The sequence below is a fragment of the Diceros bicornis genome, chromosome X (assembly GCF_020826845.1).
Source record: "Diceros bicornis minor isolate mBicDic1 chromosome X, mDicBic1.mat.cur, whole genome shotgun sequence".
Classification (NCBI taxonomy): Eukaryota; Metazoa; Chordata; class Mammalia; order Perissodactyla; family Rhinocerotidae; genus Diceros; species Diceros bicornis.
Genome location: NC_080781.1, coordinates 48,972 through 109,919, shown reverse-complemented (window position 1 = coordinate 109,919; position 60,948 = coordinate 48,972). Strand labels below are relative to the sequence as shown.

Genomic DNA, 60,948 nt, shown 5'->3' with positions numbered 1-60,948 from the left:
GACGCACTAGGCCTCCCCAAGGGCGGATCTGGGACCCCGGGGCCGCACTTGGACCCCCAAGTCAGGATCTGGGACCCCGGGGCCGCACTCGGACCCCCAAGGCAGGATCTGGGATCCCGGGGACGCACTAGGCCTCCCCAAGGGCGGATCTGGGACCCCGGGGCCGCACTTGGACCCCCAAGGCAGAGTTCGCGACCCGGGGAACGGGACTGGACCCCCAGGACCGGACCCCGACCTGCGCGGAGGCCGAAGCCCGCCGCGGGGAGGCGCGGGGTGGGGCGCGCCCGCGGAGGTGGGGTGCGGGGCCCGCTCGCAGCGCTACCTGGCGCGGGGTCCGCCCGGATCACCCCGCCGAAGCGGAGCGCATCCCCGACGGCGGCATCCGGACACCAGCCTCCCCGGCGGACCGCGCGCGCCAATCAGGCGGCGGCGAGCACGTGACGCGGGCGGCCAATGGGGAGCCCGCACGGGAGCACGCCCCGGGGCCCCGCCCACTGCGTTCCGGCGGACGCGGGATGTGGGCCCTGCGGGCCGCCGTCCGCCCGGGGCCATGGCTCTCCCGCGTGGTCCGCCGCCGCCCGGCTCTCAGGGCCGCCGTGTCGCTGCCGCCCTGCCCGGGGCGCGCGCTCGCCGCCTTCGGCCCGGGGGGCCCCGGGGGCCTGGTGGGGCGAGGGGGCGGCGGGCGGGGCCCACGGGCGGATGGCCGGAGAAGCCGAGCGGGAGAGGAGGAGGAGGAGGAGGAGCCAGAAGATGCGGAGGAGGAGGAAGAGGAGGAGGAGGAGCTGCTGAGGAGGGACCCTCTGCTGCCGGCGGGGGCCCAGCGCGTGTGCTTGGTTCACCCTGAGGTCAAGTGGGGACCCGGGAAGCCGCAGCTGACCCGAGGTGACCGGGAGCGGAGCCGCGGGGGACGGAGCCGCGGGGGCGGAGACTTAGATGGGCGGGGCTGTGGGCGGGACTCCGAAGGCTGGCACTCATAGGGCGGGGAGGCTCCGGGGGCGGGGCTTATGGGGGCGGAGACACCCCCCCCGAGGGCTGGCGCTCATAGGGCGCAGTGGCTGAGGGGCGGGGCTTCTGGGGGCGGAGAGTCCGAGTGCTGGCACTCATAGGGCAGGGAGGCCGAGGGGGCGGGGATTCGGGGCGGAGACTTCGAGGGGCGGGGCTTCGAGGGCTGGAACTCGTATGGGGGACTCGGGGGCTGGGCTTTGGGGCGGGGCTCGGAGGGCTGAGCAGAACCCGCTGCATCCCGGTTGCCCCCAAACCTGCCCCCGGGCCAGCGTGAAGCAGCCTCAGCCCCTGCTGCCTCGTCTTGAAGTTCTTCCTGATTTGGGGTGGGGGCGCGCCTTCCCCTTGCGCGCAGCAGCTCCTGGGCCCTCTCCGCTTTCCGCCTGCGCTCCTGGTCCAGCCCCGTCTGCTCTCCCTCTCCTCCGGCCTGTAGTGTTGTCTCCTTGTCCCCATCTTCGAAGGAAGAGAATCTCACAAAACTCCAAAACCTCTGTGCACGGTGTGTGTCACAAGCCTTAGTCTTTTATGGGCGAGCATTTTCATTCTGTCATCACTGAACACTAAACAAAGATCGTGCCCAAAAACGTTCAACGTACTCTTTATGCAAACTGTGAAGAAACAGCAGACCCTTGGCAGCCGCCCCTGAGAAGCTGCCTACCCTGAGAAGCTGCCTCCCCAGGACATTCATCATCAGCCATTCAGTGGCAGCCCGCTGGGCCTGCACCGTGGAGGCAAGGGGACAGCCGGGGGGACAGCAGACACAGCGGGCAGAAGCCCCGCTGGGGCCTAAGCGCTAAGGGCGGGCAGGGAGAGGAAGGCGGTTAGGAGCTTACCCCCTCTCAGCAGGGTGGTCCTGCCTGACCCGGGAAGACCAGACCCCGAGGTGGAGGGAGCAGCAAACAGGTGGCTGGGGGCAGTGTGCAGAGGCGGGGCCTCATGGGAGCACGTCCCGGGGTCCCCCAGGACCCCTGACAGCTGGCTGCTGGGGGGCGGTTGGAGCCGAGTCACTCCCGATCCTGTAGGCCACGTCAGGACGTGGGTTTTGACGAGTGCACTGGGTGTTGAGCAGAGGAGGCACCCGATGGGGTGGGGTTCTTTTTATTCTCTTCCTCTTCTCCCTTTTGTTAGAGCTTTACTGAGATGCGGTTCACACGGCATACAGTTAACCATTCTGAAGGCACAGTCCAGTAGCAGCACATCAGTCTTGTGCAGCCACGCCTCTGTCTAGTTCCAGAACACTTTCCACACTCCAGAAGCAGACCCTGTGCCCTTAGTAGCAGACCCTGCCCACGCTCCCCCACCCAGGCCCTGGCAGCCACTGGTCTGCTGGCTGCCCCTGTGGATTTGCCGTGCTGGACATTTCATCTAAGTGCAGTCGGACGGGCTGTGGTCTTTTGTGTCTGGCTTCTCTCGCTGACATGTTTTCGAGGTTCATCTATGTTCTAGCTGTGTCAGTGCTTCGTTCTTTTTTTTCTTAAAGACTTTTTTAAGAGCAGTTTTAGTTTCACAGCAAAATTGAGAGGAAGGTACAGAGACTTCCCATAGACCTTCTGCCCCCCACACAGCCTCCCCCATGATCAATATCGCCCACCACACGGTGCATTTGTCACAATTGATGAACCTCCGTTGACACATCATGGTCACCCAGAGTCCGTAGTTTCCCTTAGGGCTCACTCTTGGTGCTGTACATTCTGGGGGTTTGGACAGATGTGTGATAACATGCATCCACCATTAGCGTACCACACAGAATAGTCTCACTGCCCTAAAAGTCCTCTGTGCTCCTCCTCCTCATCCTTCACTGCCCCCCTCCCTCCCCCAACCCCTGGCAACCATGGATCTTTGTAATGTTTCCATAGTTTTGCCTTTGTTCAGAGTGCATAGAGTTGGAATCATATACTATGCAGCCTTTTCAGATTGGCTCTTTCCACTTAGTAACGTGCATTTAAGTTCCTGCACATCTTTTCATGGCTTGATAGCTCTTTTTTTTTTTTAGTGCTAATAATATTCCATTGTCTGGATGGACCGTGGTTTGCTTATGCATTCACCCACTGCAGGACACCGTGGTTGCTTCTGAGCTGCTATAAACATCCCTGTGCAGGTTTTCGTGTGGACACAAGGTTTCAGCTCGTTTGGGTAAATCCCAGGATCGTATGGTGAGAGTATGTGTAGTTTTGTACGAGACTGCCACACTGTCTTCCAGAGTGGCTGTGCCATCTTGCATTCCCACCAGCAAAGAATAAGAGTTCCTGTCGCTCCACATCCTCACCAGCATTTGGTGTCCTCAGTGTTCTGGATTTTGGCCACTCTAATCGGTGTGTGGTGGTGTCTCATCGTTGTTGTGATTTGCGTTTCCCTGACGACGACATAAGATGAGGAGCGTCTTTTCACGTGCTTAGTTTCCAGCAGTATGTCTTGTTTGGTGAGGTGTCTGTTCAGCTCTTTGGCCCATTGTTTAATCAAGTTGTTTTCTTATTATTGAGTTTTGAGAGTTCCTTGTATATTTTGGAGAAGACTCCTTTATCAGATGTGTCTGCAGATATTTTCTCCCAGTCTGTGTCTTGACTTCTCTCTCCACAACATCTTCCACAGACGGAAGTGTTTAGTTTCCACTACTGTCATATCCTCAAGCTCAGAGATTTTTTCCTCAGCCACGCCCAGCCTGCTAGCAAGCCCGTCAAAGGCACTCTTCATTCCTGTTGCACTGCTTTGACCTTGAGCATTTCCTTTTGGTTCTGTTTTAGGGTTTCCATCTCTCTGCTCACGTTGCCCATGTTTTCTAGCCTGCTGTCTACTTTATCACGCATATCAGTCACAGTTGTGTTAATTCCCAGTCTGATAGCTCCCACATACCTGCCACGTCTGAGTGTGGTTCTCACGCTCGCCTCTGTCTGCACATTGCGTCTTTTGCTTTCTGGTGGGACTAATTTTTTCTTGGTAGCCGGGCGTGATGAACCAGGTAAAAGGAACTGCAGTACATGGGCCTTAGTGATGTGGTGAGCGGGGAGGGGAAGGATTCTCTAGTCCTGTTTAGGTCTCAGTCTTGCAGTGGCCTGAGCCGCTGGGCTGTGAAACTCACAGTGCTTCTCGGTTTTCTTTTCCACGGAGCGGGTGCCCAGGGTGAGGAGGTGGGGTCTGACGCAGCCTTTTGACCAGACCCCAGGCTGGTGGCTGTGGGAGTGGCCTGAAGGAGCAGGGAGGGTGCGCAGTGACCCCCGGTGGAGCTGAGACGGCCCCATGGAGGTCGGGAAAGACAGCACCTGCAGGGTTTGCTGATGGGCCATGGGGCACGTCAGGGATGACCCCAAGGGCCTGACATGAGCGACCAGGAGGGTGGGGGTGGGGAAGACCGGCGGGGCCCATCAGGAGTCAAACCCCAGAAGATCATACCTCCCCTCAGCCCAGAGGATGGGGGACCCTGCCTCCCCACAGCCAAGGGGATGGGGGACCCTGCCTCCCCATGGCACAGAGAATGGAGAACTCCCCCCACAGCACAGAGGATGGGGGACCCTGCCCCCCACTGAGCAGAGCTTGAGAACCCCGCCCCGTGGTCTTGGATCCTGACCTGGAGCCTGGCTCGTACTCACCAGCCTTGTCACTCCCATCCTCCTCTCCTGCCTCAGTTTCCTCACTGTGCCGTGAGCTCTGAGGAGGGTGAAGTGACCTAGCATTCACAAGGCTGCCCCAAAGACAGCAGCACCCAGAGTTGCTGAGTGGGGATAACAGAGCAGAAGGCACAGGAATGACAGGGCGGCTCCTCTGTGAGCTTCTGCTGCAAGGGGCAGCCTTATGGACGGGGCTGGGGGCCGTGGGGAGAGGGCCGTCTGGTTGTGAAGTGGGAGGGATTAGGGCGGGAACGGCTCAGGAGGGAGGCCCACCTCACTTGGGGCTCAGGGAGCACCAACTACGCGTCTAATGAGAAAACTCACCCGGAGGCCTGCTGAGCTGTCCTCCCCGGTCACAGCCCCCAGGCTCCCATCCCCTCTAGACCCCGTCTCAGCCCCATCCCCCACAGTCAGGGCTCAAAGCCCCAGGACGCGTTGGTGCCTGTGGTCCGTGAGCACAGCGTCTTGGGCTGCCCTGCACCATCTTCCTCCTCAGGAGTGACTGTCAGAAGGAGAACCTGTGATCGGGCAGCTCTTACGTGATTGGTCCTCAACCCCACGGCCCGGCCCAGGCCCCCTAGTGCCCTCGGCTCCTGTCACTGGGCACCTCCTGTCACCGCCTGGGCCACTCCTGGAGCCTTCCCCATGCCCCTTACCCCGTCCCACACTTCATCCTCTCTGTTGGTGGCCGTGGGCCCTGCGTGGATGCTGTCTTCCCCGTGCCAGGCTCAGCAAAGGCAGCCTCTGGGGCCAGGCTGGCACCAGTGTCTGGGAACGCCTGCTCCTCACCCACGGGGGCTCACAGCCACCCTCGGGGAGTCTGGCAGCTTCCCTGGGCCCTCAGGGGCCACCTCACAGGAGATGCCATGGAGTGGGTCACAGCAGACCACGGGCTCACTGAGCAGACGTCTGTCACCAAGCGTGATGCCAATGTGAGGAGGGGCTGTCCTTGCATCCTGCTCGGCTCCGGCGCCCCCTCCCGCTCCCCTCGCCTCTGTCCTCCCCTGCCTGCCACTTGTGCCTAAAAGAACAGTTGTGTTTCAGAACAGATGCCGATGTGGTGCTGTCGCAGAGGACCTCCACACAAGCATAGGCAGCCACCCCGGCCTGGCGATCTGGCCAGGGTGCACCGGGCAGGGCCGGATGGGGCCCGGGGCCGACCCCACAGGGATGCGTCCCTCACACTGTCCCCATCTCTCCCCAAAGCCGAGTGGCAAGTGGCGGAGGCAAAAGCGCTGGTCCACACGCTGGACAACTGGTCGGTGGTGGAGACGATGGTGGTGCCCACGAAGACGCCCGACAGGAAGCTCATCTTCGGCAAAGGGACCTTGGAGCACCTGACAGGTGGGTCCAGCACACGTGTTCCCGTCCCCTCCTGTCCTCTCTTCCTCCCCAGAGTAACGGAACGACAGTGGGGCTGTCTGGGGCAGATGGAGGCAGCCTCACGGGAACCTGGGGAAAGCCGCCACCCGGACCAGAACCTCAGTGAGGCCCTGGGGGCACCGTCGGGACAGTTTAGAGGAGGGTGGAAGCTGCCTTGTGGCCCGCAGCCCAGCCCACCCTCCTTCCAGGCTGCATGCCACCTGCTCTCAGCGCCCCATGCTGTGGGGCCTGCATGTAAATCAAGCCCTCCATGGCCCCCCGACAGTCCCCACCCTAAACCCCTGTCGGTTCGCAGTTCAGAGCAGCGAGCCCTGTAGACGTGCAGAGGGAGCATGCTCACCGCCCATCTGTGTCACCCCGAGTCTTAGATGCGGGGTTGTGTGACCTCCGTGTGCGTAGCCCCACACCCCTGAAGATGGACCCTGTCCGACCCCTCTCCCACCTCCCGACCTCCCGAGTACTGTGCCCAGACTCGGGGATGTCCGTGAACACAGCCAACGACATGCAGGTTGGTCCCGCGACACGTCCGTGGGAGGGCAGACCTGTGATGGGTCCTTCTCTTTCCCCTAGAGAGAATTAGAGGATCGCCTGAGATCACAGCCGTCTTTCTGAACGTGGAGAGGATGGGCACGCCCACCAAGGTACCTTGTGATCTCAGCGGGCTGAGGGAGTCGGGTCAGCCTCCCGCCACGCGGGGCAGACAAGGGCACAGGATCTGGGGACAGCGTCATGTCCACCCAAGCCTGAGGTCCCGCAATGGGCCTGGCGTCCCATGCAGATCCCTCGCTTGCGCTCCCTCCTTTTCCAGAAAGAACTGGAAGCCGCCTGGGGCGTGCAGGTGTTCGACCGGTTCACGGTGGTTCTCCACATCTTCCGCTGCAACGCCCGGACCAAGGAGGCCCGGCTTCAGGTGGCGCTGGCCGAGCTCCCCCTCCTCAGGTACTCGGAGGGCACCAGGTCTTGGGACAGACATGGGACCCCCTTCTCGTGTTCGTGAGTTTGACCGGTGCCCGGGTGCAGTAAGGACAGAGCGTGGCTGGCTGCGCCCGCCTGGACATTGTAGCTTGTCAGGTGTCTGAGCAGCACCCCCGCCAGGCACGTCCCCCCCATGAGGACCTGCATTCCGTTGTGGGACCTCCGTCTCCGACGGTGAAGGCCCACGTGGAGGGAGGACCCCGGTGCGCTCAGTGTCCCCACACAGAGGCCCCACCCGAGTTGTGTCCTGCCCTCACCTCGGTCGTGTCGGGCCTGCTCCGCTTCAGCTGGATGGGCAGGTGCGTCGGCCCCGTCTACTGACCTGCCCCCTTCCACGCCAGGTCCAGCCTGAGAAACGACACTGCCAGCCTGGACGGACGAGCAGGGGGCTCGCGCTACATCATGGGGTCAGGTAATGTGTCCCCGGTCTTGTCACGGGTTGTCACATGACAAGGGGGTTGTCACGGAAGCCACCCCTAGGAAGGGACGACGTCCCCGAAAGATGTTGATGGGGCGAGGGCTGCACGTGGGCCTCGCCTCTTGTCACATTCAAACCTACAAGGGAGCGAGGTGGTCCCCTGGGGTGGCCGTGACAAAGGACCACAAAGCTGGGGACCTAAACCCCAGGAATTCATCCTCCCCCATCCTGGAGACCGGATGTCTGAGATGAAGGGGTCACAGGGCCGTGCTCCCTCCAGAGGGTTCAGGGGAGGGTCCTTCCTGCCTCTTCCAGCTTCTGGGGCTCCAGGCGTCCCTGGGCTGGTGGCCGCCTCCCTCCCGTCTCTGCCTCCGTCTCCACGTGGCTTCTCCTCTGTGTCTGTGTCTCCTCTTCTGTCTCTGATGAGGACACTGTCATTGGATTTAGGGCCACCCTCCTCCAGGACGCCCTCATCTCCATCCTTCACTCAATCACATCTGCAAAGATCCTGTTTCCTGATAAGCTCCCCTTCCCAGGTCCTGGGGGTCAGGACGTGGACAGACCTTTGGGGCACCTCTCAGTCCCCTGTGGAAATCATGGGGGGCTCTCCTTCTGAGGCTTCCACCCTAGGCTCTTACTTCCTCGCCAGTAAAGGGGAGCCCAGGTGACCTCAGAGGGCAGAAGTCAGAGGTGAGGCCGCCTTCCACTGGGCGGAGCCGTCTCTCAGAGGGGGAAGGTGTCGGGGTGGCAGCAGCCAGGGGGAGCAGGCTAGGAGGGTCGCCGCGGCCTAAGTGTACCCCTGTCCACGTCCCCCATGCCACACCCCCGTGGCCCAAGCACATGCCTGTCCACATGCCCCACGCCCCACCCCGTGGTACAGTCTGCTCGCTTGTCCACGTCCCCCACGCCCCACCCCGTGGTGCATTTGCTCTTGTGTCTTCTTCCTCCCATGTCTGCGCACTGACTCACCACCATGGGTGTTTTTAGGAGAATCCTTCGTGCAGGTGCAACAGCGTCTCTTCAAGGAGAAGGAGATGAAGATCCGGAAGGCCCTGGAGAGACTCAGGAAGAAGCGGCACCTCCTGGGGACACAGCGCAGGCGGCGGGAGTTCCCCGTGATCTCCGTGGTGGGCTACACCAACTGCGGTGAGCACAGGTCCAGGGTGGGACGCGGGTCCTCCCGCCCTGGTGCCGGGCTGCTGTATTTGAGGGAAATCTGCAAACACGACAACCTGCAGGGTCCACCGAGAGAGAGCCGATAATGAGAACACACCACAAAGTGTGAACCACGTGTCCACAGCTTTTCGGGGTCCACGGACCCCTGTCAAGTCACTAATGTGTCCATTGAGTATCAGACAGTGGCCAGACACCCTTTTGTTATGGATGTTTCCCAACTCTGAGCAATAGAAAAAAATTGACATTTTTAGTCCATTTACAGTAGACGTGCTCTTAGAAGATAAAGGCAATTCAGATTTTATAGACTGTCACTTCACGTACGTTTTAAGGTTTATCTGAACATGCCTGTGAAGTGGAGTCTTATGTAGGAGACAGAACCTTGGGTTTCTTTCCGAGTCACAAAGCCTTGGAGTGACAGGCACCCTTAGAGGAATGAAGAGCACCCCAAGTTCACCTCTTCACCTTCGTTATTCACTCGGCAAGTGTTTGCTGAGCTCCTGTGCGGTCCAGCCCCCTCTGTGAGCTTGGAAAATACCGACATGATGCGACCAGCTCCACATCCTCAAGGAGCTTATGGTCTGCGTCCAAAAGAGGAGGGTAACTTCCCACAAAACCTGGAACAAGAGGCTGTGGGTACATCTAGGCTTAAAACAATCATAAATGTGTAAATTCATACCTTTAGGAAATCTAGAATACTCCTGCCCGGCTGTGCCGGACAAATAGCTGTGGGCATCTTCGTCATGGGCAAAGCCATTCTCTATTTCTGAGATGAGATGACGTGTCCCCCAGCCAGGGTGCTTGGTGTCCTGTGACGTGTGTGGTGAACGTGCCCATGTGTCGAGGCTGAGCTGTCCAAGCTGGTCAGCCCAGGACAGAAATCACCCCCACCTTCTGGTCGACCTTTGGCGGGATTGAAGCCAGTGGCCACCAATAGGCCCCCGCTGGGCAGCCAGTTACTGGTGTGAGCCCTGGACACTGGGGTCAGGTGGACAGAGAGGTCCATTTTGTCAGGAAGGCCGAGCAGAGGGGATGTCCTCTGGGGCCACCTGAGGCACACAGCCCCTGCCTGTCTACACCACCCCGCTCCATCTACACCAGCGCCCTCCGTCTACACGGACACCCAGCCCAGCTCACGCACACACTGTTCACGCCCTGACTCGGTCATCACCCTTCATCTCCGCCATCGCTCTCCCCCTCCGTCTACACCAGTGCCCTCCGTCTACACGGACACCCAGCCCAGCTCACACACACACTGTTCACGCCCTGACTTGATCATCACCCTTCATCTCCGCCATCGCTCTCCCCCTCCATCTACACCAGTGTCCTCCGTCTACACGGACACCCAGCCCAGCTCACACACACACTGTTCACGCCCTGACTCGGTCATCACCCTTCATCTCCACCATCACTCTCCCCCTGCGTCTACACCGTTGGACCAGCCTGGGGCCAGCAGTGGGCGGAGGGAGCCGTGTGAGGAGGGCTCTCGTGTAGCGTGTCCCCTTGGGACCCAACTTCCAGGAAAAACCACGTTGGTGAAGGCGCTCACAGGCGACGCCGCCATCCAGCCCCGGGATCAGCTGTTCGCCACCCTGGATGTCACGGCCCACGCGGGGTTGCTGCCCTGCCACATGACTGTCATCTACGTGGACACCATCGGCTTCCTCTCCCAGCTGCCCCATGGCCTGATCGAGTCCTTCTCCGCCACCCTGCAAGACGTGGCCCACTCGGTGAGTGTGCGGTGGTCCGGGGCCAGGTTACCCTGATGACAAGCATAGTGGGGGGCCAGGTCCTCTCAAACACTATGTAACCAGGGAGCAAGTTCCCTCAACACCAAACTACCCAGAGCCGGGTCCCCTCCAACACGACATCACTGGGGGCTGGGTCCCCCAGTGCAGGACACAACCAGGGCCTGAGTCCCCTTGCTCAGAACACAATCAGGCGCCGGGTCCCCTCACACAGGACACAACCAGCGGCCGGGTCCCCCAGTGCAGGACACAACCAGGGGCCGGGTCCCCTCACACAGGACACAACCAGGGGCCGGGTCCCCCAGTGCAAGACACAACCGGGGGCCGGGTCCCCTCACACAGGACACACCGGGGGCCGGGTCCCCCAGTGCAGGACACAACCAGGGGCCGGGTCCCCTCACACAGGACACAACCAGGGGCTGGGTCCCCCAGTGCAGGACACAACCGGGGGCCGGGTCCCCTCACACAGGACACACCGGGGGCCAGGTCCCCCAGTGCAGGACACAACCAGGGGCCGGGTCCCCCAGTGCAAGACACAACCGGAGGCCGGGTCCCCTCACACAGGATACAACCGGGGGCTGGGTTCTCTCATGCAGGACATAACCCGGGCCCAGGTCTCCTCATGCGGGATGTCACCCCAGAGGGGCCTGGTCCCTCAGCCCCTTCAGGAGCTGGCACCCAACCCCCCCTGAGTTTGGCCCTGCCCTGTGACCCCTTCCAAGAGTAAACATGGCAGAGAGGAAGGAGCCACCGTCCAGGGCAACCTGGACCGCCCCTCAGCAGCGATCCATCAGGTCAGCTTGTGCGTGGAGCCTTGTGAGGTGATGAGGACACATTCCCTGTGGTCTTGCACCAAAACCATAGCCCTGTGTAAATGTGAGGGAAACCCAGACAAGCGCAGCGGAGGGCATCCCGCAGAATGCCCGTCCAGCACTCAAGAGTCACCGCCCTGCGGGGCCCAGGGAGACGCGACGACCACGTGTGGTAGGGTGTTGGATGGCGTCCGGGATGCAAGGCTCGTGGGGGTGGGACTAGTGAAGTCTGAACAGGGCCTGGGGTCTAGTCACGAGATGTACCCCTGTCAGCCCCTCGTTTGTGACAGGCGCCCCTGTAACGTCAGAGGCGCCAACAGCAGATGGGGCGAGGGCCACGTGAAACCCTCTGCACCGTCTTTACAGGCTTCCTGAAATCCAAAACTTCTGACATAAAACATTCATAAGAAAAATTTAAGTTCAGCTCCCAGAAGAAAACAGAACCCAGAAGTGAATACCCCAAAAGATAAACAGCACCTTTTTCCAGCGGCAGAATCACATGCAGCTTTCTCCTTCTTCTTTTCTGTATTTTCCAAATTTCGTGGAAGGAACCTACTTCTTTTTTTTTCTGTGTGTGAGGAAGACTGGCCCTGAGCTAACATCCGTGCCCATCTTCCTCTACTATATGTGGGACGCCGCCACAGCATGGCCTGACAAGCGGTGGGTCGGTGTGCGCCCGGGATCCGAACCCGGGCCGCCAGCAGCGGACCGTGTGCACTTAACCGCTACGCCACGGGGCCGGCCCCAGGAACCTACTTCTAAAACGTTTAAAATTAGGGAAGAAAGCATTCTTAAAAATGTGAAATAACATAAGCTTTTTCTTTTAAGATTTCACAGAGGGGTGAAACAGCCAAAGCTTTAAGTGAAGCCCCTGGTGGTGGGGCTGGTGGCGGTCGGTCACAGCTGGTCGCAGCCTCGTTGCGAGTCTGGGGGTGCAGAGCCGGTCCCTGTGGGGTGGCGGGAGGCGATGGGGGTGCCCGTCCAGGTGTGGGAGGAGGAGGGGCCTGGCTGGGGCAGGACCTGAGTGAGGGGCGCTGGGTGGGCCTCAGTGCATCACGGCCCAGCTGTGGTCTCGGGGAGCCCCCGCCCTCGGGTCCCACCCACCCCCACCAGGTCGGGGGCACTGCGTGGGGGCATCTCCCATCCCCCCCGGGCATGCGGTGCCCGTCGGAGCCCCGGTCCGGGGCCTGGGTGGCGGCTCCCGTGGGGCCGGGGACCGGTGTCCCCAAAGCTGTCCGACCCCCCGGCCCGTCTGGTCCTCAGGATCTGATCGTCCACGTGAGGGACGTGAGCCATCCCGAGACCGAGCTGCAGAAGGCCAGCGTTCTGTCCACTCTGCGGGGCCTGCGCCTGCCCGCGCGGCTCCTGGACTCCGTGGTGGAGGTCCACAACAAGGCGGACCGGGTGCCCGGGTGAGTGGAGCGCGGCCGCCCCGCCCGCCGAGCCTCTCTTTCCGGGCCGGCCGCCTGGGCCTGCTGAGGAGCCGCTGCTTGGCTCCTGGGCCGGGGCGAGGGCGCCTCCCACGCGGCGGCTCGTCTCCTGCCTGCAGGAGGAAAAGGGGTCAGGGCGCCCTGTGGCACCTGCTGTCACATGCCTTCAGCTCCACGTGCTCGCCGTGCCCCCAGAGCGGTGCATTTTGGGGTGTTCTGAGCCCTTCAGCCCTGCACCCCCATATTTCACCCCAGCCTTCTCGTTCCTCTTCCCTTGTCTTCCCGTAGGGTGGGGCCCTGCCCTCTCCCGGGACGGACCGAGACGCTCACAGTCGGGGCCCCTGGGCGGGTGGGACCCCCTCACTCAGTGGCCCCTCGACTGAGCGGTCTGCCGGCCCCCACAGGTACAGCCCCGCGGAGCCGCACGCCCTGGCCGTGTCCGCCCTGCTGGGCCAGGGGCTCGAGGAGCTGAAAGCCCGGCTGGAAGACGCCGTCTTGAGAGCGACGGGGAGACGGGTCCTCACGCTCCGCGTCCGGCTGGCGGGGCCGCAGCTGAGGTGTGTCAGCCCGGCGGGGGCGGGGGGCCCTTCACGTGTGGAGGAGCCGGGGAGGCGCCAGGAGCGCAGAGGGGCTGCGTGTTTCTGAGCGGCCGGCGTGGCTGCAGCCGATCGGAGTGAATTCCTCAGGCGCAGCACCAGGCCCATGCGCACCCGTGGACATTCCAGTAACAACAACTCCCCCCCAGTAAGAGCGACTCCCCGGTATAACGACCCCCACCAGTAATGGCGAGCCCCACCAGTAATGCAGGAGCTCGGGGGGGCGGGGCGGGGGGCTGCGGCCCTCGGGGTGCAGGGTCACCGTGAGCACGTTAGGTCCTCACCAGTGTCGCATCGCGCGCCTCCCCCGCAGCTGGCTGCACCGCGAGGCCACCGTGCAGGACGTGGAGGTGTTCCCCGAGGCGGGGGCCGCCGACGTGAAGGTCATCATGAGCAGCTCCGCTTACGGCAAATTCAGGAAGCTTTTTCCAGGGTGACAGGACGCGGAGGCCGGGGGGACCGCACCGTGTCAGCCCGAGGATGAAGCGGGCACCACCTCGAGGCCTCCCCCACCTCGGGGGGCCTCCCCCACCTCGGGGCCTCCCCCACCTCGGCGGGCCCTGCGATTGCTGCTCTTGACTGCGGGGGCCTGGTGGCCGCCCGAGCCTGCCGTTGGATGGCGCGGCTCTGAGCCGTTCCAGGTCCACAGTCGCGCGGCCTGTGGACGGACCGCCCTGCCAGAATGTGCCAGCTACCAGATATGTAAAACTTTGCTCTTGTGTTTGTAAACCAGCCTTTCTGGCTCTTCCGTGCGCCGGCCGCCCTGCAGAAGTGCTGCAGACAGTGGCTGGTTAAGGAAGCAGGTGCAATTTCTCCATCCGCTGTGTTTCCACAGGTTCACAGCTGCCAGGTCTAGCTTTCCCCACGGCAGTGTCGTGGAAATAAACTCTCCTGGCGACCTAGAAACCTCCCCACAAAGGTAGAGGAGAAAGAACACGTTTTGTCACAAACAGGCAGGAAACTAGAACGTGATGTGCATCACAGGCAGCTGCTGTGAGATGCAGAGGCGGGAGGAACCTCACTTTTATACCGCCAGGCAGATGCAGCCCGTCACACATGTTCACTGTCTTTATCCAGAAGAAAAAGAAAGCTGCTCCCATCTTTTTGACAAGCAGGAGCTTCACTCTTGGAGAAAAACTCCCCCAGAGCCAGGAGGCAAGACCCCCTTCCTGACGCTCCGGGGCCCCAAGACTCACATTCCTGGGCTGCCAAACTGGTGGGACGCCCTTCAGCTTTTAAGGAGATTTGCATACATTTCAGGGAGACCAGGAAACCGCACAATTCTAAGTTTTCTGAAGGGATGTTAATGGGGGGGATCTCTTTCCCTTTGAGCAACAGGAAGATGTTTTCCTTAGATTTGTGTACATCCTTAGGGTGGTGAGTGTTTTCTGAGTTGTCCCCAAATTTCAGCATTCGGAGATAACTGAAAAAAAATCTCTACCCCTTCTGGACAAGCAGATGAATGGGTGTGTGTGAACTTTCCTAAAGACGGAAGCACTTTCCTTTATATGACTTCATTATCCACACACTGTTATACACACGCGGACCCACGGGCCCCGCTGCCCCCGGGCTCCTCCCTCAGTACCTGATCCCACACAGACCTTCCCAAACCTGACGTCCTAACTGTGCCATCCTGTGGGTTCTGAATGTGGGTAGTGTGGTACACAGAATAACGTCCCCAAAGACATCCATGTCCTGATCACCGTGTGGTAGAATAATGTCCCCAAAGACGTCCATGTCCTGATCCCCGTGTGGTACACAGAATAATGTCCCCAAAGACATCCATGTCCTGATCCCCATGTGTTGGACAGAATAATGTCCCCAAAGACGTCCATGTCCTGATCCCTGTGTGGTGGACAGAATAATGTCCCCAAAGACGTCCATGTCCTGATCCCTGTGTGGTGGACAGAATAATGTCCCCAAAGACGTCCATGTCCTAATACCTATGTGGTACACAGAATGATGTCCCCAAAGACGTCCACATCCTAATCCCCGTGTGGTAGACAATAATATTCCCAAGGACGTTCACGTCCTCATCTCCAGAATCTGAGTGGTGAAAGGAATTACAGATGTGAAGTCTCGGATCCTGCGATGGAGTTGATCCTAGATGACCCGGGTGGCCCACCCTCAGAAGGGTCCATATAATCAGGAGGCAGAGTCCGAGGATGAGAGCACAGCACCCGAGGTTGGAGTCAGGAAGCTCTGAGGTAGCTGAGCATCTGGCTGTGCAGATGGAGGAGGGCCCTCAGACGAGGCGTGGACGCCTCCAGAAGCTGGAAGGACAAGGACACATTCCCCCCTGGAGCCCCGGAGGGACCGGCCGTGCCCACAGGGGGCTTTTAGCCCCGGGAGACCCCCGTCTGCCTCCTGACCTGCAGCCCTGTCAGGATGCACGTGTGGTTTGAAGCCAGCGCGGTCGTCTGTCACAGCCGCCCCGGCACACCCACACTTGTGGGCTCGAGTGCAGAGCAGACAGGACAGGAGTCTGTGAGCCGCCGAGGGAGGGACAGACCTGCCTGTGGCGCCCCGAGAGGAGGCGGGCTCCAGGCCCAGGCTGAGTGCGGAGCTGGGACGAGGCCCACTCTGGTCCGGCACGGGGGGTGAGGAAGGGCACGCGCTGGGTGGCCCGGGCCTGGCCCCACGGGAGCAGAGCCACGGCCTCCTCTAGGACAGGTGAGCAGGCCAGGAGACCAGCCAGCCCTGGCCTCATGCATCTGCTCCTCCAGCCTGTCTGCTTCCTTCAGCTCAGCCCCGGGGATTCGCTCCTACAGGGTCCCCGAGGCCCAGGGGGCTTTGAAGAGACCCGGTGGGCAGGGTGCATCCTGCTTGGCCCCCCAGGCTCCCGAGGTCCAGCGCAGTCCACCTGCCAGCCTGTGGCTGCCCTGGGTGTGAGCCCCGCACGGTCCCGGGGGCTCCTTCGCCCGTTCCCTCCGCCCGTCCCCGTGTGCCAGGCCCCGACTTCCTCCCCGTCCAGCCTCCAGGCTCCTGTCTGCTCCACCCCACCTCCTCCCCATCTGGGAGACACAGGCAGGGCTCTGGGGGAGGTTCTGGCCTCTGGTCCCCTCACTCTCCTCCCAGGACCCCCCGCCTGTTCCTGGGGTCCCCGGCCCACCCCAGAGGCCCCACCCCAGGGACTCAGAGGGGAGGAGATCTCAGCCCAGGGCTCCTCAGGCTCAGCCTGGGGACTGCAGGGTCCAGACACTCACTGCGGGAGCTCAGAGCGGGGCCTCGAGGAGGAGGATGAGGCGGGGGTCTCGGGGGCCGCAGGAGAGGGCTGGGGCTTTTGAGGGCCCCAGGAGGGAGGGCTAGGGTCTCATGGGGGCCTGAAAAGAGGGCTTGGGGGGTCTCAGGGGCCCCAGGGGAGCGCCAGGAATCACTGGGAGTCCCAAGAGAGGGCCGAGGGAGACAGAGGGGCCTAGGAGAGGGCAGGGGGACTCGGGGGCACAGAAGAGGGCCTGGGGTCTCAGGGAGCCCCAGGAGAGAGCCAGTGGGGGCCTCAGGGGCCTCTGGAGAGGGATGGGGGTGTCAGGGGGCCCCAGACGAGAGTCAGGGCACTCAGGGGGCCCAGGAGAGGGTAGGGGGTTTCAGGGGGCCATAAGAGAGGGCCGGGGGTCTCTGGGAGCCCCAGGAGAGGGCCAGGGGTCTCAGGGGGCCCCAGAAAAGACCAGGGGTCCAGGAGAGAGGGTGTCAGAGATCACATGGAGTTGGGACAGATACAAGACCGCCCCCTACCCCCATCCATACTCCCACTCCCCCCCAGCACCCAGACTCTCCTGAGACCCCTCTGTCTGCAGACGGGCTTCTCCCCTCTCCATTCCAGGGTCCCCCGTGCACAGAGGAGCCGGGGCCCCGAGAACTAACCCGTGTGGGCGTGGGGGAGGCCGCCGTCAGAGGAAGGGTTCAGGCCGGGCAGACCCCAGGGTGGCCCCCCAACGTGTGTGCCGCGGGACGGCACAGAGACGGCACAGAGAGAGCAGAGACGCAGCACCGTACTGACCAGTGCTCAGTCAGCAAACGTTTATTCCGCGATTACACAGCCCCGCTGGGCGCTGTGAAGACGCGGACTGAGCCTGCTGGCCCCTTCCCACGGGCCGGTGGTCCACGCACGCGGCCACGAGCTCGCCCCGCCAGGAAGATCCTTCCGGTAGAACGCCCACCTGGAATCCAAGTCTCAAACTCTCGTCTCTAAAATTAAATACAGACTCTTTGCTCCCTGTCTCTGTGGAGGAGCTACGACTATCACAAAACTCAGCACTCTGGTCCAGGCCCTGAACTCACACAGCAGAAATAAAGTGAGCAGGGAGGAGGCACAATGGGATTTTGTCGGCACGACCTGACAAAAAGTGCTCAATAAACTTAACATTTCTAAGGATCCTTGCGGTGGATTGTCGTGGAAGGCACCCAGAACGTCTTGGTTGGTTGTATGGTAACAGAAATGCATGAATAAATGAGACTTTAAGTCTCTCATGCTTCTCCAGAATTAAATGACCGCTGTTGGATTGTCCTTGCCACGACTCCAGGGTAATCAGGGTATGGCAGGAAATAGTCAAGATGACGTCACCCTTAAGATTCCACACGTTCCCTCGTCTCAACTCCATCCCGCGCGCGCCAAGCTCGGTGGGGCGCCGACCCCGCAGAGTCCAGGTCTGAGGTCGCCCGCGGGATGTTCCGTGAGCGTCTCTTTCGGGATTTCAGGTCCTTCCTTAGATACTGGCATCCTGGTGCCAAAAGCACAAGCAGCTTTTCTTTTGGAAAATGGCTCATTTGATCCCGAAGAGAACACCCTCCAACGAGGATTAAACAGTCGTTTTCATTCCCATTCATTTTCAGGACGACTTAAGAAAACCTTGTGTCCAATGCCCTTGCATTGTGGGAGGAACGTTCTGGAACACGAGCTATACCAGAGTTCCTCGGGCCCCTCTGAAGAGGGAAGGGAAATGGACAGTGTCGTTGGCATCCAGCCTTCAGCCGAGGGCTTGAGCCACCAGCTCGGTGCGGCCATGTGGACAGAATGAGGTGTTTCCGTGACGTCCGAGTTGGTGACACTGGATTCTGAGTCTCGGGAAGCAGAGCAAAGGCCTGGTGGACGATGCTGAGCCTCCCGCAGGCCTGGGGGCAGCAGAGGGGTCTCGTTGTCCCCGGGGGGTTTGAACGTAGGCAGGGGCCTCAGCCACCACGGGGCGGCCGAGCCCCTGAAAGAGGACCTTACAGCTTCGTTTCCCCAGAGGGGCCGGCCCCACGGGGCCGCAGGGGAACCTGGGGGCAGAGAGGAGTGAGGGAGGGCGTGAGGCCACGGCGGTCCACGGGGACGGCAGACAGGTTAGCATTGCGGGTCTGGATAATTCCACAGGACGGCCCCTCTCGCCCAGCCCTGAGTGCCTGGGGCAGGGGTGTCGGCCCGGCGTGTGAGCCGCCAGTGACGGGGTGGCTGGCGTCATACAAGACGTGGCCCCAGGTACGTGGTTTCATCTCTGGGAACCAGCCCACCCTGGGAGGGCAGACTCTCAGGTCCGCAAGGCCCCCAAACGCCAGAGCGTCAGGAACATGGAAAATATAGTGAATATAATCATCACTGTGAACTACGGACGCCTGATAGACAAAGAGTCCGGGAAACCAGGGGTCGGGGGAGGTGGGAAAAGTGAGCACCCACTGTGGCCTCTGGAGAAAGGGCAGAGGCCAAACGCAAGAGGAAGACAGACGGCCAAATTTCGGGGAGCACGTGGGGGTGGGCCACCTCACCCTGGGGCCTGGAGGTGGCCGGGACCTTCCCTGAGGTGGGAGCTGGAGAACAGGGGCGCAGGGCACAGGGCAGGTGCAGTACCCGCGTCCCAGCACGGGCACGGGGCCGCCGTCCACCTGCGTCCTCCCTCACACCTGTGTCCCCACACCTGTGTGAGGACGAGGTCACAGGAGGCCTTGGGGAGCTGGGAGGGGCATGTGCTCGACCCCTCATCTCCATCTTCGTGACACAACCCCTACGTTCATACCCATTCAAGTCGGAAAACAGAAGCCAAACCAGGGGGCCCTGGGGAGCCCGCGGGCCTGGGGGACCGGGGACAGGCCGTGATTCTGTCGGAATTAGAAGCAGATTATTCCCCGTTATTTAAACAGTGCGTTTCCCAGTAGGATCCCAACACGCTCCGTCCTGTCCCCCTGACACGACATTATCGACACTCCAGCAGCCCCTCGAAGCTGCTGGGAGGTCATTCTGCTGCTCCCAATAGCCCCCAGGGGAGGGGACCCCTCTGAGCATCTCCCGTGGGGACCACGGCACAGCCAGGCTCAACCCAGGACAGACCCGGCCGATCCAGGTAATCCATCCTTCGAGGACGACCATGTGGGCACCTTAATCATCAGCATATTCACTGAATCCACCCCAGAGACACAGTGCGGCCAGGGGCCACCCACAGGGGTGCCCCGAGTCAGGGAGGAGGCTGAGGGACCCCCGAGGGCCCAGACCCCACTGCCCTCCCCATGTTCAGCCAAAACGCCGCCGCCAAGAAGGATGCAGGTGCATCGGTCGGCGCCCGTGTGCGGAGCGGGAGGGCGGGCCGGTCAGCCCCATAGCAGCTTCTGGTTGAGCCCTATGACGTCGCTGACGAAGGTGTCCGCCCCGATGAAGTCGCCCGCAATGACGTTGGTGCAGCGGGCGCCCGGCCCCGGGCTCTGCGCCCGGACCCATGTGCTCAGGTACGGCAGGTGGGGGAGCGTCATCTTCCTGAGGGACTCAGACGGGTGCACGAGGATGTAACCCAGGTTCTCCGTCAGGTTGATGCCTGCCACGAACAGCCCGCCTGCGACAGAAGGTGGAGAGGGGGGTGTGCGGTGCCGGATGTCCCAGCCACACGGCAGCCGCCCACCCGCTCGTCTGCCCGTTCTCATCTCAGAGTTCCAGATCTCCCCACGGAATGAGAGTCCAGACAGCAAGGCTCAACTGAGGACTCAGAGTCACTGAACATAGAGGACGTAGGGCTGAATAATGTCCCCAAAGGTGTGCACGTCCTGATCCCTGGAACCTGGGAATGTGTGACTTTACGTGACAAAAGGGACTTTGAGATGTGATCAAGTTAGGGATCCTGAGACGGGGGATTATCCTGGATTATCTGGTTGGGCCTCAAGTGTCATCACGAAGGTCCCTGTGAGAGCAAAGCGGAGGAGGACTGAAGACAGAAGGGGCAGCAGATGATGTGATGATGGAATCAGAAGAGAAAAGACGATGTGATGGGGCCACAAGCCCAGGAGTGAGGTGCCTCCAGAATCTGGAGACACAAGGAATTGCTTCTGCCTGGAGCCTCCAGAAGGAACTGGCCCGGCCGACACCTGGATTTCAGCCCTGGGAGACCCATTTCTTGTGCCCTCAGAATTATAATACGTTTCTACTGTTTTAGGCCACTAAGTTAGTGGTGTTTGTCACAAAAGGAGACTCACACACAGAGTTTCAGCCAGTAGTTTTCAAGAGGGTCCCAAGAATCATCAGAAATGCAGATTCTCAGCCCCCCCGATGTGCTGAGTCAGCATCTCTGAGGGGGACGCCCAGCACCCTTCTTTCAGGAAGCCCCCCATGAAGGTGTGAGCACCCTGCGTGGCCTGAATCCACAGCAAGACAGGGACGGTCAGAGAAGTGTCCGCCATGCAAGTCTCTCCAAATAGTTCTTTATCCTCACCCCTAAAGTCCAAGCTTGTCCGTCAGAGAAACCTGAGGGAGTGAGACACTTGAGCGCAAACATCCTGCTCCCTGGGCGACCTCTGAGCTCCTCCCTTAGGCTACAAATCTCATGGCTATGGAAATGCTGCTTCATGATAGCGGGGAGCCACGTGAGAGTCTGAGCCACATGAAGGTTGAGAGCCACGCGAGAGCTGGGAGCCATGTGAGAGCTGGGAGCCACGTGAGGGTCTGAGCCACGTGAGAGCTGAGAGCCACGCGAGAGCTGGGAGCCACGTGAGAGTCTGAGCCATGTGAGAGCTGAGGGCCACGTGAGAGTCTGAGCCACATGAGAGCTGAGAGCCACGCGAGAGCTGGGAGCCATGTGAGAGCTGGGAGCCACGTGAGGGTCTGAGCCACGTGAGAGCTGAGAGCCACGCGAGAGCTGGGAGCCATGTGAGAGCTGGGAGCCACGTGAGGGTCTGAGCCATGTGAGAGCTGAGGGCCACGTGAGAGTCTGAGCCACATGAGAGCTGAGAGCCACGCGAGAGCTGGGAGCCACGTGAGAGTCTGAGCCATGTGAGAGCTGAGGGCCACGTGAGAGTCTGAGCCACATGAGAGCTGAGAGCCACGCGAGAGCTGGGAGCCATGTGAGAGCTGGGAGCCACGTGAGGGTCTGAGCCACGTGAGAGCTGAGAGCCACGCGAGAGCTGGGAGCCATGTGAGAGCTGGGAGCCACGTGAGGGTCTGAGCCACGTGAGAGCTGAGAGCCACGCGAGAGCTGGGAACCGTGTAAGAGCTGGGAGCCACGTGAGGGTCTGAGCCACGTGAGGGTCTGAGCCACGTGAGGGTCTGAGCCACGAGAGAGCTAAGAGCCACATAAGAGCTGGGAGCCACGTGAAGATCTGAGCCACATGAGAGGTCGGAACCACGTGAGAGCTGGGAGCCATGTGAGAGCTGGGAGCCACGTGAGGGTCTGAGCCACGTGAGAGCTGAGAGCCACGCGAGAGCTGGGAGCCATGTGAGAGCTGGGAGCCACGTGAGGGTCTGAGCCACGTGAGAGCTGAGAGCCACGCGAGAGCTGGGAGCCATGTGAGAGCTGGGAGCCACGTGAGGGTCTGAGCCACGTGAGAGCTGAGAGCCACGCGAGAGCTGGGAACCGTGTAAGAGCTGGGAGCCACGTGAGGGTCTGAGCCACGTGAGGGTCTGAGCCACGTGAGGGTCTGAGCCACGAGAGAGCTAAGAGCCACATAAGAGCTGGGAGCCACGTGAAGATCTGAGCCACATGAGAGGTCGGAACCACGTGAGAGCTGGGAGCCATGTGAGAGCTGGCAGCCACTGAGAACTAGGGGCCATGTGGCAGCTCGGAAGCACATATCGGCAGCAGGCGAGGGGAAGCCAGCGTGAGCCTGACCCACACCATTTGGGGAGGTCCCCCCCGTGCTCCAGGGCTGGGTTTCCACCCTCAGGGGACAAAGACTGCTAGTGCCTGTCAACACTGGCTGCATGTGATGCCCCAAGCACTTTTTTAAAAAATGGAGGTGAAATTCATGATTTTAAAATGAACAATTCAGAAGCATTTAGTGCATTCACAGTATTGTGCAACCGCCCCCTCTGTCTAGTTCCAGAACATTCTCATGCTCCCAAAAGGAGACCCTGCCCCATGAGCAGTCACTCTCCATCCCTCTTCCCAGCCCCTGGCACCACTAATCCACTTTCTTCTCTGGGTCCTAATCTGGCCATTCCGTATAATGGAACCACGCACCATGTGGTCTTCTGTGTCTGGCTGTTTGAACCTTGTTGAAGGTCCATCCACGCTGTAGCGTGTCAGGACCTCATTCCTATTCATGCACAATGTTCCACTGTGGATGGACCACATGGTTCATCCGACGATGGACGATCGGGTTGTCTCCACCGTGGATGTTTTTCAAGCGTCCTGGCCTCACCGACAAAGTGGGACCTGGTGAGTCCAAGGTCCAGCCAGGTTTGGCACCAGGCCCCCCTCCCCCAAATCCCACCCCCGGTGCAGCTCCCCCCAGCCGTTCTCAACAACACAGACAAAGCTGTGCCACCAAAGCAAGAGTCCTTTCTGTGAAGACACCAGGGGACAATGGAGCCAAGGGTCACCACAGGGGACAAAGGAACCAAGGGTCACCACAGGAGACAGAGGAGCCAAGGGTCACCACAGGGGACAGAGGAGCCAAGGGTCACCACAGCGTCCAGGATGCCATTTTAGTGGGAACCGGCGGTCAGATGGAGCCGGCCGCCAGAAGCACATCTCCAAACCGTGGGAAAACGCTTCACCTCCACAAACGTTGGCAGTGAGGGATCAGGTCGGTGAGCAGCGCTGGTTTTGTTTGTTTAAAGCATTGTTACAGATCACGTTGACGCACATAAAACAGCCACACGTAGTACCAAGCGTAACACACGACCACACTCCATCACCCACTATCGACTGATAACAGGAAATGGGACCAGGGGGCCCTGGAGGCCCCAAGCGTCCACCGACGCAGCCACGGGCCCTGACCACGAATATAAAATACGTAAAACCCCGGACTCCATAACCAAGTAAAGTTCCCTTTCTTCACACCAATGATACAACAAAGCAAAACCACCACCGACCGTCAGAGCCATCACTGGGGGAGTCGTCTGTAGCCTGTTTGCCAGAAAAGGGCTGATTTCCTTCAAGAAACTAAGAAAGCACCGACACCAAGGAGCAGAAACAGCAAGGCTGTGAACGTCCTCAGAAGGACGCACGGACACACTCGCATCCTGCGCTGCTTCTCACTGGGAGCTGGGGCAGGACACACCCTCAGAGCACACACTGTGGGACCGAGTGTGCGAGGGGTTCCCGGAAGGTTCTCTCTGAAGGGAGTGTCTGCAGAGCAGGTGGCCCAGGGGGGCCCAGTGAAATAAACCATGTTACATATGTGGGATGGAGTCCACACGGCTATTTTAGCAAGGAAGCGCAAAGCTGAATTAAGATGCTAAATTGAACAGAGAGAAAGGGACAGACAGAGGGGGACAGAGATACAGAGACAGAGATAGAGAGACGGAGACAGAGATAGAGAGACAGAGATAGAGAGACAGAGATAGAGAGATGGAGACAGAGATGGCGAGACAGACACAGAGAGGGAGGAGGAGGGGCTGCCGGGGGCCTGGGCGTGTTTCCCTTCTCCTCATCTGTAAATGGGAATAACAACCTCGCTGGATCACGGGGCTGCCAGGAAGATCAACAGGCTCGGGCACGGAAAGCCTGAGCAAGCGCCTGGATGGATGCCTGTGTGGGTACATGTGTGCACATGTGTGTATAGTATATGCTTATCTGCATGCATGTGTGTATATACACATGCATGCACGTGTACCTGCACGTGTGCAAGCACATATGCATGTGTGTATACACACATATGTTTGTACATGTATGTGCACATGGTAGATTGTGTGGACACATGTGTGCACCGTGTATAGTATACACGTACCTGTATGCATGTGTATATATACAAACATGCACGTGTACTTGTACATGTGCAGGCACATATACATGTGTGTATACACACATATGTTTGTACATGTACACACAGATAGATGTGTGTGGATACGTGTGTTCACGTGTGTATAGTATACACCTGTGTGCATGTGTGTATATACACGTACATGCACATGTACCTGTATGTGTGCATGCACATATACATGTGTATATGCACACACGCACATATGTTTGTACATGTACACACACATGGATAGATGTGTGTGCCCATGTGTATGTATATATATACACATCTGCATGCAGATGTGTATTTAAAGATACACACATGTGAACTTGTACGTGTGAATGCACTTATACATATGTATACAGCCACATGCACATATCTTTATACGTGTACATGAACAAAAGCAAACCCTTGCGCCCGACAGCACACGTGCACCGTCTCTCCACACAGAACAGCCTCACGCACCTGGGCGGCCATCGCTCTTCATGCGCTCCAGGTAGCGCACCAGCTCCTCAGGCTTCACCTGGTCGCCCCACCAGTAGGGGATCCCCGGCCACAGCTCCGGGTGCTGGTTCACGGAGCCCTCGTCCTCGTAGGACAGGATGACCTGCTGGCCCCGTGTCCACAGCTGGCGCAGCGTCGGCACCTCCTGGAAGGAGGGAGATATCAGGGTATGGTGAGAGAGAGTGGTGGGGTGCAGATATGGGGCGTCTGTGAGAGACAGTGATGAGGTGCAGATATTGGGGTGTCTGTGAGAGACAGTGATGTGGAGATATTGGGGTGTCTGGGAGAGACAGTGATGGGGTGGAGACATTGGGGTGTCTGGGAGAGACAGTGATGGGGTGGAGATATTGGGGTGTCTGTCAGACACAGTGATGGAGTGGAGATATTGGGGTATTTGTGAGATACAGTGATGGGTGGAAATATTGAGGTGTCTGTGAGACATAGTGATGTGGTGGAGATACTAGGGTGTCTGTGAGACACAGTGATGGGGTGGAGATATTGGGGTGTCTGTGAGAGACAGTGATGAGGTGCAGATATTGGGGTGTCTGGGAGAGACAGTGATGAAGTAGATATTGGGGTGTCTGTGAGAGACAGTAATGGCTGGAGATATTGGGGTATCTGTGAGAGACAGTGATGGGATTGGGGTCAGTATTCACAACATCATCATGATGTCTGGACTCTCATGAGGCCACAGACACTCATTTTCCCTGAAAACACCCCAAGCCCACATTGACCCACTTGGAGAAGACGCCCTCCAATAGTGATTGGTACAGACAAGATCCATCTCTGTCATGGTTTACACGTCCAAAGACTGTGGAGTGGTCCCTCCGAGGCTGATGTCCCATGTCCCCTCCCTCCTCCTCTCCCTGTGACGTCCCCGTGGAGACTGGGGTCGGCTGGTGCATCCCCAGGCTGCCCCTCCCCCGTCGCCTCTTGGGCCCAGTAACTGGGTGACCCCGGCTCACGGCAGCCCTGCCGTCTCTGTTTCCTCCCAAACCGCTCAGGGACGGGGCCCTTCTCCTGGTTTATGGCATGTAATCGGAGAAACGTGAACACAAGAGGGTTTGAAATGAATTGATGGGACCTTGACCAAAATGGACGCGAATTTAACTTTTTGAGCCCCCTGGAGACTATGGGTGGGCACACGCCAGCCGCCACCAGGAAAACGGAGAAAATTACCTACATAATTAAAGCACAGGTTGTGTTACAGGCTGAACTGTGTCCCTCCATATTCACATGTTGGAGTCCTGACCCCAGGACCTCAGAACGTGACTGTATTTGGAGATGGGTCTTTAAAGAGATGATGAAGGTAAAATGAGGTCACTGGGGGGGCCCTGATCCAATAAGACTGGTGTCCTTATGAGAAGAGGAGATGAGGACACAGACACACACAGAGGGACGACCACGTGAGGACACGGGGAGAAGACGGGGTCTGCACGCCAAGGAGAGAGGCCTCAGGAGGAACCAGCCCTGTGACACCTGGATCTCAGACTGCAGCCTCCAGGACGGGGAGACATAAATGTCTCCCACAGCGGACCCAAGCGAGCAGATGGAGTCTTTGCGACCATCTCGCCCCCGCAGCCCCCCCGAGGACAGACGTGGGGAGGCCGTGACCCCTCTCACCCCTCGGGGACACAGCATGTCCCCAAAGATGTTCTTGATGCAGGCCACCAGGTACTCGTGCAGGTCGTCCGTCATTCCCTCGAAGTTCCTGCACGCCAGGATGACCACCTCCCGGGGATGGCTCTCTAGCCACTCCGAGATCTCCGTGAGCGTGTCCTGGACGGGGGGGGGGAGAGGAGCTCCCCTGAGACTTCCAGCCGAGACGATGAGGACGCTCCCGCAGCCCTTCCCCAAGCACAGCTCACAGGACCAGGGCGTCAGGTCCTCAACAGATTAACACATAAAGCTCATGGAACGCAGCCTTGCCGAAGAGACAGCCAGCCCACCTGCCATTGCTCTGGGGGGAGAAGCGTGCGTGTGTGTGCACTTGTGCGTGCATATGCCTGTGCACGTGTTTGTGTGCACGTGTGCATGCTCATTCCAGACAGACGACACCGAGTGTGCCAGGGTGTGAATTCTGGAAGCACCAGGGAACCTCGGGGGCCAGCAAGTGACCTGCAAACTGAGCTCCCGGGACGGCACCTGCAGACCCGACGGTCCCGGGACTTGCAGTGGGGCCCAGGGGAGGGGGCCCAGTGTGACGCAGGACGGTGACTTCATATTCAGACTCTGGAAACACCCGTCGAGCGGCACTGAAGCGCCCACAGGGAGGCAGGAAGAGGAGACGGGGACCCACTTGTACACAAACCCAGGGGCCACGGAGGAGCTGGGGTGCAAACTCAGACGCACGTGGTCCAGACCTCCGGATGACCCATGGCTGGAGGTCAGCATGGCCCGTCTGGATGGACGTGGAGCCCATCGCCGTGTGGAGGCCTCCGCGGCCGCGCCCCCACCCCCGCTCCCGCCGCGTACCTCCACCAGCGCCGTCGTGTACACGGAGTGCACGAAGTGCAGGTTCTTGTCGGGGCCCTTGGGCATGTGCGCGATCCGCAGGTCCAGGTACCGCACCCCCGCGTCCAGCTGCTCCGTGATGTCCAGCCCCTGTGGACGGAGCTCGGTCAGCTCTGCCGGGGACGGTGGGCGGCTCCCACCCTGGCTCATATCCCCCTGGGCGCTGGAAAGTGGGCTCATTGCCCACCCGCGGGCCACTGTGTCCAGCGTTGGATCAACAGCTGCTGGTGCCGCCGGGGATCAGGCAGCCACCCGGACCTTGAATTTGGGAACCCGCCGTCCAGGGGACACTGGCCACGTGCAGCCACAGACCACACTGTGGAGGCTCTGTCCTGGGAAGCGGCTACATTGGTGCCGTCCCCGCAGGGCCCCACCTCTCACTCTTCCCTGGCGGAACCCCCTCTGGGCCCCCGCAGCCCCGGGCCGGGCTCCCGGACACCCACCTGGACCCAGAGAGGTCAGGACGCGCCAGGGAGGGTCGGCTACAGCCGGGAATGTCCCCACCCCACAAACAGCAGGGGAACGGCAAGGAGGAATACAGAGAGAATAACGGGGAGAAGGGCTCCACCCCTCCCCACAGATCATCGCGGAGAAAGCAAAGCTAATATAAAGATAGAGGATGGTACCGTACCCTCTATCCAAAATAGTAACAGAAAAAGCACACGTAACATTAACATCGCAAAGGAAAAGAGGTGGTACTGTGCTCTCTACACGAAACAATGATGGAAACACCAAGAATTAACGGACAAATGGGGAAACCGAGGCTCGGGAGGCTACCAAGAGGCCCCTTGTGTGCACGTCGGGCAGAAGCCCAGAGCCGGGGCCCAGAGGCCGGGCCCACTGCGGCTCCCGCAGAGCTGCCCGGGAGGGGCCAGGGCAGGGGTCGGCCCGTGGTCAGCGCCGTCCCTGAGAGGCACAGAGGCCGGGGAGGGGCCGTCCCTCCCGTGGGGACCCCGGGGCGCCCAGGCCGCTGCGCCCAGGCCTGTAGTCTCCGCGCTCATCCTGAGGTTGAGGTTCCGGGTGGAGGGCTGGGGACCTAGGAAAGGGACAACTTTCCCCTAAAACGTGCTTTAGGCATTTACGGTGTATTTTGAGACTGTGAAATAGGTGCTCACTCTTTCAATATTCGGAAACAGAGCAGAGTCTAAAGAGGACAGTGAATTTACGTGGGACCCTATCGCCCGGGCTGACCCCTGCCCGGACCTGAGGACACGGGGCCGACCCCTGCCCGGACCTGAGGACGCGGGGCCGACCGCTGCCCGGGCCTGAGGACGCGGGGCCGACCGCTGCCCGGGCCTGAGGACGCGGGGCTGACCGCTGCCAGGATCTCAGACACGACCTTACAGCTGCTTCCCGCCCGTTTCCCGGAGGCGTTCATGTTCCACAGTTAGAAGGATGCCTCTTCCTCCCTGCCCCCTCCTCCTGTGGACACGACGTATGAAGCACCTTCTGGGGACATCGGAGACTCCCCAGAAAAGTCACTGTCAGCGACCACATGACTGTCCAGTCTGTGGACGCACGAGACGCCGCACCATCATCACCTGGCAGCTGAACGTGGAGGTACAGACCCTTGTGGTTGTTCCCTCAGCTGGGTTCCTGAGACTTCCAGCCTTTCCAGCAGCCTCCCCCAACACCCTGCAGACCCCCACGTTGCTCACAGCGTAGCAGGACCCCAACACGGAGGACCCAGCAGGGAGGACACGGCACCGAGGACCCGGCACTGAGGACCCGGCACTGAGGGACCTGGCGCTGAGGCACCGGCACTGAGGGAGCCGGCAGCGAGGACCCGGCAGCGAGGACCCGGCATTGCGGCCCCCCACACCGCCGTGGGCCCGCCCCCCATCCCCAGGCCCTGGGGTGACTGCTGTGACACAGGTGGGGAATGTGGCTCCCCAGCGTTCCAGAGCCGGCTCTCCGCCCTGCAGACGCCCAGACGGATTCCCGCCCCGGAGATGAAACTCCCACCCGGACAAAGCCAGGACACAGGTGAGAGCCGGCGAGACCCTCGGAGCAGAAACCCGAAGCCCAAGGCCCCGGGCGGAGGGAGAGCAGGGGCCTGCGGTGGGCTGCTCCCCACCTGGGCCCCGCGTGCCTTCCTGCCCCCACCTGGCCCGGCCGGCCCCCTGCCCCTGGCCCCCTGCATGTGCACCGTGACAGGGCCACAGCGGGGGGGGGGGGGGGCAACCCCGCCCCGAGGCCTGGGCCACCCTGAGCCGGTCCACGAGGCCTTCCTCTCCTCGGCCCACAAGGACTCCCCTCCAGCTGCTCACAGTCCCTAAATTGCCCATCCACGCGGGAGGTGGGCTGAGGGTGAAGGACGCGAGGCAGACCCGGACTGAAGCAGACGCCTCACTCTGGACGTGCGGGCAGAGATGGTGCTCGCACTCCCTGTCCTAGAGCAGCGACGGGAGGAGACCTGTAAATGCAAGCTCTTTCTCCGTCTGTCTCAGATGTATGCGCAGCATTCTGAACAAGCCTCTGGAACATTCCACAGCTCAGGAATGTTTCCTCCAGGACCTGGGAGCATCTCTGAAATGCAGTCAACAAAGGAAACGCCCGTCTCCTGGGAGGAGAGGGCCTGGCTCCAGGCTGCAATCCCTCCTTGTCATAAAGATACAGGAAATCAGTGGCTATTTATCTGAGAACCTGGAGGGAGCGGGCGTCTCCACTTAGCTACCTGAAAGGTGAGTGTCTTCCTGCCTCTGCATCTCACAATGGCTGCCTGTGATGCAATCACATTCTGGTCCCCTCCTTGCTCAATAATGAAACTGTATTCTTTCTCTCCTACCTGTGGGAGGCTTTCTGGGGTGGAGGAGGTTTGTGTTCAATTCCATTTCCACAATGGGGATGGGGCACCCGCCCAGGGGGGCGGCCCTGGGGGCAGGTTGAGAGCCAGCTCGGGAGCCCGCCAGACGCCCGCAGAGCTCACCTGGGTGACGGACCACTTCAGCACCATGGGCTGGGTGACGCACGGCAGGAGCTTGCCCAGAAGCTGCAGCAGCCAGGACTGGCTGTGGGAAATGGGGGATTTCTTGTTCAGGCAGTAGGTCATCGTGTCGTGGCTCCCTGCAAGCAGACAGTGGGGGGGGGTCCACCCGTTAGCCCCCCTCCTCCCTCTGGGCTCAGAGCTGCACACGGAGCCACATGCACGGGGGCGATGGTGGCCCCGAAACCCACGTCCACCTGGATCCTCAGGACGGGACCCATGTGGAAACAGGGTCTTTGCAGACGTGATTGAGTGAAGGACGGAGATGAGGGCGTCCTGGAGGAGGGTGGCCCTAAATCCAATGACAGTGTCCTCATCAGAGACAGAAGAGGAGACACAGACACAGAGGAGAAGCCACGTGGAGACAGAGGCAGAGATGGAGGGAGGTGGCCACCAGCCCAGGGACGTCTGGAGCCCCAGAAGCTGGAAGAGGCAGGAAGGACCCTCCCCTGGAGCCTCCGGAGGGAGCGCGGCCCTGTGACCCCTTCATCTCAGACGTCTGGTCTCCAGGACTGGGGGAGGAGGAATTCCTGTGGTTTTAAGACACTGAGTTTTGGTATTTTTTTATAGCCACTCCAAGACACTCATACACTGAGAATACGGGTTAATTGCAGGAAATTGAGAACAATATACACAACTAAAAAAATTAAAATCCCCTATTGACTTTGTCATTATATATGTATTTATGTAATTCACATTTATGTATCTTGTGTATTTATATATTTTAACTGTAATATATACGGGTCCATTTATACATGGGGATAATCCATTTATACATATTATGTATATTTTTATACGTGTTTTAAACAGGATCAAATCATGCAATTTTTTATCTGCTTTTCCATTTCACACATATTATCAGCATTTTGTAAACCAGTAAATGCAGAGCCTGAGATGCTTTCACGACTGTGTCCACTCCGTGATGTCATCCACCTGTGCACCTGACCACGGTCCCTGGACACGAGGACGGTCACCTGCCCCTCGAGGGCAGCATCCCCGGGCACATCTGGTGTGAGTGTGTTTTGCACGCCCACCGATCGCTTCCTCCAGATTAAGTCTGGGACCTGGACCGTGGCCGGGCGGCGGGAGGGAGCCGCCTTCGCAGCCCACCGCCCTCGGCCGCGTCCTGGGTCTCCCAGCAGAGGGACCCTGCGGCCGCCTCCCCACCCTCCTCCTCGGCACCAGGAGCCCCCACTGCTGCAATGCTCCCGTGACAGCTGCTTCACTGAGTTCGCTCCACGGCTCGGCCATTTCTCACGATTTCTGAGTCCTTAGGATTTCTCGTCTGAGAATCGCCCGTACCCCCGGGGCCGTTTCCCGTTGGGGAGCGCGTGCCTGTGGGGGTTTCCTAAGCACCCTCTGTGCTGACGCAGTGGCCCTGGTCTGCCGTGTGTGACGTGCGTGTGGATGTGGTTTTCAGGTTCCTCATGGCCCGGGTTTCCTGGGACGAGATCAGCACGCAGGGGGTGGGTGGGGATTGCTCTGGGAGATGAGGGGAGCACGGGCAGAGGGAGGCGCCCATCCCTGGGGGCTCCATCCTCTCCGTCCCCTCGGGGATGCAGGTGGCCCCCAGGAAGGGTGTGGGACTCAGCTATGAAGGTTGCACCGTCTGGGTGGCCGTGCAAGGGTCCTGGGGCCACTGTAACAAAGGATCACAAACTGCACTGCTTCGAACAGCAGAGATGCATTACCCCACAGTTCTGGAGGCCAGAAACCTGACACGGGTGCAAAGTCTAAGTGCCACGGGGCTGGTTCCTTGTGGAGGGCCTGAGGAGAACGTGTTTCCTGCCTTCTCCAACTTCCTGGGCACCTGGCGTCTGCAAAGCCAGCAGCGCAGCGTCTTCCTTCTCCCTCCTCTCTGACCCCCCGCCTCCCTCTTACACGGACCCTTGAGGTTACACTGTCCCCCCAGATAAGCCAAGAAAACCTCCCATCTCCAGACCCTTACCCGACACCTGCACACCCCCGTTTGCCACGTGAGGTGGCGTATTAACAGGTTCCGGGGGATGAGGACGTGCCCGTCTTGGGGCCGTATTCTGCGTGGGGATGAGGACGTGCCTGTCTTGGGGACGTCTTTAGGACATTATTCAGCCACCCACGGGGATGCCCCACAGCATCTGTTACGGGCTATTTGTCATGAACTTTTGTTTAAGTTTCTTAGTGAGGGAAAATTTAAATATTTTTTACGTGCTCACACCTATCCATCTTTTCCCTCGTAGCTTTTGCACTTGGTGTTCTCCTTAGAGAGGCTAATGTGTAGGTGATATTTACCTGTATCTTCCAGCAGAACTTTGTGGCTTTATGTTTCCCTTAAATCTTTAAACATTCTGTAATACACTTGGGTGTAAACATGAGACGGGGTCCCACCTGATCCCCCCTCTATGTTAATAGCCACCTGTCGCTTCTTCACCGTTGGGTGGGCTATTTGTTCACTGATGGGCAATGCCTCCTTTTAATACTTTAAATTCTCAGAATTGTACCCATTTTTGAATTTAATGTTGTGATCTGTTGATCTACAGAATCATCAGCACAGTGTCTGAATTATTCTGGGAGCTTTATATGTGTGTTGTTTGTTCTCTGTGCACAGAACCTCCTTGGAGGGACCTCGGGCCCGGTGGCAGGAACGGGGTTCCCAAGCAGGGATGGGCCACCCAGTTTTCAGTCTGTATCTTTCTGTTACATCATCTGTTTCAAAAGGTGCTGATAAACGTTTGCTAAAAGAGTTTGCAGAGTTTACAAGGAAAACAGCTGTTCAGACAAATATTTGAAGCATCAATCAGAATAGTGAAAAGCTGGAAACAACCCAAGCATCCATCCATAGATGAAGAGACAAACAGAATGTGATCCATCCGTGCAGTGGAATATCACTCAGCCATGAACAGGAGTGAAGCACTGACACAGCTACAACCTGGATGGACCTTGAACACAAGATTGTCAGTGAGAGAACCAGACACAGGAGGCCACACAGTGTGTGATCCCATTTATATGAAACGTCCAGAAGAGGCAAATCCACAGACAGAAAGTGGATTAGTGGTGCCAGGGGCTGGGGGAGGGGGATGATTATTTAATGGGTACAGGGTCTCCCGTTGGGGGAATGAGAATGTTCTGGAACCCAACAGAACTGGTGGTTGCACAGCACTGTGAACAGAAGCCACTGAATTTTCGCTGTAAATGGGTGAACTGTAAGTATGTGAATTGTATCTCAATAAAAGTGTAAAACACAGAGAGTGAGCAGGTGTGTGTAAATTATTCCTCAACCAGACCTTGAAAAACTTATTGGAGAGCGTGATTCCTTTCCTCCCTCCCTCTCGTGGTGCAGGCGCCTCTTGGGACCAGCCCCCGGGCTGAGCAGGGCAGGAGCAGGGAGGACGGGGCCTGTCCGCACGGCTCCCTCCCGTCCATCGAGCCGCTTTCCTCCGCTGGGTCAGCCGAGAGCCCAGCCCCAACCACCGCCGGCCACACCTGGGGCTGGGGTCTGTGGACCCGCGTCCCACCAGGGCCTGGGGGCCTGGGGGCCTTGGCCAGGAGAGGGATGAAGGCCCGACGTGCCCAGGGGCTCCCCGGAAGGAGGGACGGACGGGCCGAGGGGAGCGTCAGCCCGAGTCCCCCACGCCCTCACGTCTCCCCGAGGCCACGCTCCCCTGGGTGCACCGTGGGCCTTCCGGGCCGTCTCAGAATGAAGCAGACGGAGGAGGAAAGACGCTCGCGTGTGTGCGTGTGTGTGCATGTCTGTACCTAGGTGTGCACACGCGTGTGGTTCGTGGGGTCCACACGGCCCACACCCAGACCCCCCGCAGCCGCATCCCCGGGGGACGCAGAGGCGCTCACCCGGGATGGAGAGGTGGTGGACGGGCACGTCCCACAGCCGAGGGCACAGCGCCGACATCCAGTCTGCATTGGCGTTCATGTTCGTGCTGCGGGGCAGGCTCTGGACGCCGCCGGACGCGCTTACCTGCCCGCCCATCGAGGGGAACTCGCGCCACCGACCTGGGGGAGGAAAGGAGGTTTGACGCAGTTGAAAACAGGGCGCCCAGAAAACGGTCTTCTGGTGGCACAGGGGTCCTGGCCTTGAGAAGAAAGAGCCACCAGGCTCCGTCCCGGGGAAGGAGTGTGGGGGGGCCGGTTTCCTTGTCAAATCCCCCCTTCCGAGTGTGCAAACGAGGCTCCCAGATGGGTTGTGGGTCTCAACCACCTACAACCACCTAGAACCACCTACAGCGACCCACAACGACCTTCTGGTGGGAGGGTCACTCAGTCTGAATCCTGTCTGGTTTACGGCTCGAGACCTCCGACAGCGTCTCCTTCCCTGGGCTTCTTCTAGGAACACGGCCCCTTGTAAGGGCTGGAGGCGCCCCTCCAGGGCCGCACAGGACGGGGGGTGTTATGGGCCTTCTGAGCATCGGCCGCGTTCGCCCCGGAGACGCCACGGGGTGGGAGTTACTCTCGTCTCAGGATAAGTGGACGAGGTGGGCACGTGCGCTGAGCACACTCCTGAGGGAAGGGAGGCCGGGGCATGCATCCACGTGGTCCCGGGGTGCAGGGGAGGACCTGACCCCACGTCCACCTGGTGCTGAAGCCCACACGCCGTCCACCAGGCCTGGCCTCCTGGACCCACCTCCTCCGCCCAGGGGACGGCATTGGGGCCTGAACTGTGTCCCCCAATCCACATGTTGGAGCCCTGACCCCCAGGACCTCAGGATGGGGCTGTATGTGGAGATGGGTCTAAAGAGGTGACGAAGGTAACGTGAGGTCACTAGGGTGGGTCCTGATCCCATAGGACTGGGGTCCTTGTGAGAAGAGGAGATGAGGACACAGACACACAGAGGGACGACCGTGTGAGGACACGGGGAGAAGACGGGGTCTACACGCCAAGGAGAGAGGCCTCAGGAGGAACCAGCCCTGTGACACCCGGGTCTCAGAGTCCGGCCTCCAGGACGGGGAGAGATAAATGTCTGTTGTCTAAGCCGCCCCGTAGGCAGCGTTTGTTAGGGCAGCCGGAGCTGACGCACACAGACGCCACCCTCCGCAGAGAAGTGGAGAAGAGCTGGGTGTGCCTCCGAGCTCCCCCACCCACGAGCCACCCTGGACAAGCTACCCACCGTCTGTGCCTCAGTTTCTCACCCCTAAAATGGGATGTAATAGTGCCCATCTTGTAGGGTTGTAGGACGGGTTCCATGAGCTACAGCCTGTGAGACGCTCAGAACCGGGGCCCGTGGGAACCCCACAGCCTGCGGGCCCTCACCCCGACATTCTGGACCCGTCCGTCTAGTCTGGAGGTGGCCCGTCCCCTGGCACCATCTCTAGCTGTTAGATGCCCTTTTGAGGGGGATCAGAACTTGTCACCCCAAAATACGCCATTTGGCCTAAGGATTATTTTGAGCTGAAAGCAGTTGAGAAGAAGCGGAAACAAAAACTCTGCCCTCCCCCGTCTGCCTGAGAACAGGCATAAATTTCCCTTTGTGAGCATTTCTGCCCCCTCTCCTGTACCAGGAAGGGGAGAAGGAATCTGATCACCCGAGCAGGCACCACTTGAGTCTGCCTAACAAACCCCACTAAATAACCCTCATCTTCCATTAATTTGCCTCAGATCTTTACCTTCTCACAATTTACTGCCCCTAGAAGCCCAAACCCCTTTTCCTGTGTCTTGTCACTTTTCCACAAACTTACCACCCTTTGTTAAAATGGCATATAAGCCCTTAAGTCTAACTATCTCTTTGGGTCTCCATTTCTTTTTTGTGAAGGCCTCTGTATTCCGACATAATAAACCTTTTTCTTCTCTTAATCTGTCATTTGTCAGTTCAATTTGCAGATCCCTGGTACAGAACCTAAGAGTGTAGAGGAAAAGGTTTTCCTCACCTACCCTGTGCCGAGTACACCAACAGCCAACCTTCTCGGGTCTCATTCTGCCTCAGCAGCAACACAGACCAATCCTCTCCCCCATCCATGAGAGTCCCCGAGATCGTCAACCAGCACTCTGCCCTCCTTCTCCCCTCAGTCTGTCCCGCGGCCCTCTGTCAGCTCACGCTCCGTCTCATCAATGTCCCTCCCGGAGTGATCGCGGGACCCCACACGGCCTGGGGGGTGAGTGATGTTCATGCAGCCAGCGTCCAGGGGGTCTGGGGCCAGGCTCAGCCACGCAGCACATGCGGGAGCCGTTCCATCTCGTTTACGTGCAGGTCACCCATCACCCCTGGGGGAGCGGGGTCACTCGAGGGACCTCAGTGTCACTCACACCCAAATGCAGGGAGGAAGGGAAGAGTGGGTGACCCGGTGGGCCATCACAGAGGGACCCCACGTCCTCCACAGAGGACTTCTGGGGCGGCCCCCACGGGGAGCTCTCCCCACGCGCACTTCTCCACGCTCAGCACATGTCCGTCCAGCGAATGACCAGACCTCACCCCAGAAACACCCCACAAGCCCCCACGTTGAAGCACGCCCCCACCACGGGCGCACGGATGTCTCCATCCACAGCGTTCTCGTTCCCCGGGAACACCCGGCTGAAATGCGAGCTCGGGGAGGGAGGAACGGCCCCTGTCCCGGTACCTGCCCGTGGCCTGCCTCCTCGGGGCCCCCACCTGCCCGCGGCCTCCTCGGGGCCCCACCTGCCCGCGGCCTCCTCGGGGCCCCACCTGCCCGCGGCCTGCTCGGGCCCCCACCTGCCCGCGGCCTCCTCGGGGCCCCCACCTGCCCGCGGCCTGCTCGGGCCCCCACCTGCCCGCGGCCTGCTCGGGCCCCCACCTGCCCGCGGCCTGCTCGGGCCCCCACCTGCCCGCGGCCTCCTCGGGGCCCCCACCTGCCCGCGGCCTGCTCGGGCCCCACCTGCCCGCGGCCTCCTCGGGGCCCCCACCTGCCCGCGGCCTGCTCGGGCCCCACCTGCCCGCGGCCTCCTCGGGGCCCCCACCTGCCCGCGGCCTGCTCGGGCCCCACCTGCCCGCGGCCTCCTCGGGGCCCCCACCTGCCCGCGGCCTGCTCGGGGCCCCACCTGCCCGCAGCCTCCCGCACACACACCTGGTAACCAGCCGTGACAGGGCCGTTGTTGGTGGCGGTTCAGAAGGGGGTTGTGCTGGAAAGCGTTCCACTATTTGCACCTCGCTCTGCAGTGCTCACCCTTAACTGAGTGCAAGAATTCCCGGGGCCTCGTCTGAGACAGAACAGAAACCTTCCGTCAACGTGCGGATGAGATGGCAAAACATGCCTGATGAGACGGCAAAACGGGCGTCGGCCCTCAGCCCCCGTCCTGGGCTGTACTTAGCAGATTAAGGGCGGATCCAGGTTCAGACTACGAGGCTGAATCCTCTCCCTTCCCTTTTCTCAGGAGCATTTACTTGGGAAAACTCGTGGGTCCTTTCTCTGTCTCTTTGAGGTGTGTCTAAATCTTTCTAATGGCTAAATAGGGCTCTGGACCGTTCCACAGCTCACGCATGCTTCCTCCAGGACCCGGGAGCGTCTCTGAAATGTAGTCAACGAAGGAAACGCCTGTCTCCTGGGAGGAGGGGTCCTGGCTCCAAGCTGCAAACCCCCCTCATCATAAAGATACAGGAAATCAGGGACTGTTTATCTCAGAACGTGGGTGGAGTGGCTGTTTCTGTTTAGCTACACGAAAGGTGAGGTCCTTCTGCCTCTGCATCTCATAGCTGCTGCCTGCGACGCACATCACATTCCGTTCCCCTCCTTGTTCAATAGTGAAACCGAGGTCTTTCTCTCCTGCCTGTGGAGGCGTTCTGGGGTGGCCGTGGTCTGTCCTGAATTACATCCTCCAACAGTACTTCCCCCCTTGGACCCTAAGCCTCCAGGGACCCCAGGCCCAAGCCCACCAGCCGTCAGCATCGGGGCTCCTGGGCCCCGGGAATGACTGCAGGCTCCTTCTGTGAGAACATCGACCGCTCCTGAGGCCCCGGCAGAAAGCCGTCCCTTCTGACTCGCACAGGTGACCCGAGGCCCCGGCCTGTGGGGTTCTGCCATTCTGTCCCGTCACTGGGCAGCGATGCCCGGACACGTCCAGAGGATGGAGGGGCAGCCATGGGCCGTCCACATGCCCCCTCCCTCCTGCAGGGGCTGAGGGTCCTCGGGGGGTAAACAGGCCGGTGCGCTGACCACGGCGGGACCTCGGATGGCCACCCCAGCGTGGGGCGCGGCCCCTTCCTGAACCCCAATCACCGAGTGCAAGGGGTCAACACGAGGGGGGAGCAGAGCTGGACCCCCACGGCACCGAGGACACGGTGGTTCAGAAGCCCCTCCCCAGTCTGCACCGGCCCCGGGGCCCTGAGCTCACGCCCCAGCCCGCGCCTCGGTCTCCCCGACTGCAAGGCGGGACGATGGCCCCTTGACCACCTGAAGGCACCTGAGGGGTCAGCACGCCCTCCCACGTCTGTGTCCGGGACGCAGCTTCCCGCCAGGACCCTCCCCGGAGGGACTCAGATAAGATCGCGAAGCCCCCCGCCCACCCACGAGGCCGCGCGGGCCCCAGTCCCTCCTGGCGCAGGAACCGTGAGCTGAACCCCACAAGCCACAACGTGAGCGAGCGGCTCCCGCGATCGCTCAGAGCAGGTGCAGGTCACCACAGCGCCCTCTCCTCCCCAGGACTGACCCGGCCAGCAGAGCCTCCTTGGGGCGCCCCAGAATCAGCGGGCCCCTCTGCTCCACGGGCCAGGCAGGCCACCCTCCGTCCCACCGACGCCTGCGGGACAGTTTACTCCTCTCCATAAGAAACCCCGTTACCCCACCTCTCCAGATGCCAGCAGACCTGGGCCGTGGACTTGTCCCTATTGTATAGTCCCCCCTCCACAGTAATAGTCCCCCTGTATTGTCACAGTCTCCCTCTACAGTAATAGTCCCCTTCTAGTGTCGCAGTCCTCCTCTACAGTGATAGTCCCCCTCTATTGTCACAGTCCCCTCTACAGTAAGGTCCCCCTACACACTAATAGTCCCCCCTCTACAGCAATAGTCCCCCTCTATTGTCACAGTCCCCCTCTACAGTAATAGTCCCCCTACACAGTAATAGTCCCCCACTATTGTCACAGTCCCCCTTTACAGTAATAGTCCTCCTACACAGTAATAGTCTCCCTACACAGTATTAGTCCCCCTACACAGTAATAGTCCCCCTCTATTGTCACAGTCCCCCTTTACAGTAATAGTCCTCCTACACAGTAATAGTCCTCCCTACACAGTATTAGTCCCCCTCACAGTAATAGTCCTCCTCTGTTGTCACAGTCTCCCTTTACAGTAATAGTCCTCCTACACAGTAATAGTCTCCCTACACAGTATTAGTCCCCCTCTATTGTCACAGTCCCCTCTACAGTAATAGTCCCCCTACACAGTAATAGTCCCCCCCTCTACAGTAATAGTCCCCCTCTATTGTCACAGTCCCCTCTACAGTAAGGTCCCCCTACACACTAATAGTCCCCCCTCTACAGCAATAGTCCCCCTCTATTGTCACAGTCCCCCTCTGCAGTAATAGTCCCCCTACACAGTAGTAGTCCCCCTCTATTGTCACAGTCCCCCTTTACAGTAATAGTCCTCCTACACAGTAATAGTCTCCCTACACAGTAATAGTCTCCCTACACAGTAATAGTCCCCCTCTATTGTCACAGTCCCCCTTTACAGTAATAGTCCTCCTACACAGTAATAGTCCCCCTCTATTGTCACAGTCCTCCTTTACAGTAATAGTCCTCCTACACAGTAATAGTCTCCCTACACAGTATTAGTCCCCCTCTACAGTAATAGTCTCCCTCTATTGTCACAGTCCCCCTCTACAGTAATAGTCCCCCTACACAGTAATAGTCCCCCAGTATTGTCACAGTCCCCCTTTACAGTAATAGTCCTCCTACACAGTAATAGTCTCCCTACACAGTAATAGTCCCCCTACACAGTAATAGTCCCCCTCTATTGTCACAGTCCCCCTCTGCAGTAATAGTCCCCCTACACAGTAATAGTCCCCCTCTATTGTCACAGTCCCCCTTTACAGTAATAGTCCTCCTACACAGTAATAGTCCCCCTCTATTGTCACAGTCCCCCTTTACAGTAATAGTCCTCCTACACAATAATAGTCTCCCTACACAGTATTAGTCCCCCTCTACAGTAATAGTCCCCCTCTATTGTCACAGTCCCCTTCTACCATAACAATTTACTGTTTGTGAGTTAACAATACAATCTACAATTGTATAACTGTATTGCACAATTGTCTTGTCACACTCCCTTCTCCTGTCCCCATGTCCCCAGACATTTCCTCATGACACAAGGTCACCTGACTACTGAGGGGACCCTGCTGAGGACTGGGTGAGGACTCCAGGGGGATTCCACAGGACGCGGTGGCTGCAGGCCGGCTGAGGTCTGTCCCAGACCCGCCTGGCGGTGAGACAGGAGCATCCACCCGTGACCACACAGGGCGGCTCTCTGTCCCCACGGCATCCGCATGTGGTGACGGCATGTCCAGACACTCAGGAAATCGCTCTCGGGTGAGTAGATGGACAGACCGGCCACCCCACCCGAACTCCGACCTTCCCTCCTCCTCACCCGGCTCCCCAGACGCTCGCCAGCACCGGCCAGCCGGAGGCCCAGCTGTGGCAGAGTGAGGACCGGACGGGAGACCTTGGTCGGCAAGTCCTCCCCTGCCTGGTCAACACGTCCTGCCTGGCGACGTGGTCAGCGGCACAGGGGACCGGCGGGCTGTCCCCACCTCGTGAGCCGAACCCCGGGATCCGGCAGCTCAGCCGTTCTGAACCCGGAGGCTCCCACCCCTCCGGCCGGGCGCAGAGCCTGCGAGTGGACCGCGCACTTCCCCCGTGACCCCAGCCCCCCAGCACCTCCTGCTGCCCCTCCAGCCGCTGGTCCCGGGGGAAGCAGGAGCCAGGCCGAGGGACAGGAGCAGGGGGCCGCCCCCCTTGTGGGGACCACGTCGCTGGGACCTGGTGTCCCCGGGCTCTGAGTTCAGATATGCAGACGGACGATGGCACTCACCCCGCCGAGCCGCGGTGTGGCCAGCAGAGTCTCCAGCAGCAGCTCTCGCCTCCTCTGTCCTCTCCCTCCCTCCCTCCCTCCTGGACACCCGGGCACTTCACTTCCGAGAACGCCCTGCGGCCATGCGATTGGATGCCCGCACACCCCTCCTGCCAGGGGAGGAGCCGCCCAGACCATCTCCACCCACCGGCTACAGAGCTGGAGGCGCTGTGGGGACCGCACTGCCGGCCGGGGCGGGGTGTCCACGGGTCCTCACACCGCCAGTCTGCTGGGACCAGGCCCTCACGGGGACGTGGCACGCCCTGACCACGACCACGGGGTGTAATGGTCAGAGGACGAGCACATGAGGACGTCCTGAGTGTGACCACGGGGTCCATGGTCAGAAGACGAGGACGTGACAATGACTCCACCGCCCTACTCTGCTCTGGCCGCCGTCCATTCCTGTGGTCACTCTGGACCCAGGTCTGGAGCAAACAAGACGGCACCCGTGCTGTGACCTCTGGGCACACGGGTCAGCCTCTACTGCAGTGTCTGGCCCTCCTGGTCCTGAGTGGCCCTTGACCTGGCCCTGACCAGGGTCAGGGTGGAAGTGGGTTTCTAGGACACGTCCACACCTGCAGAGACACCCACCCCGACACTGACCCCAAGCTGACCAGGAGCGCAGGAGGGTCAGTCCCTCGCCCTCCTCCCTCCCCATCTGCTCCGTCGTCCACTCAGCAAAGTGCCTTGTGCACCCTCAGCTCCCACGCTGGCTGGAGACCACACACAACCTAAGAGTGGACAAGAGTGGAGGACAGACATCTGGGGTGGCTCAGAGCGCTGGTGGGATCGGACTGTGGGATTGAATTCTCCATGGTGGCCTCCGTCTCCCTCGGTTCTGGGCACCCCCTCCTCCGTCTCTCAGTCACCGGCTGCAGGTGGCCTGGAGGACAGCTGTTGTCTGATGGGGACGTCCACTCAGCTGCCCAAGCTTCCCACTGGCTCCTCTCACAGTCCCTCCCCCTCACTCAGGCCATCCGCTCCCTCCCTCCTCCTCCCTCCTCCCCTCCTCCCTCCTCCCCTCCTCCCTCCTCCCTCCTCCCTCCACCTCCCTCCTCCTCCGCTCCTCCCCTCCTCCCTCCACCTCCCCTCCTCCCCTCCTCCCTCTCCCCTCCTCCCTCCTCCCCTCCTCCCTCCTCCCCTCCTCCCTCCTCCCTCCTCCCCTCCTCCCTCCTCCCCTCCTCCCTCCTCCCTCCACCTCCCTCCTCCCCCTCCTCCCCTCCTCCCTCCTCCCCTCCTCCCGCCTCCCCTCCTCCCTCCTCCCCTCCTCCCTCCACCTCCCTCCTCCTCCCTCCTCCCCCTCCTCCCTCCACCTCCCTCCTCCCTCCTCCCCTCCTCCCGTCCACCTCCCTCCTCCTCCCTCCTCCCCGCCTCCCCTCCACCTCCCTCCTCCTCCTCCACCTCCTCCTCCCTCCACCTCCCTCCTCCCCTCCTCCCTCCTACCTCCCTCCTCCTCCCTCCTCCCCTCCTCCCTCCACCTCCCTCCTCCTCCTCCTCCCTCCTCCTCCCCTCCTCCTCCCTCCTCCCTCCTCCTCCTCCCTCCTCCTCCCTCCACCTCCCTCCTCCCTCCTCCTCCCTCCTCCCCTCCTCCCCTCCTCCTCCTCCTCCTCCCTGCTCCCTCCTCCTCCCTCCACCTCCCTCCTCCCTCCTCCTCCCTCCTCCCCTCCTCCCCTCCTCCCTCCTCCCTCCTCCCTCCTCCCCTCCTCCCTCCACCTCCCTCCCTCCCCTCCTCCCTCCTCCCCTTCTCTCCCTCCTCCTCTCCTCCCTCCACCTCCCTCCACCTCCCTTCTGCTCCCTCCTCCCTCCTCCCTCCTCCTCCCTCCTCCTCCTTCCTCCCCTCCTCCCACCACCTCCCTCCTCCCCTCCTCCCACCACCTCCCTCCTCCTCCCCTCCTCCCCTCCTCCCTCCACCTCCCTCCTCCTCCCTCCTCCCCTCCTCCCTCCTCCTCCCTCCTCCTCCCTCCCTCCCTCCTCCCCTCCTCCCTCCACCTCCCTCCTCCCCTCCTCCCTCCTCCCCTTCTCCCTCCTCCTCTCCTCCCTCCACCTCCCTCCACCTCCCTTCTGCTCCCTCCGTCCCCTCCTACCCTCCTCCTCCCTCCTCCTCCCTCCTCCCTCCTCCCTCCACCTCCCTCCTCCCCTCCTCCCACCACCTCCCTCCCCTCCCTCCTCCCCTCCTCCTCCACCTCCCTCCTCCTCCCTCCTCCCCCTCCTCCCTCCTCCCTCCTCCCCCCTCCTCCCCGCCTCCACCTCCCTCCTCCTCCCCTCCTCCCTCCACCTCCCTCCTCCTCCCCTCCTCCCTCCACCTCCCTCCTCCTCCCTCCTCCCCTCCTCCCTCCACCTCCCTCCTCCCTCCTCCCCTCCTCCCTCCACCTCCCTCCTCCCTCCTCCCCTCCTCCCTCCACCTCCCTCCTCCTCCCCTCCTCCCTCCACCTCTCTCCCCCTCCCTCATCCCTCCCCTTCCCTCTCCCTCCCTCTCCTCCTCCCTGTCTCTCCTCCTCCCTCCCCTCTCCCTTCCTCTCCGTCTCTCCTCCTCTCTCATCCTCCTTGCCCTCTCTCCCCAAGGAGACCCAGCTCCCTGTCCACAGCCCCTCACTGGCCCCTGTTCTCCCCTCTGTGTCCCCTCCACCAATGGCCCCAGGTGGACCCTGTAAAAATGGGTGCTGAGCTCCTGTGATCTTGACAGCCCCCCTGGTTCCCCATCCCCCCCAGACGCCCTGGTGCCTGCGGAATCGTCCCTCCCCCTCCCCCCACCTCCCCTCTGGGCGTCCTGGGCCGCCTCCACTCCCTTCCCACACTGAGGTCTCCTCCCTGCCTCTGGTGGGCAGGACAATGGCCTAAGGGCGTCCAGATCCTGGAGCCTGGTGACAAGAGAGTCTCACATATTGAGGTGTGTGGGGTGTCCACTCAGGTTCACAACTGATTCGACTTGAACTAAAAAGCCAGACTTGTGGCCTGTCAAACACACACTACATCTGCTTAACCTTTAAGTAAGGAATGCTCTCTCTTAAGAGAACAATGCACACTTCCCCTCCTGCCCTATTGGTAACGCCCCCGGATTAGTCCCTTTCCAAACATCAGGTTCTCGTGACCTGCTAATTTGCGACTGAATACCTCTTTGAAATTTTGATGAAAATGTGTCCTGGGTGTGTTTAATGTATGTTCTTTCTCCTAAAAACATGTAAGACTGTACTGAAAACCACACTTCTCTGGAACACATTCTAAAGCCTTCCCGGGTTATACTCCTCGCTCTGGCTCAGGTAAACTCACCGTAGTTCTCTTATCTATAGAATGGTTATTGGTTGTTTTGTGTGGACACTGTGATTACGTGGGCTGCATCGCAGACGGGAACCGATGCTGCTGCACAGCTGACCTTACAGCGGGGGTGACCCTGCCTTCCCAGGGCAGGCGCAACCACAGAGGCGTGGACGTGGACCAGGGGCTGGGCGGGCAAGGGTGATCCTGTGTGTGAGGACGCTGTGGCCACTGCTGGCTTCAGATGGAGGAAGGGCTGCCGCTGAGGAATCCAGGCCAAGGAATCCGGGGGCTGCAGAGGCCGGAGAAGCCCAGGGACCTGGTCCTCCCTGGAGGCCCCGGAAGGAGCCTCACTGCCGACCTGCATGGAGCCCATGAGGCCAGCGCTGGACTCCTGACCTCCTGGCCTGTAAGAGCGTGAGCTTCTGCTGTCTTAGACGGGATATTTGTGGAACTGGTTACAGCGGCCTCAGACCAGCGCAGGGTCTCTCTCCTGAAGCTGCTTCCTCCGTGCGACCTCGCCCTCCACTTCCTTCCTCCAGGCCTAGCCTAGGGGCGCCTGCTGCACGTGGCCTCCCAGAGGATCCTCCTCCATGCGGCCTCCACGCAGCCCTCATGGGGGATCCATCCTCTACGCGGTGACCCCAGGGGACCCCTCCTCCACCTCCCAGAGGACCCTCCTCCACGCAGCCCTCCCAGAGGATCCTCGTCTACGCGGACATCCCAGGTGACCCCTCCTCTACCTCCCAGGGGACCCCCTCCTCCACGCGGCCCTCCCAGAGGACCCTCCTCTACACAGACATCCCAGAGGATCCTGCACGCAGCCATCCCAGGGGAGCCCCTCCTCCACCTCCCAGAGGACCCCCCTCCACACAGATCTCCCAGAGGACCCTCCTCCTCACAGCCCTCCCCGCTGCACCGAGGCCAGAGGCTCTCTCCAAGCTCCCAGCATCCAGGCCCCAATCCCACTGTCCCCAACACTGTTGGGGAAGAAAGCTATTGCCGTTTTGTTTCCACCATAAGGGAGCAGGGAGGGGCCCATGTGTCCTCGTGAGCCCGGACACTCAGCACAATGCCTTCTCCACAGGGCAGTAAATACGTCTCGGGGAGCAAAGATCCACGTGAAGGGAACAGCGATTTCCGAGGACCAGGAAGACCCCTGGTGCAGGTGTTTATTGTAAAACTATTGGCTTTGTGTTAAGTGGAGCATGCCGGGGCATTTGGTGCCTTCACATTGCCGTGCAGACACCACCTCTGTCCACGCCCAGAGGAAACCCCGTCCCGCTGGTCACCCCCGTGCCCCTCCCCTGGCCCCTGGAAAACAGCAGGTTACTTCTCCCTCCCTGGACAGGCCTGCACTGGACATTTCACATACAGGAATCACACGTTCTGTGGCCTCTTGTGTCCTGCGTCTCCCACTCAGCGTCCTGTTTCCAGGTTCATCCATGTTGTCCTGTGTCAGTGCTTCACAGCTTTTTCAGGCTAAAATGTCCCCTAGAGGGATGAGAGTAATGTCTAAAGGTTCAGCCCGGTGGCAATCTGGACGCCCTATTCTCACAGAGCAGTCTCAGGAAGGATAACATAACGTCACACATTCTGGCGTCCTATTGGGTCCTGGGCAATGAGACGTCCTGTCCCCTCCTAACACCATCACCTGGAGGAGAGTGGACCCAGGGAAAGGTGACGGGGGTGCATGAGGCAGCAGGACCCGGGGATGGAGACTAGGGAAACCCACATCAGCCCACCCAACCCACGTCCCAGGGGAGCCCTGACCCCACCTTGGGCGTCCCTCCATCTGTGTCCCAACCCCACTGTGGGCGTCCCTCCGTCCTGCCCCGACCCCCTCATGGGCGTCCCTCCATCCGGCCCCGACCCCACCGTGGGCGTCCTTCCATCCAGGTCCCCCGGTCCCTCGGTTCCACCCTGGCAGCCCCCAGTTCTCAGCACCCCGGCCATCTACCAGTAACCCTCCCCCATCACTTCTATCCCTCCAGCCTTCAGCTCATCCCCTGAGACACTGGTCCCGCACTCTGAAGCAGCTGACCTGCTCTCCTCCCTCCCTGACCTCTGGCCTTTGTCATGACCCTTGTCCCTTCCATGCCTCGGTTCCCACGAGGAAAATCCAGGGTTTCATTAAGGGGTCTTCTCCACTGTTCTCCCACATGACTCACCCCGGAGCCCCAGCCTCGGGTCCAATGACATGACCAGTTGGTGACCAGTGCCCTGGCCCCTCCCTCGTCTGTGGTCTGGGCAGCTCGGTGTCCACCAGACACTTCTGTGTGTGCAGCACGTCAAGTGCAGTGGAGGTGCCAGTGCCCGTGTCTCGGGCACCTGCTCTCTTGGTCGGAAGTGCCAGAGTTAGGTAAATGTGCTTGAATGAAGTGGCTAAATTTGCTTGGACTTCCCTGCGGTCGTGCTGTTGTGCTCAGCACAGAACATCCGAAAATCCTACAAAGCTGGCGATGGAAGAGGCTGGTACTGGCTTCAGGATCCACACCGTGGAGAGCTCTCTTCTCCCACTCAGGGCGTTCTCGTGACCACCAACAGCCCTCAGTGCCCTGGCTGCCCGCCTGCCAGCCCTGCCCTACCCTGGAGAGCACTTGGGCGATTCCACCCTTGAGTGGGCAGGAGGCCTATGGGCGTCTACACAGGCAACCATCACCCACATCAGGTGCCCTGTGTGAGCGTCTACACGGGCAACAGTCGCCCACATCAGGTGCACTGTGTGAGCGTCTACACGGGCAACCGTCACCCACATCAGGTGCACTGTGTGAGCATCTACACAAGCAACAGTTGCCCACATCAGGTCACTGTGTGAGCGTCTACACAAGCAATAGTCGCCCACATCAGGAGCACTGTGTGAGCGTCTACACGGGCACACAGTTGCCCACATCAGGTCCACTGTGTCCAGTGTCAGTCCATGTCAGCTGTGAACATTCCTGAGGCTGTGGCTCCAGATTTTGGAAAACCTTCAAAGATGCCCTCATGCTGGGGAGGAGGGCAGACAGCACAGCTCACGGGGCCTGCTGTTAACCCCACAGACCATGTCCTGGGGGCTGAGGGGAGGCCAGCTGACCCCTGCGCCCAGGGACAGCTCCTCAGGTGTTGGGTTCTGAGCTGGCTCTTCTTTGTGAAGTTGCTCAATTCTAGTCTCTCCTCGGCTTGTCAAGGACCAGAATGAAACCTACAGGGAGCTATCTCCATGCTGTGTCTTGTCTTTCTCCTTTACCCAAGAAAGAAGACAGGAATCTCCTCTCTTTTTCCCTTGGGGTCTTCCTGCCCACCTCCCACCCCCTCGCCCTCCCACCTCTCGGAGGCAGCCCCCCGGAGCCCGCTCCTGGTGGGCTCTGAGCCAGGCAGCCCAGAGCCGTGGGCCCAGACGGAGACCCTGGCACTCTCTCCAGCCGACGTTCTTTAGCTCTTCGTGGATGTCTATTCAGCAGGGGACTGGGAGAGACCGACGCTCACGATCACTGCTAAGTCCACCACGGGATCAAGTTTCCCGCGTCTGTAGTTCTATCCTCAGGTTTGGGGCACGTAGCGACTGTGCCCAGCAGACAAGGTCTTTGTGACGTGGTAGAAGGTTGAAAGGGGGATGATGGTAAGAGCTCTGGGCCAGGCTGGACTGGCTTTCGAATTCCAGCTGACGGCAGTGTGTGCAATGTGAACAGACCACTGAATAGCATCGCTGAGAGCCCACTGGTTTTCAGAGCCCCTGAGGGGTTGTAATCAGTGGTCACTTTGCTGGTTTATTTTTTAATTTTTACCATCTCTTCTAGGCTGGGTCCCTGGGTTCAGCCGACACCATCTCTTTGTCCTGCGTTCTCCTTGATTTCTGGGCGGGTCTGGTACTTCTGCAGTCGGGTCCTTGACATTCCAGTCAAAGCCCTGGTAATATAGCCAATATTTCCAATTGTGTCCTGTTACAAGGAGAACAGATTCCCATTGAATTTGTGCAAATACGTATATTGTCACGAAAAGGATACTTAAGAGTTTCCAACTTCTGGAGAGATCAAGTAGGGAGAAAAAGGTAAATGTTTAACCTTGTTGTAAAGATACTTTTTATCGAAGGAGAGAAGAAAGGGGTCCCTTAAATCCAGTTCAGTGTGACGATCTTAAAGTTATCAAAAGCCTGTGTTCTAGAGTATTTCTCAGGATCTTTTCTGTGAATTTCTCTGAAGATAAAATATATTTGTAAAAGCACCAGAGTAAAACAATAACTGTAAGTGACAAGAAACTTAAAATAGCAATGGTTCAAGATCTGATGAAGGTTCATTATAACATAATTGACAAGTCAACTTGTTTCTTTTTCTGACATATATTTTAAAATTATGACTGATAACATTAGACCAGGACATATCAGAATTTTAGGAATTCTCATACAATCTCTAGAACATTTATTTTAATAACACTTGCTATATAATATAACCTAAGGTTTATCACCATTTATTTGACAGTGCTTCCCATGTAATTTGACATATCAAATAAGCCTAATTAGTTGAATCTCTCTCTTTTCACAGGAAGAGAGAACAAATCCTTTGAGAATTTCCAGGGGCCCTCTGGAAATTCCCAAAGTTATTTGCAGGTCAAGAAGACTTTATTTAGAATTTGATTTGGGGGAAGTTTGTCAAAAATACCCAAAAGTTTAGGACATTTGATCAAATAGGATCACATAAAATTACAAAACAATATTTAATTATCCATTTAATCAAAATTACAAAGAGATTTCAAAGACATACAGAAAGTTACATGGCTGCAAAAACCTTAGCTCTTTTTAATAGAAAAGATTCAGCTTTTAACATAAAAACACAGGGAATTATTTTCACAATCTCTTATCAGGAGCAGATCAATAGCCCAAGCTAACTTTGTCATTTTAACATGTGAAAGAAAATTAAGTTCCAGTTTCACATAAGCACACTATTAAAGCTCATTTTAAAACTCTTATAGACATTTTGTTTACTCTTATCCAGCTTGATCACATATAAAATTTCTTTCCAAAGATTCCTGCTTCACAAGCCTTCTACGACTTTCTTTTCACATGAGGGTTTATCCTATCCTTTCCTTTCTTATTCTGGCAAACATTTTACTTTAGGACAAAATTACTTTCCTTTTCTTCAACAAAAATGTATCTCCATACTTCGTTATCTTTTTCTAACCAAAAATACACATCCTACTTTCCCTGCATCTGGCAGCTTTAATCACGCCTGTTAAGTAGAATTCTTAACCCTTAGAACCCTTGATTCCTAGTGAAAATTAAGAAGTAAGCAATTGTGGACTAGCAAATATATACATACATTTTATAATCTCTAGAAGCATATACCCTTTTAAATAGTGCTATATTTCAATGTGGCACAAGATCTGGTCACTAACAGACTCAAATTTATCTTTAGCATCTTTGCAATAGGGAGGCTAAAGTAGATAAACCTATGTTCAGTAATTAATGTTTTAGTATTTTATCTTGTTTGGAAAATGATCCAAATATTCAATGAAATTCCATCATTTGATTTAACTTTTAGTAAAAACTTGAAAGTTTTAAGTTACCCAAAAAGATTTGAGGATGTTATTTTTAAGCATACACACCATAAAACATAATTACTGCACGTAAAAATATTTATCCCATTTTCATCTCTCTATATAATTTGTTCCCAACAATTATGTTTAGATTACTCTCAAAAACTTTACAAGATATTAGAGAAAGTCAGCCATCATCTCAAGCGAATTTTCTTGTTGACAAATTTTGCAACAGAGATGATATGAGCTTATTTGGCCAATAAACTACATAGGATAAAAGTATTATATTTAATGTTGATAACTTGAAAGACATGCCTGTTTTAACTAAACCAACAAACTTAAACTAGCTTTAATTTTGACTATTTTTCCAGATCACATTGACCTGAAAAGGATTGGGTTACTTTTTATATTTCTGAGAATTTTTAGGAATGATTTATATAAGGACTTGATTTTCATTAAGACAATTAAATATAGCCTTTCACAAATTAATTTTGGCAGTACCATCAGAGGTAGAAAAATATCACATACATACACAGACATACGTAAGGTATAGACAGACACAGAGACCTTACAGCTTTTGTTTTAAAAACTTCAGCCATGTCTCAGGTACAAAGTTCACGGGCACAGCTGGATCCACAGTGTGTTTCTGGCAGATGGACTCAGTTAAGGTTCAGTTTCAGCACCAGAGACGGTGTGTGTGTGGGAGGGGGGAGACGGCCCCAGAGGTGGGACCTGAGCATAAGAAAAGAAAAGGGGCGAGGAAAGAGAGGCCTCTGAAGTCATTTTGTTTCCCTCAGGTCTTTAGTAGTTTTGGCTCATTTAGACACAGTATCTTGTAGTGAGGTGATTTTAGAGTTTTGTGCTCATTTGGAAGCCTCTAGATACTAATTAAAATAAACATAACACTCATTTTGCTTAATGTTAGAACTGCAGTCTTTCAATTTTAAGAGAAACGAGTTGGGGAGATCGCAAGCTCTCCACAATGGCCACTGTAAGTCCAGTCGACTCTTGGTCAGTTTGCCCACTTAGTTAAAAACACACATGCAGGGGCCCAGAGTTCTCAAACATAAACCCGGCCGGGGTCCCTGAAGGAGGGTTTCCTCAGAACATTTAGACGACTGGGGTCTCGTTTCCTGTCTCCAGAAAGCCCAAGTTGATTCCTGGAGGAATCCAAAACCAAAGAAAGTCCCCACTAAGTGGATCCCCAAAGGGAAAGTTGCTGCCTCAGGAGACAGCCGAGTACCCACCAGGAGGGGCTGCAACCCTCCCCTGAGAGGACGAAGACTTTCTCTTCGAGGACGGATCCTGGGATGAAACCTCTCCTGAAGGCACTCTGACCCGTCTCTGAGAGGAAAAACCCCTCTCCCCTTCCCGAATAAAGTTGGAGAGCTCAAAACTCACAACAAAGCGGAGCTCAGAATCCCAGAGAAGGCGCACCAAACCAAAGGCTGGCAGTGACTCAGGGAAGCCATGAGCACAAGGGGCCCGGTGTGGGCACCTCACCTGATTCTGGGGGCCGCCATCACTCGGGGGGCGCCGCCTTCAGATCCCACTGTGGACACTGTGTATGTCAACCTTAACAATAAAACAGCCGGTTATCTTACCAGTAAAATGAGTTCATTCAGGAATAACCAAAGAATTGCAATTTGGGACCTGCACACTATGGTGGACCACAGGCAAATCCAGCAAGCAAAGGAGGGGAACGTCGTTTTATAAGGAAAAAGGAGGAAGCTGGGAGGGGTTGTCTGCAATGAAAGTCCACTGGAGAGAAGCAGGAGGTCAGTGTGGTGCTGGTTCCTCAGTGGCTGAGCTGCTGGGGTCATCGATTTCTGTGTGGGAGGCAGTGTCCATCTCTTCCTGCTGGGGGCTGTAATGGATGGTTCCTCCTGTTGAGACTTCTGTCTGCTGGGCTCTGCCACTGTCTTCCCTGTAACTGGCCTTGAGTGGTGCTGCATGCGAGCTCCCCCTTCCGGCCTCTTCATGTTCAATGAGATTCCCCCGTATTGATTTTCATCATAGAGCTCCCAGTACTCTCTAACCGCCCCCACCCCCAATGTCGTCGTCATCGTCGTCGTCGTCGTCCACCCCCCACCACCCGTATTAACATCCTGAGTCAGTGTGGTTCATCTGTAACAACTGATGAGCCAACGTGGACACACTGTTACTAACTGAGGCCCACAGTTTCCACGAGGGCTCATGCTGGTGTTGCACACTCTGTGGGGTTGGACAGGTGCGTAATGACGTGTATCCACCACTATGGTCTCGTACAGAGTCCTTTCACTGCCCTAAAATCCCCTGTGCTCCGTCTCTTCCCCCACCCTTCTCCCGCCCGGCCCCACAACGCTGGTCCTCTCCCTGTACCCCAGCTCTTCCTCTCCAGCATGTCATCTGTGGGGTCACACAGCACAGAGACTTTCAGATTGGCTTCCTGATGTTCGTTTTCTATTTGAAATGGTATTTTCACTCCAGATTACTCAGAGAATGTTATTTCAATGCAGTGGACTTTTATGCCTGAAAGTCTTTTATCGATCACTGTAGCATAGCCATACTTATAAATAATTAAAAATTTGTTGCATTTACTATGACCTTCAAGCTCAAGGAGATACATTTTTCAGAATTAACATTATAATTATGAGTATTCCAACTCATTAAAACACTATATATATGATTGCACATTTTTATAATTTTATAATTATGAAACAAAAATAAAAATTTATTTGAATTGCATCTTTTAATAGGATGAATGCAGCTTTTCTCTTTTTTCGTGGATGTATTCCAGGGTGACCGTGACTTACGGCTAGGAAGAGAAAAGACTCAATAGTTAGATGTATTCCTAGTGTCTGTTCTTCAGATGTCAGCACTGAGACGTCTTCTTTAGGTGAGTGGACGTTTTGTTACAAAAGTGTCACTGATTCTTTCAATTCCCTCCCAATAACACGTCCAAATACTACACAAAAGGTTTGGTCATCTCTCAGCTGACAATTTGATTAGCTTCTCTTTCAGTCTTGTCGAAAGCAAATAATGGGAAGCTTTTGAAGGATTTATGATCCGCTTGTTATCACATTCCTTTCTCAGCACCTGGCAGTTCAGCCACTGTTAACATCATCGGCTACTCTCCCTCTTAGAGAGGCTCATTTAGGCAGATGTGCTGTGAAGGCTCAGGAGAGTGCGAGATCGTCCACCTCGTTGCCCACATGGTGTCTCATTTTAATGAAGGGCTCTCACTCGTAGGATGTGCTCTAAGTGCATTCTCTCCAAATCTGTGTATGTAGCTGATTCCACTTGTGGAACATGATTCGTGTGTCCTTCCCTCCCTACCTGACCAACCAGCCCGGTCAGATTCTCGGAGGGTCACAGGCCCATTTCGATTTTCCCTTCAAGAAAAATGTGTGTGTTTGTGTTGAGACGCAGCTCACAAAATCGATGAGAGGCAAGATAGATACAGGATGCATCCTAAAACTAACCCCGGGCGAGATCAAATGATACAGAGCTGATACAAACACTCTGCTTGTTCTAAGTTACAAAAACAGGAGAGATCAAAACGCTACTTCTCATTAACCTGCTGAAACTGGAATGATGCATCATTAGCCAAAACTCTGGGTTATTTTTAACAGGTTTATGGAGCAGTAATTGACGTACAATAAAATGCATGTGTAAACTGTACACTTTGATACATTTTGAAACGTGCTCATTGTGACACTGTTACCACCATCAAGATAATGATACATCCTCATCCTTGAGCTCTCCTCTGGCCCTCCCCGTCTCCAGGCAAACATGGGTCTGCTGTCACTACAGGTTACTCTGCGTTTGTATAGTAATGTACGTGTAACCCAGAAATGTATACGCAAGTGTACGTGTGTGTGTCTAACTTTGGTTTTCAGTTGTTGGAATAAGTAAATAAGACAACATAAAAATTAAAAATGCCTTCAATGATTTTATCATGGTCAAACTTTAATGCAATAGAAAGGAATTTACTGGGGGAGAGGTGAGGGGAGATCGGACCAGCAGGTGGAATATATGGTATTAGTAGAAAAATATACAGGTAGATTCTTTATTAATAGACAAATAGAAACGTTTCATGAGGTTGAATGAGGACCCACTGCAGCTGGAGTAGGGATTCAACCGTAGGAGAAAGAGAAGAAGCGTGAGTACTCCAGTGAAGCGGCCCATCGGGAAGAAGTCACAGCGAGTTCACTCTGTGGCTCTTACCCAGAGCGTCCCCGAGAGGGACCACTGACGACCATCCTGACTTTCTTGAGGCTGCTCCCTTTCCAGCTGAGAACTGCACAAAGATGAGTGTTGAGAAAAGCTGAAGAGTTTCTCCTGTTCACAGCTGTGAAACATTTCTAGCACTCACTGCTTCTCACCAACACTGCAACGCGGGCCCTCGGGGCTCTCGCTCAGGCGCACCGGTACTTGATGTGGAGGACAGAAGAGGCACCCTTGTCAGACAATCGTCCTGGCTCCCCCACACGGCTGATTTCACGACGGTGAAGCCCACCCGCACCACCTGTGCCCTCGCCCTTAACAGAAACGTCTCTGGGCCGGACGCCTGTGTTCTGGGCTGAACTGTGTGCCCAAAATTCACATGTTGCAGCCCTGACCGCCAGGACCTCAGAACGTGGCTGTATGTGGAGATGGGTCTTTAAGGAGGGGATGAAGGTAAAACGAGGTCACTAGGGTGGGTCCTGATCCAACAGGACTGGTGTCCTTATGAGAAGAGGAGATGAGGACACAGACACGCACAGAGGGACGACCACGTGAGGACACGGGGAGAAGACGGCGTCTACACGCCAAGGAGAGAGGCCTCAGGAGGAACCAGCCCTGTGACACCTGGATCTCAGAGTCCAGCCTCCAGAACCGGGAGAAATAAATGTCTGTTGTCTAAGCTGCCCCATTGGTGGTCCTTTGTTACGGCGGTCTGAGCTAAGACATCTTATGTCTACAGGGCCTTGAGGACTGTACAGTCCCAGGAAGAGGGGCTGCACGAGGAGTTTGCTCTGCAAATGAGGTCCCAGGCAGGCTATTTCAGGAGCGCCCACGATCGGCGGCTCTGCAAAGATTCCCTCCAGACCACCGCACGGTCCCCCACCCTGCAGAGGGGCACGCACGCCCGTTTGGAGGCCTGTGGTCCCCGCTGGGTGCTCCCAGGGCGGACACGGAACTGCAGATTTGTGGTTGACACAAAGGTTGGGGCTCTCTGGGCGTACAGCAGTGCCCTGCACGGCCAGGTGTCCTGCAGGATGGAGAACTGCTGTGTGTCCGGCTCACTTTTTCCGGGGAAGGACCTGCCTATGATGGTCTGAGCTGAGAATGTAACTGTGTTCTGCTTATAAACACAGAATGTGTTTGTATGGCTTAAGATACACTAAAATTTGCAGGAATTAACTGCGATGTGATTCTAGGAAAGGTTGTTCTCATTTTTATTCAGAACTTTACAGAGAATCTCTTTTTCAACAGTTTGGACGTCCAAGCTGCTTCCCAGTGTGGAGTGGGAAGAGGGCTATCGGCCCCTGCTCGGCATGGGACCACAGAGGTGTCACCCTCTGGCATCCCCCGCTGACCCCAGCCTCGGGGCCGAGGCCACCCTGCCCTTTTGGAAGGCCACCCACAACCAACCTCCTGGCGGGGTCCTCCTTCCGTCATTGAAGCTGCTGTGGGGCTCGTCCAGTCGAGCCGGGCCGCCCACCGCGCCTGCTGCATCTCCCAGCCCAGCAAGCCCGTGCAGGGTGCCTGAGGCCACCGTATAGGTCCCTTCCGGTGCAGAGCCACAGAGCCGACAGGGTTTCCTGGGGCAAGTTGGAGGAACAAGGAAGGGTGACGTGGCTGCCCCACCTCCACGAGGAGTCCCCCTAACAGCAAACAGCCACCCACTGCACCCCCAGGCCGTCACTGAACCCCAGCCTGCTGGCCACCACGAATTCGGGCACAGAGGGGTGCGGGCCCCGCCCTGTCCTCATCCTCCAGCCCGGTCCTCGGGCCAGCACACACAACGGTTAGCGCCCTGGGTGGGCCTCTGATGGCCGGCAATGGAGATGTGGCTCCTACTCCTATGATGGGCCGGCAGGTGGCAGACCCCCGTCCCAGCCTCCTCTTCTGTAAGGGGACGGTGGTCTCTGCCCGTGGGACTGAGTGGAAGGCACACCTCCTGGTATAGCTCCGAGGAGGGTGAGGGTCCCACACGGGCCAGGACCGTCTGCCTTCATCCCGCCACGCCCGACACTGCCGGACACACAGTGATGACGCAGACACGGTGACCGCTGGCAGGCAGGCGTCCGAGTCAGGAGAGGGGCCCACAGGCAGCACTTGGCATCAGCTCAGATGCACCTTTCTGTGGGCAGCGGGCACGTGGGAGGTCAGAACTCGTGTTTGCCTCTTGTCTAGAAAATAATCCACGTCTGCTGGGAGTTGACAGGAGCTCACAGACTCATAAACTCTGCGGTGCAGGCCCATGTGCACGGTGAGCTCCCGCTGGAGATGGGCTCGGAAGCTTCTGGCACAGGTGCTCACCCCACCGTGGCCTCCTGCTGGACCCTCCGCAGCCCCCTCCCTGGTGGCCACTGCTGGACCCACACTCCGAGGGCTCCCCGACCCCAGAGCCTTGGGGGCCACGCCGGCCAGGACAAGAGCGTTCACTGCACCAACGCTCATGGTCCCTGACGACCACAAGGCTTGTTGAGTGAGGAGCTGGACGCCCCCCCTCCCGCCAGAGACCCCCCCCCGAGCCCCACCCCTGCTTCCTGAGGCCCACCGTCTGCCCCTCCCTGGTCTGTGGCAGATGTTTCCGCCACTGATGTCCACGTGCACAGGCTGCCCCATCTCCTCGTCCCACAGGGGACAGTCCCCCATCCCGTGCCTCTCCCTCACCACAGCCTCGAGCTCGAGGGATGCCACAGCCCGCAAAGGAATAGGGCCTTGGAGGAGGCCAGGCTGGTCCTCCCACCTCCCGGGGACCCAGACGCGGCACTGGGGTGCTGGGCCCCGAGATCCTGAGGCTGCAGTGTAGACAACACATCCGCCCCACGTTCTGGCAAGAAACTGCTCTGCCCCCTGAAGCCTCACCCGCTCCCCAATTCAGGGAACAGGAGGACCCGCTCAAACTGAGGCCATCCCCTGCCACTGCAGGAATCATGCTCTCCCGAACCTGAAGTGAGATCCGCGGGGGACACCGGGCTGCAGGCCCCTCGAAGACGATGTTCTCAAAGCTTCCACAAGACTCTTTTCAGTGCTGTCCTCAGCAGGTTAGTCCACCCAGGCTGTCATCACCGCAGCACAGCCTGGGAAGCCAAGGCTCCGAGAAGCTGAGAAACTGCCCAGATAGCATAATGTGCGGCCACGGAGCGGGTCGGCACCGGGGGCTCCAGAGAAAGTGCGCTCCTCCACACCGTCCCCGTCCACCCTCTGACGGATCTGTCTCACAAACCTCCCTCTGAGTAGGATTCGCTCTGCAGAAGCCTTCCTTCCACGGGATTCATCTTACAAAAGCCCTCCTTGAACAAGACTCGTTTCACAACCCTGTTATTGGGGTCACCCCTCGAGGTTTCGTCACCCTGAAGCAGGTTCAACGTCACGTTACCAGGGCAGCGTCTCTGGGGCGCATTCACCCACCTGCTCATCTGGCTCTGGCTCAGGAAGGCCACACGGGGCCCCAGCAGGGCCCACGGCTGCACCCCAGTGTCGGCTCCCCTCCTCCTGGTCCCTCCCGGGTCCTGCCAAGTCATCATGAGCTCGGGCAGAGCCCCAGGCAGCCTCTGTCTGCTCTGTCCCAGGGAGGCCTCCGCGATGGAGGGGCTGCGTGTCAGGTTTGCGTCAGGGGGGAAGAGAGGCACCCACGGGGCCTCCCTCACACAGGAGCCCCTCCAGCACATCAGCCAGCTTCCTGTGCCAGCACATCCAAGGGACGTCCTTGCTCGGGCCGTGCCCAGGGAGGGGGTTCAGGGGGCTCACGGCATCTCCTGGGTTCTCATCTCCTCCCAGTGCCGCCCTCAGGCGAGTTGGTAACAACCCTGTACCAGCAGCAGAGAGAGGACGCTTCCTCACATGCAGCTCCCAGGACACGGGGCCCTCCTGAGTGGGCACCTCCCAGAACACGGGAGCCCCCTGGGCAGATGCCTCCCAGGACATGGGGCCCCCCTGGGCAGACGCCACCCAGCACACAATGGTCACCTGGGCAGATGCCACCCAGGACACAATGGTCACCTGGGCAGGTGCCTCCCAGGACACGGGCCCCCCTGGGCAGGCGCCTCCCAGGACACAATGGTCACCTGGGCAGATGCCACCCAGGACACAATGGTCACCTGGGCAGGTGCCTCCCAGGACACGGGCCCCCCAGGCAGGGCTCCACACACAGGAGACGAGCAGAGAGCCCTCGTTGCTGAGCAGCCCAGCCTCACCTCTTGGCCTGAGCTGACCCCGAGACCTCTGAGCAGGACTCAAACTAACAAACAGCAGCTCTGGGCGCGCCTGTCACCCCACCGTGCGGACGGCCCTGGGCTTCCCTCTGCTGGCCTCCCTTCTGCCGCACTTCCACTGCACAGAGGATGGGCCGCTGCGGCCGTGCCCGCTGCATTGGGGTGCCCGGGCGTCTGTCTCCCTCCACCCCTCCTCTGCTCGATTCCCGTGGCTCCTGAGGAGAGCGTCTTCCTGGAGTTTCCTCTCACTCGCGGGCTGGTTAAGATGATGTAGGAAACAAACCATGTCCACCTGGCCCCTCATGACCCCCACCTGTTCCTGGCTGGCTGCAGTAACGCCAGTTTCTGCAACTCCGAGCCCCAGACGGGGAGGATGGGCCCACCTGGGCAGCCTGACCTGGGCTTGGGGCCGGGAGCATGGAGGTCTGTACCAACACCCCTCCTGGGAGCAGGAGCCCCTGCAGCGCACCTCAAGCCACACGTCCTGCCCCTGAGCGTGTGGGGTGGCCCAGGGGAGGGAGTGGGGGCCACACGGACCTCTGCTGGAAACTTCCACAGGAATTGCTGGGCCGCGACCTGCTAAGGAAGAGGACGCGTCGCCCACACTGCTGTTTGAGGTTCTACCCAGGCAGAGGCAGGGAACAGGAAAAAGGCCGTGGGGGTCAGGACAGCAGGGTGACTCAGGTAAACCAAAGCTCCCAGAAGAGCAGGGGTGAAACCATCCCGTGTGGTCTCGAGGCGCCAGCGCTGGCTGCTGTGTGTCCCGACTGGCACGGCAGCGAGCCGTCTCCTCCAGCAGTTAAGGTCTCTGCACGCGTTCTGCGTGGTGTCACCCACGGGGGCGGAGAGACTGCAGCAGGACCAGCTGGCCTGGGGCCAGCTCACAGCTGGTCAGACGCTCCTCAGGGCCCACCAGCTTTCCAGGGAGGATGGTCTGGCAGGGGCATCATAGGAGAATGTCCCTTCCCTCACTGCCTCCCTCCCCACCTCGGGTCAGTGTCAGAATTCTCACTAGCACGGCAAATGTCCCAAGTGGGTGCTCACTGCTGCAACTGGCGGGTTCTTGATTAGTGATGTGAACGCTGACACTGAAGGTCCTCAATGAGGAGACCGCCTGAAATGCTTCAGAGCACCCCCACCCTGCACATACAGGGCGTGAGAACCTGGGGAGGCCGGCACGCAGCCTGCACCCTCAGCGATGGGCTCGAGACTTGACCCTTCAACAGTCAGGTGTCCACCGCCGTGTTAGCATTTCTGGCGGCCCAGCACTGACTCTAAGGGCTCTGTAACCCAGCCTCTACCTGCCTTTAATGAGCCTACAGAACAGGGTCTGTGTGAGCTTCCTGCGGCTGCTGTAACAAATGACCAAAAACTGGGGGCTTAAAACCACAGGAATCCGTCCTCCCCCAGTCCTAGAGACCAGACGTCTGAGATGAAGGGGTCACAGGGCCGTGCTCCCTCCGGAGGCTCCAGGGGAGGGTCCTTCCTGCCTCTTCCAGCTTCTGGGGCTCCAGGCGTCCCTGGGCTGGTGGCCGCCTCCCTCCCGTCTCTGCCTCCGTCTCCACGTGGCTTCTCCTCTGTGTCTGTGTCTCCTCTTCTGTCTCTGATGAGGACACTGTCACTGGATTTAGGGCCACCCTCATCCACAATGACCTCCTCTCACATCCTTCACTTAATCACATCTGCAAAGACCCTATTCCCAAATGAGGTCACTTTCACACATTCTGGGGGACACGTCTTTTGGGGGCCACCATTCAACCCACTATCTGTGTGTAAAATAACAATTTCATCTTAGGAGATGGCTAAGGTCCTACACAGACTGGTACCGACAGCAATTATGTGGGGGTGAGCGTCTGGGGAGGATGAGGAACTGGAAGCACCTTCAATGGAAAGGACCCTGCCTCCGTCGGAACATGAGCTCTTCCCCCACGAGGCCCGTGGGGACAGTTCCACCGCCCTTTCTGGGAAAGAGGCCCAGTGCCAAGTCCAGAACTAGTCACCCTGGGGAATTCTGTCACTAGTAACGTCACGTAAGTGTCGGGGGAAGAGGGAGAATCTCCCTCTGCCCTTTCCCTTAAGGTTCTTCTGGCTGGCCAAATAATCAACAAGACAGGTTAGCAGGAGAAAATAATACCAAGTTTAATAACATGTATACATGGGAGAAGCTCAGAAATGAGCAACTCGCCCCTCTGTCTCAGCTGCTTGCTTAAGTATTGCAGCTAAAGGCGAGGAGCGTGTTGGGGGTGGGTAGTGGCCTGGGACTTCAGAGGGCAGGAGGACAATTCTTTTCGGGGTCATCTATAGATAAGTGGTCAGGGAGAGACGGAGTTTTTTTGATAAAAGGGGCTTGGTGCCCCTCCCATTGTAACATCTATTTTACATTATCTTTATAGCCATCATGATAGAAGATCTGTTCCAGGAATGAGCCACCATGTCAGATTTTTTTTTAGGCAGTTAGTGGGGGAGGTCAAATGTCCTTATTGTCTTCAGCTTGAAATAATCT

At 58.3% G+C, this 60,948-nt stretch overlaps 2 protein-coding genes across 3 annotated transcripts; one reads left to right on the top strand and one right to left on the bottom strand.

Moving 5' to 3' along the window:
• Positions 1–511: 511 nt before the first annotated feature.
• Positions 512–13,672, top strand: GTPBP6 (GTP binding protein 6 (putative)). Its single transcript, XM_058535352.1, has 10 exons — positions 512–882; positions 5,811–5,948; positions 6,558–6,628; positions 6,796–6,926; positions 7,304–7,374; positions 8,368–8,526; positions 10,075–10,283; positions 12,377–12,525; positions 12,948–13,100; positions 13,453–13,672. Exons 1-10 carry the CDS (start codon positions 516–518, stop codon positions 13,574–13,576), a joined length of 1,572 nt encoding a protein of 523 aa, XP_058391335.1. The 5' UTR covers positions 512–515; the 3' UTR covers positions 13,577–13,672.
• A 5,082-nt stretch (positions 13,673–18,754) lies between these two features.
• Positions 18,755–41,286, bottom strand: PLCXD1 (phosphatidylinositol specific phospholipase C X domain containing 1). 2 transcript variants are annotated; one of them, XM_058535353.1, is made up of 8 exons: positions 41,233–41,286; positions 34,105–34,263; positions 30,220–30,356; positions 27,252–27,380; positions 26,400–26,555; positions 24,738–24,921; positions 19,485–19,933; positions 18,755–19,006 (listed from the first exon to the last, which is right to left on the bottom strand). In XM_058535353.1, the coding sequence occupies exons 2-7, from the start codon at positions 34,238–34,240 to the stop codon at positions 19,695–19,697; spliced, it is 981 nt and encodes a 326-aa protein (XP_058391336.1). In that variant the 5' UTR covers positions 34,241–34,263; positions 41,233–41,286; the 3' UTR covers positions 18,755–19,006; positions 19,485–19,694. The 2 variants fall into 2 exon arrangements, with proteins under 2 accessions (XP_058391336.1, XP_058391337.1); XM_058535354.1 differs by lacking the exon at positions 18,755–19,006 and having other exon boundaries at positions 19,843–20,275.
• Between the last annotated feature and the right edge of the window lie 19,662 nt (positions 41,287–60,948).

Bases quoted from the DNA above. Each gene is read 5' to 3' on its own strand.
- GTPBP6 (XM_058535352.1), top strand. From the start codon at position 516: ATGTGGGCCCTGCGGGCCGCCGTCCGCCCGGGGCCATGGCTCTCCCGC. The intron at 5,949-6,557 runs GTGGGTCCAGCA...TCTTTCCCCTAG, and splicing joins GACCTTGGAGCACCTGACAG to AGAGAATTAGAGGATCGCCT. The intron at 12,526-12,947 runs GTGAGTGGAGCG...CGGCCCCCACAG, and splicing joins AAGGCGGACCGGGTGCCCGG to GTACAGCCCCGCGGAGCCGC.
- PLCXD1 (XM_058535353.1), bottom strand. From the start codon at position 34,240: ATGGGCGGGCAGGTAAGCGCGTCCGGCGGCGTCCAGAGCCTGCCCCGC. The intron at 27,381-30,219 runs GTGAGCTCTGCG...CTCCGTCCACAG, and splicing joins TGAAGTGGTCCGTCACCCAG to GGGCTGGACATCACGGAGCA. The intron at 24,922-26,399 runs GTGAGAGGGGTC...CCCTCCTTCCAG, and splicing joins ACATGCTGTGTCCCCGAGGG to GAGGTGCCGACGCTGCGCCA.